The sequence below is a fragment of the Borostomias antarcticus genome, assembly GCF_949987555.1.
Source record: "Borostomias antarcticus genome assembly, contig: scaffold_65, whole genome shotgun sequence".
Classification (NCBI taxonomy): domain Eukaryota; kingdom Metazoa; phylum Chordata; class Actinopteri; order Stomiiformes; family Stomiidae; genus Borostomias; species Borostomias antarcticus.
The window spans coordinates 398,941-471,029 of NW_028176587.1; the positions used below are offsets into that span (position 1 = coordinate 398,941).

The window sequence follows — 72,089 nt, forward strand, 5'->3', positions numbered from 1 at the left end:
TTAGAGTTGACATTGTTAAGTGATCTGTGACATTGTTAAAGTCCAGGTTAACCAAGTTCAATTTTTTTTTATGAGCTTCACACACCACAGGAAAACATGTCATTAACCACCCAGCCAAATCTGAGTGATTAAAAATGTCGCTAAGTATATAAAATAAGGCTTCAAAATCGGTTAAAAATCAGCAGCATTCTCTGGTCTGAGACTGTGGGGGCGTGTCTGCTGAAGGCACCGAAGCCACACCCAATTGCGTGGGGAGGGGGTGTGGAGGGAAGAACCTGTCAAATAGTACCGTTATTACAAATGGCTACTAACAGGCCTAGCAGTTCAATTCTACTTGTTCAGCCATACATGTTTGAGCCACCCGAGCCTGAAGGACCAGGAGGCACGGAGGACTCGGACCTGCCCGATAATCCCCGTGCCCTAATGCCTGCAGAAGAGTGGTAATGTTACTTATTTTGTCTCCCATTTACCGGTTTGCAAGCTAGCAATAGCCTATACGTAGCTAACGTTAGCCTACAGCATAGCACAGTTAGCCAAATACATCAAAACTATCAAGAAATAACTTATTAAAATGCATTTTCTAATTGTATCATATAGTTGTTTTGTCAATACTCATAGATCAAAATAGCATGAATATGAATTTGACAACAGTAGCTAAAGTAAATGTAGCTAACATTAGCTAGTCAGTTTCACTAGTACCACGTATTTACCTGGAGGCTTTCTGACTGCTTGATGTGTAGATTGCTGAACGTCATTGCAACTTGACTGCATGCTTGTTCATTCATAATACAGAATTGAGTATTGAAATGGTTGACTATATTTATTCAGACTAATTCACTCATTATAAAATTCTACAAGTACAGGTGCACCTGTGGAGAATGCAGGGCAATGCCCACAGAGGTGGAGAATGTGTGCTGTAAAGAGCTTAATGCTGTATGTAAAGAACAATAAATGTATCTTCCACAATTATCATTAAAATGATGAATGCCAAATCAGTAGAATACCAGATCTCTAGCACTAAAACCCTGTATAACTCCCAACAGGTTCAGAATAGATGTGGAGAGCTCCCAGAAGAGCCATGCTGCATGACTCTCCATCCAGGCCTGGAGCCTGTATGCCTTAACCCCTACTCCCTCCAGCAGGCTCTCAATGCATACCAGGCAGATCATGGGCCATTACAGCTGAAGGAAAGAGCTGCGTAAGTTAGCACAGACATCGACTATATAGGCTAATTATATTGAATCTGTAGATATTACATTTGTTTATCAACCGATACACCTGTGTTTTAAAAACCTGGTAAGGAGGAGAACCAAGTCACTGTCATGGAGAAAGTCAGAGTCTGGCATCCAAATGCCAACACCAGCATACAGAGTACTTTGGCTGAAGAAAAAACCCTTGCATTATTGAGGCATTTATTGAGGCATTAGTACAGTTGAGTTGACAGCAGATAAATTGACAGAAAAATAATGCAAATTGGCAGACAGGTGACATGATAAAAGAATCACAAATCCGGCAGGGAGAAGACCTAAACCAGTGGTTTTCAAGCAAGTTTACACATATTTGGGGCTTCTTCTACCTTTTCACGTCACGTAACGACGATTTGTGACTGAAAGACTAGCTGTATATATCACCCTGATTTCACTGGTGAAATCTGTTTCCTAAAAGATTGCCGAGACAATTGCGATGACTGCTGAGGGCAGGCAGGGCGGTCAGTCCTAATGACTAATGTCAAACCGGTTGTAGGAAGTCAACTAGGGGAACACTCCTATAGAGACACATGACACCTTCAAAACTAATGTTAGATTATTATTATTATATTTTACAAATCCCCCTTCGAGGTCTTGGGTGCTGTGTAGGTGTGCACTGCAGGTGCAGGGAAGATTCCAGAAGGCAAGGCAGGAACGACTGGGTCTGGGAAGGAAAATAAACAGACACACAGACAAGATTAGGGAGAGATGGAAGTGACTGGGGTACAATTATGTAAGACAAGACCAAAATGGAGGACAGTAAATACAGTATAAGACTCAGCAGAGTTGTGACTGCTCTGCACAAAATCCTCCAAAACTCTTAGGCACAGAGCATAAGTATAATGAGAGGGAAAACCCTGCATACATAAACATATAACATTGTTTTTGTCATTACAGGCGTGCTCGCTATCTGGCCTACAGGCGTTTTGTTTCCTGGTGCTGGGGATATGTGGGAAAGCGCAACCGGGTTGTGTTGCCTTCCTGTGTTGTGCTCCGCATTCACCAGGAGTACCCAGATGAAGATGGGGAGTACACAGGCTTCAGACCTTCCATCTGAATTATTATTATTTATTTTTTCTGTTATATTTTTTAGTTATAATAAATTTCACTGAGGTGTAGGACAGTCTTTGAGTAATGACTTATTTGTATGTGTCAGTGTCACAACTTACTTTGGAGGTTGGTGGGGCTATGGTTGTAATGTGTACTGTACATAGTTGTACAGTTGTAGTGCATAATGTCAGGATTGTGTGTGGAGATAACTGGTGGGGTGCAAAGAAATGGATGTGTGGGGTGTTGTTTAAGATGTGTGTGCACCTAACTAAAGTGTCCAAGGTCTAACACGGGGTGTTCGGGGGAGGAGGTGACGGTTGCATGGGGAGGTATGTTTGAGGTTCAGAGTTCAGAGCGGTCACAAGGTTCGGGGTGACTCGCGGGGTTCAGGGGTCCAAAGATAGGGTGGAGACACTGGAGGAGCTGAGGCCGTGGAGACACTGGAGGAGCTGAGGCCGTGGAGACACTGGAGGAGCTGAGGCCGTGGAGACACTGGAGGAGCTGAGGCCGTGGAGACACTGGAGGAGCTGAGGCCGTGGAGACACTGGAGGAGCTGAGGCCGTGGAGACACTGGAAGAGTTGAGGCCGTGGAGACACTGGAGGAGCTGAGGCCGTGGAGACACTGGAGGAGCTGAGGAGCTGAGGCCGTGGAGACACTGGAGGAGCTGAGGCCGTGGAGACACTGGAAGAGCTGAGGCCGTGGAGACACTGGAAGAGCTGAGGCCGTGGAGACACTGGAAGAGCTGAGGCCGTGGAGACACTGGAAGAGTTGAGGCCGTGGAGACACTGGAGGAGCTGAGGCCGTGGAGACACTGGAGGAGTGGAGGAGCTGAGGCCGTGGAGACACTGGAGGAGCTGAGGAGCTGAGGCCGTGGAGACACTGGAGGAGCTGAGGCCGTGGAGACACTGGAGGAGCTGAGGCCGTGGAGACACTGGAAGAGCTGAGGCCGTGGAGACACTGGAAGAGTTGAGGCCGTGGAGACACTGGAGGAGCTGAGGCCGTGGAGACACTGGAGGAGTGGAGGAGCTGAGGCCGTGGAGACACTGGAGGAGCTGAGGCCGTGGAGACACTGAAAGGGGCTGAGGCCGTGGAGACACTGGGCTTCCTTGGGAGGGAGACAAACGAGATAAGGCAGTTAGTAATGGGGAAAACATTGTATAATGTTTAGTTACCCGAATTACATTTACTGAAAGGGCAACAACAGAACACTAGAGATGGTGGCTTACATGTTTGTGAGGTGAATCTGGACAGTTTGCAAGCAATTGCATCTGCCTTCTCTGGTCGTTCATACTGCGAGCACATGAAATCAGGAACATCCAAACTTTCCAGCTCAGACGCGAAGGGTGCAGGGTCATGGATGACCTTGTTGAAGAGCAGGTCCATAAGCTCAGTGACATATTCTAAAACACAGGAGAGAGCACATCACAGAGCATATTGTTTGAGTAAACCATATGGTCTCAACTGTTGACAAACCGGTATAGAAAGTAACTGCAATTACAAATGCTGTGTTTATGATATTATAAATGGACATAGTTCTACACCTTTTCAGTCCAGAACCACCAAAATGTTGACAGCGAGGAAAATGTGTTTGGAAAGATATTAATTAGCAGATGAAAAATTACTTCATACAATTATGAATTTACTAACCAGTTGTATATTCTGTCTTGACCATGCACACAGTATGTTCCCCTCTCTTGGCCTTTGGAAATTTCAGGCGGAACTGCAGTTCCCCTGCTGCGGTTTGTGCTTGGGTCCGGCCAGCATTTTCATTAAAATGCAATGCGGCCAGGTAAAGCCTGAAATGAGAGTAGTTTACACCAAGGTAGTAAAGGGCTACAAGCTAACATTTTACATTGGTGTCACCAGTAACAGGAAGCTTTACGTACTAACACTCAACTGTCAATTCCCATCCCTATATGCAAGTGAAATGGTAGCACTCTGAAGCCTTTTTACTACACCATATTGACAAAATAATTTCTGTACGTTTTACCTGCAACGCATCCCTAGGTAGGAGAAGGCCACGTTCTTTGGTGCAAAGCGGAGAATGAGACTGTGGAACCCCTCCAAGGCTGATGTCTGATAGAGGGGGCTCAGCTTCCCCACGTCTTTCAGAACTCGGTTGTTCATCAGCACCTTTTCCAGTTTGTGGACAGGCTTTGTTCCTGGAGGGGGAAATATAATAACTAATATATAAATAAATGATGGGTGCATAGCAGCTGAGAGTACTGTATATTACAGGATCCCTTTTAAATAACATAAATGCTATAGAAGGCATACCAGGCTTCAGCCACTTGTGTTGGTCAGTGGAAGGGGGGTGCACACACTTGGGGAAGAGAGGATTTTCGTGGATGTGGACATTCTGGATGTGCTGGAGGAGAGATGTCCACTTAGCCACAATTTCCTCTCCACTGGTTGAGCCTGCTGCTGACCAGTAGAGGTGATTCTTTATACTTTTCTGCCACAACTTCACCTTGTGGCAGTCCTTCTCCTTTGTGAGGGCTTCCACCTTCTTGTTGAGTGCTGAGAACAGTTTTAAAATATGTTATGGATTTTTCTTCTACAGTGTGTACAGATGTGCTGCAAGTAATACAATTAATTTTCCAAATTATCTTACCTTTACATAAATGCCACACATCGTAGTAATGTTGAATGCCTGGTTTCTGTTCTCTGATGAACTTTTGTACCTGGGTGTGTCGGTCTGTCACCATGGAAGCGATTTCAACACCTAAATGTTGTAAATAAAAGATGACTGATTTAGAGGTACAACTTTTAACAGAGCTAAAACACAGTATATGGAGGGACACAAATTAATATTCAAAAGACCTGATTTGTGTGGCTGTAGTACACACAGAAATGACAATGTACAAATTGCTCCCAATGAGCAGGCAAGCGCCTTGCATGGCAGCTGCCGCCATTGGTGTGTGAATGGCGCTCCGGGCCAGTGTAACAACTGGATGGGGAGCGTGTTACAAATGCAGTACCTAGAAGCAATACAAACATATGAGAATTGCTGCCATACAGAGACACAAAGGGTAGAGCACAGACATCAATATGAGATACACTTGTTTAGAGAGAGAGTCCGAGGGCCGGGAGGCAAGGCCTCAGAGCTGAGCTGTGAGAATATTACAGAATGGTTACATTTCACATCACCTGCAGTTTCCAGGAAGTCCAGACTCCGGATAAGCCCTTCCTTCTCCATCAGAACACTGCTGCCCACTTCATTACTCTGTGGATAATTAACAGACACACATACAGTATACTCACATAAACATAAACAAGGAGGATAATGCCAGAAATAGTTACTATCTGGTCATATTTACCTGGACAAGCTGGACATCTACTATCTTGTTGGTCTCTAGATCCATCATGGAGTAGGAGCCATACTTTGCACAATGGCCTGGACTGTCAGCCCTCATATCACCACCAAGTGAAACAGACCCCCTGTGTTTCATTGCCTCCAGCAGCTCGCTCTGGTGTACTCGCCACTTATGCAGCACGGAGGGCAGAATGTATTTGGACACATGTTTTTTGTGTGTCACCTTGCTGAATGTCCTCACATGCATTGCTTTGAGCATCTGAAATGGAAAATCTGAAATTATGTCTAACATTCTTCATAGTGTTACGGAAAGACATTGGCTTCCTAATCTCTCCATCCTGGGGTAGACGGTACAATAGCAAGTACTACATCTCACTGTAGCACCGTGGGATGCTTGCGCTACAAACAAAATGTCAAAACAGTGAGATGTCTTACAAACCTTGTTGGTCTGGATGAATGATGAGCCAGTGTAGTACACGGCAGCAGACAGGTTCAGATTGCCAGCTGGAGAGCTACCCAGAAGTGGTTGGCTGTTCCATTTCCGAATGTAGTTGCAGCTCTGATGGGGGCACCTCTGGGTAACAGCCATGAATGTTCCCTTAACAAAGGTGTCTATCTCACAGACTCTGGAGCAGGTGGGGCAGATTTTAAAAAGCTCCAGCAGGCACTCCTCAAACACCAGGAGCTTCCACATGCTCTGTGGTGTCTTCGATGGTGCTCTGTTGACAAATAAAACCACAGGCATTAAAAATATATATTATCATATATTTTATCACACTCATAACATGACATACTGGATAATTCACACATCAGCACGTAAATGCATTAAAACAAAAAAGGTTATTCTATTCTATCCATCTATCCACTGCATGATTAACAAAAACCTATACCTATAATAAGCAACATTATCTTACTGTTCACTGGTGGTGTCATCTAATCCTGACATGCTGGGGAGGTAGGTGGAGTCATCAGGATCAGGATCTGTAGCTGGATAATTGGAACTGATTTCAGATTCCTGAAAAGATTCCAAATGAGGGCGTTTTGATGGTGGGATATCCATATCCGGTGGCACTCCTTTTCGCTTGAGTGGAGTTGAAGAGCACAGCGGACTAAGGGATGTGGCACCGACAGCAACACTCCTCGTAGCTACCGTAGCTTGAGAACCTGGTAAATAAATTTCAAAAAAATTATAGTGATAGAGTTTGTTTGTGTATGTGTAATCAAAATCCTAGAAACCAAAACCCAAACCTGTCAACATCACAGAAATTCAAAAAAGCAAACTTGTGCAAACCTGTATTCTTTCTCTGGCATTTTGTCAGTGTTCCTTTAGACAGTTGTGTGGACACTGTCCTTTTCCTCACAAAGAGGTCAGTCTGACATCCGACTTCTCTGGTCTGCATATTGTCACACTGGCACGCCGTCTCTTTTGTGGTAGGAACGCACAGCTTTGTGAAAACAGAGAGGAGTTGAAATAACACTTATCTAATGAGTCAAACGCACAGATGCTTCCTCCTAACCTACCTCCTGACAAACAACACAGGTAAAACTGTAGCTACTCTATACCAACGCGCCAGTGTTACTGCCCTTAGATGCAAAATACAAAAACAGGCAACGAGGAATGTATGAGTCTGTCCCTATTTTCTCCCTGCCACCTCCGGACCCATTCCTATCCCTCCCAGGCGATCCTGTCGTCCCTTGGGATCAATGGAAAAAGTTGTTTAAAATGTACCTTTTAGTCACTGGCTTGAACAGCGCTGATAGCGCGAAGAAGCGTACACTACCGGAGTTGATAATCGGGACAGACTCATCCACTCTCGTTGGCAATGTTATGTGTGAGAATAACGAGCACTCGGCTTCAACTTTCCCTCTCATATCCAACAGAACTGGAATGTTCAGCCAGTAGCCGCCGAGCACCGCTTCACTGGGAGAGGGTGCGTCTTTCTCCAGCTGCAGCTGGTCTACCTGGTCTACCCCCTCGCTCCCGCCTCCCGGTCTCCCGCTGGACAAATATACTGTCACCATTACCGGTGAACCCATACGCACATCAGGTGCCACAAATATGGCAGGCAGTTTCTGTATAGTTAACGCTTCTAGTCATAATATATCATCCGTAACGTTATTTGGTGGGTGGTCGCCTGGTCGGTGCTGCTAGCTGTTAGCTAGACTAAGGTTATATACACACTCCCATCTGCAACAAGCTACATAGGTTAGCTATAATTCCTCCTAAGATTACATATAATTCATCATAGCTGACATTACCACATAAATGTCATCACACATATTTTGTAGATTAACGTAGCAGTGTATTTTCCTATTGCTTACGTTACCTAACGTTATAACGTTAATTAGCTATAAGCACACAAGGCAACTTACAGCGTTGTCGGCACCAAAGGTTGATGCGACAGGAGGAGATGGAGGCCGGGGAGGGAGATGGTTGACAGGAGGAGAATGGAGGCCGGTGAGAGAGATGGTTGGCTCCGCCGAATTCACCAGGACCAGTCGTCGTGAGTCCGTGAAACCCAAAAGCCTCATATTATAATTGCAGAAGCTTTCGTTTGTGAAATGTTTGCTGCAGAGGCGGGCGCTAGTGGTGACAGACTCCTCTGTAACACCATGGCTCTTCAAAAATGCTAACCATTTGCTTCTCATTTCAGCTTTACTCGGGAGTTGAAAGAAGGAGACCTTATCATCCCATTCCTGCTGGCATCCAGGAAGGATGCATTTTCGTTTAGATTTATGCATAGGCATTGCTAACTAAGAAAAACTAGCTAATTCTAGACTGTTGGTTAAAACTAGCTAATTCTAGACTCAAGATTGAGCAGGAAAACCGGAGATTCAAATCCGTTCTAGCTTTATATAGTGTTAGGGCGGGGATATGCTAAGAACGCCGCTCTACGTCATCCGGTACCCGTTTTAAGCCCGCCCAGAAAATCCGGAAATCAAAACTGATCAAAAACACAAAACTGGTCTAACTTCACAATTCAGTACTACACATGGTTCATCCCATTTTTACATGTTATCAGCAATGCATCACTAACACATAGAATGTGTTTTCAAGCAAATCTCGGATTTTGGTTAACTGGGACTTTAACAAAACTTTGGATCAAACACTCTTGATACAGTATTTCAGTATTTGCTCTTGATTTGTACAGTGATTACATAAAACATTTCATTTCGCTGCTGTTCTGTTAAGGAGTCTAGCTGATCAAATTCAAAAGTCTTTGAATACAGTTCATCTATTTGAGTAGCTCCAACAGTCTAGGGCTGCGTTCCGAATCGCATACTTCTACTACTTACTACTAGTACCTACTACAGCTGCCCTCAGAAAGTACGTACTTTGCAAGCAGTAGGCATCCAATTGGGACATACTACTCTGTCATAACATTGCGCCCTGAAAGCTGACCACATCCGTCGCAGTCCATAAAGCGACATTCGCCCACAGCTGTCCGCAGAGACGCGCAAGATTCGAGATGGTTGGCGCAGTAAATCCCTTGCAGATGCACGAGAACGCCAGAGACGCCAATACCGTCGGAGGACAAGAGCTCTCCTGTTGTTCCTTTGCAATGTATGTAGTTTGAACTGAATTGTACCTTTTAACCTGATCAAGGTATTTATCCACGTCAGTAAAATTACATAATGCATTTCAGTCATTGTCATTCTATGTCCTGTCTGCATGTGAAGCAGCCTCATTTAACTTAGTAACGTCAGTGTAAACATTATTGCCAATTCTGTTGTGTAACTTAGTTGACTGAACCTACATTTTACTAACTTTGATATGTGACAGTATATAATCAGATCATTGCAGTTGTAATGTAGTGTCCTTGTATCTCAAACTGGAAATAATCCATTCATGCAATTAAGTTAACTTTTTATTTCCCATTCATTTCACTTCAATCACCATACTCATATTCATAGGATGTCCACCCTACAACATATTGCCAGTTGAACCCCAATGCACCCATCCTGCAGCTCTACTTTGATGATCTCCTGGCTGCAGCAGTGTCTGCACCACTTGACTGTTCCAGCTCTCCAAGAACACGATTACACGATCCAACATTAGGATACACAGCATCACACCTCATTGTTTCTTCACCAAAACCAAGCTTGATGCCTGTTAATTTGTTCTTCATTTTGTATTGTCACCCTCATTTTCCCAAGCTACCATTATGCATTATGTTTTGTTTAACACGTGTGATGTATAAATCCAATGATCAATCATAACTACATCTAATGATCAATCATGACTTGTGTATTGTGTACTGTGTAATCCACACATCACTTTGTCCCAGTTTCACCTGTAACTTTGAAGGAAAAAGTGTGGATGCTTTGAAAGACCATTTCAAGTCCAGTGGAGGCCAAGCTACCCGTCAGTCAACAATTATTCAACACTCAGGATACAGTATATTTGACTGATTGAGCTCTAAGAAAGCACAGGTTAGTTGGTCGAAACATTTAATGAGGCATTTTAAGCAAACAAATGAAGCTAATAAAATTAAACATGCTGCAACACAAGACAAACAAAACAAACAAAGCTAAATGATCATTTCTTGGCGAGTGCCTCCAGTAGTGCCAAAAAGCGGTCCTCCCGCCTCTCCTCTCTTGACCGAGACTCATCCTCTCTCCTCCTGGCCTCCTCGTCTCTTCTCTCCTCCCTTGTAAGTTTTATTAGTCAGGTGCACATCATACAGGTATAATATGCACTGGAATGCAATTGCTAGCTCCCAAAAGTGCATAGTACAGTAAAAAATAGAAGTAATTAAGTAAAAGACACTAAAGATTTAAAAAAGAGTAAAAATACAGCACAATCTTGTTATACTGAGGGAGACTGGAGTAGTCCACACCATCTTGTATTTGTCATACCTTGTTCTGGCCACCTCCTCTCTCCTCCTGGCCTCCTCTTCTCTCCTCTCTCCTCCTGCTCTCCTGGTACCTCTCTTCCTCCCTAGCCCTGGCTGCCTCCTCTCTCCCCCTGGCCTCCTCATACCTTTGCCCCTCTAGTGCCTGCTGTCTTGCCTCTCTCTTTTCCGTCTCTCTAAGGTAGTCCAGTACCTGGCTACTGGACTGACCTCCCTCCCTCCTTCTCTTTCGTGGTGGTACAGCAGGACACTCGTCCTCCACAGGAATGGGATCAGACACAGAGGGAGTTGAGACTTCAACAGCCTCCTGGCTTGCTGATGAAATTAGCAATAGTGGGGTGATAGATGGCTTACTGCCCAATGCAGCATCCATCACCCCATACCATTTCCAGGAGGCTGCTGTTGCCTCCCCTCCCTCTGTGCTGACCCCTGTTTTAGGACACTTCAAATCCTGCAAATTAGATGACAGGATTAGTTAATGACACTAAAGCATAGTAAATGGCTAATCAAAGGCATACACACAACACTGGTGACTGACTTTCTATTTTAGTTTGAGGTTCTCCCATTTCTTTTTTATGGTGGCTGGTGTCACCTTCCCCTCCAAGCCAAGCTCAACCACAAACATCCTAAGGGGACAAGGAACATGCCCAGCAATGACAAATGCTCCTTTCATCACATTTTGTAAAATAGGGTCAAGTGTTACTCACTCAAACCTCTTTATTGCTGCATTTCTCTTCCCAGTGAACAGCTCCTCCTTCTCCATCCTCCACTGGATGAGTTGCTCAGTATGTTCATCTGTCCCTATTAATCCCTAGCAAATTAATGATGTTTTCCAGTGAGACAAAGCAGTTGACTGACTAGTACTTCAACTACCTAGTTAACGTTAGCTAACTGACGTCCTGGATAGGCTCGTGCATTAACAGCAAACTATTTTCTGGTGAGCTGAATTGGTATGTCATACCTTACATAGCTAGCTATACTGACTTGGCTTGCATTCTGCTTTTTGGCAAATTTGACAAATGATGAGAAGAGTGAGAGGTAACGTTGTTAACTTCAGTGCACCACATAGCTAGCTAGCTAACTAGCTGGCTAGTTGATGTTACAGAAGTAAGTTACGCTAGTAGCTACCACTATAGATACCACTAGGCCACTGGCTGAGGTTATAGGTTTACATTGGCGCTCATTTATCCACTTAGCTTCGTGCAGCAATAGTATCTTTTAATGTTTCAATTATACACACGACACGAGTCGCTACAAATATGTAGTGACGTTACTGGACTTACACTTGAATGCGCTGCCGCTGCCGCTTGCACATCTGTCTGCGCGCCGCAGGATTCATAATAAAGCCTCCAGCGCGACTCGCACGTGACGTAATTTCCGCTGCGCACAGGATTGTGGGTCAGAATAGGCAGAGAAGACTGCTGGCGTGCATACTGCAAAATACGACCGGATGTAGTATCACATCCTGGCATTTTTGCCATACTGCATGTGGCATACTATGTATTGGGACATACTACTTTCTGTTTTGGCATACTATATAGTAGGGTAGTAGGCGATTCGGAACGCAGCCTAGGTCTTTGAATTGAAAAGTAAATAAATCTTTGGATTGGTTTGAAAAAATACTTAAGACTAGTGTGCAGCTGACTGAATATCAAGGTATATTGAGGCAATATTTCATATTTAGGAGATTTGTGGATTTGGAGTACAATAATGCCAAAGAAAGGTAAGAAGTCCCACGTTCTAAGACAGCGCTGGCAAGGGTCGACTGAGATTCACCGTGCAACTACAACTGAACAGGAAGAATGTGCTGGTCCTCAGAGCCCTGGAGAGGTCAAGGTGTCTGCAGCGTCTCGTGCTCAGAGTGTAACACAGGGAGGTCAACGTGATGCATCGTGGGTACCACAGGTATCTTATGCAGACATTGTAAAGAGAGGACTACACAGTGATGATCCGTGTGTACCAGGGCCATCTCATGATTACCAGGTAAACTACAGTCAAAGTGATGTGCCATGTCAACCACAGGTATTGTACGCAGACACTGTAACATATCCATGTGTAGCAGGACCTTCCCATGCAGACTCTGTAAACCTGGGAGATCAGCCTTCTGTGAAACGTGTCTGTGCATCCCGCAGCCAGGATTCTCCTAGATACGGCCCATTCAGAAATACACAGTGTACATGTAATGCACTAACTTTCCTTGCATTCCTTCATGAGAATGAAAACATCACCACAGCAGACCTCAACCTCGTTTTGGATAAGGGTGACGTTATGTATCAACACGCCAGGAAAAGGTTTCCTCAGCACATCTTTTTGACTACTGACGAGCTACCCCATAAAGCCCCAGCACGCAGGTTTACACACCATGTGAACATGCAACACCTTTCCAGATATGGCACATTAGGAGATCCGCTACCCGGAGCTGTAGATGGCTTTCTGGACCTAGAGGCAGGATTGAGCTGCTTGTTATCAGATGTGCAGTATGCGTTGCTGTTGATGACAGGGTTATGTATTGCTGTATTCAGAACCAGGACAGGCAGATATGGCTTCTTTGACCCACACTCTAGAACAGCTGATGGTTTGCCCCCCCTCCCGGGTTCACGCACTAGTGGTAGGCCTACTGCTGTCATGCTGACATTCACACATCTCAGTGATATGATTGACAGGCTCATAAAGTATCACAGGATTTTGGGCACACAGTCCTCCTCTAACTATGAGTTGAAGCCTGTGGAGTTTTACAATGTGAATGATGCTCTTCGAAATGAGTCAAGCCTGAGTGCTCCAAAGGTAAACACTGTTGTCATTGATGTACGTGAAGTACTATCCACTGATATGGAAACTGAACCAGAGCCATCAAGCTTGAATTCTGTCACATCACATGATGCTCCACAAAGTGAGTCAAACTCAACTGCAGCAAGGATAAACACTGATGTCTCTGATAACATATTACAGGGAATGTCCAGTAACATCACTTCTGTGAGACACAAATCAAACTCATCTGCTCCACTGATACATACTCTTGTCAGTGATAATGTCTTATATGACACCTCCCGTAAACTGTCAAAATATACTAAACAGCAAAGAAGAAAATTTAACAGGAGACTATTGCTCACTGAAAAGGCATCACAAAGAAAGGAGAATCAAAAAAGGAATGAAAGGGCAAAGTATGCTTCAAATGAAACATATAAAGCAAAGAAAAAAATTAACTCAAGCAGGAAATATTGTAATGAAGAACTCAGACAACGAAAGAGAGAGTACGTTACCAACCGCTATCGTATCAATTCAGAATTACGAAAAAAGAAAATAAATAATATAGCAGCACGTTATAAAGAAAATTTTGATTTCAGACAGAAACGAAAACGGCTTCTTAACAACAAATACAGAGACCATGTTGATTTTAGCCAGAGAATAAAAGAGCACCTTAACAACAAATACAGAGACCATGTTGATTTTAGCCAGAGAATAAAAGAGCACCTTAAGAACAAATACAGAGACCATGTTGATTTTAGCCAGAGAATAAAAGAGCACCTTAACAACAAATACAGAGACCATGTTGATTTTAGGCAGATGCGGCGATCTTATATCACTCAGCGTTATGTACATGACCAAGCATTCAGGGTGAGACACAGACAACTAATGAGACAGCGAATGCGAGACAAGTATAAGAACAACCTTGCATTTAGGAGCAACATGAAATGTGCAGCGAAAATAAGAAGGAAATACAGATGGATAAACTGTGGACAAACACGTGAGAGTGACAACCCTGTGATCAAAGAGGCCATATCTCTTTTCAGATCAAAAATAAAGGCCGGCCCCACTTACGTGTGCACTGTCTGTCATAAGGCATCATTTCCAAACCAGGTACGACCCTGCACAAGGTCATATTACATCAAAAATCCAGCCGTGGTTGCAGCATGCCTGACAGGAAATTATGTCCATGTGTGTCATGATGACTGCAGGAATGAACAACAGTGCAAGGTGCCTGATGAGAGAAGGAGAGAGTGGATTTGTTACACCTGCCATAATCATCTAAAGAATGGAACCATGCCAACCCTCGCTGTGGCAAACAAGTTAGAGCTCGCCGACATCCCTCCTGAACTGTCTGATCTCAACATACTGGAGAGACATCTCATAGCCAAATGCATTACATTTGCAAAAATTATTCCTCTTCCCAAAGGCCGACAGAGAGCAATCCGCGGTAACGTTGTTTGTGTCCCATCGGAGGTACAGGAGACAGTCAATGCTCTGCCCAGACTGAGAAGTGAGTCTCAAGTCATGAGAGTAAAACTGAAGAGACGGTTGTGTTACAGAGGTCATCAGCTGTTCCAGACTGTTACCTGGTCTAAGCTAGTGCAGGCGCTGCATAAACTCAAACACATTCACCCACAGTATGAGGATGTTACTATCAGAGATGAGGCTGAGTTATGTGACCCAACACTTCCTGATGATGATGATGATGACAATGACGATGATGATGATTATGATGAAGCTGCTTTGATGGAAATTGACAGGTGTGAGAGCAATGCACTGCGTGAGGCAGAAAAGGATCCTGAAAATGAGCAACAAAACAATGACGTGCTGCCTAGTGATGACGGTCAACCTCAGGAGCAGAGAGATGATCCAGAACAGGAGGGTGACATGCCTAATGGAGGTCTTGCTCTAGAATCATGCCTTCAGCCACGTGATGTTTCAGAGGAGATATTATGTTTTAGTGAAGGAATCTACTCTGTTGCCCCTGCAGAAAGGAATACTCCAGTCAGCTTTTTCAGAACGCCTAAGCTGGAAGCCATGTCTTTCCCTGTTCAGTTTCCCACTGGTCAAAACACACTGGATGAAAAGAGACCCATTAGATTAACACCTAGTAGTTATTTCAAAACAAGGCTTTTCGGTGTCGACAATCGGTTTGCCAGAGATACAAACTATTTGTTCTTTGCACAGTTTGTGACTGAAATACATTTGGCCACTTCCAGCATGACAATACAGTTACGTAAAGGAAAACCTTTCACCAGAGATGGACGCAAAATAACTTCTGGAATGTTACAAGACCGACGTGAGATTGAGAGACTGGTGAGAAATAAAGATGCAGTCAGATTCATGCAGCCTCTGAGAGGGACACCAGCCTACTGGGAAAAAACAACCAAAGATCTTTTTGATCATGATCAGACAGTTGGGAAGTCCTACATTCTTTTGTACATTTTCAGCAGCAGAAATGCGTTGGCCTGAGGTGATTGAGGCAATAAAAACTCAGCAGGGTGAGGAGGTTAATTTTGAGGAGCTTGACTGGTCCACAAAGTGTGACATACTGAGAAGCAATCCTGTGACAACAATGCGCATGTTTGATAAACGTGTTGAGGCCTTATACAGAGATTTAATCTTGTCTCCTGCGCAGCCCCTTGGCAAAGTTGTTGACTACTTTTACAGAGTGGAGTTTCAACACAGAGGAAGCCCGCACATACACTGTCTCATATGGGTAGAAGGTGCACCTGTGTTTGAGCAAGATGATGATCAGACTGTATGTAATTTTGTGTCCAAATACATCACAGCCCAGCTACCCGATCCACATACACAACCTGAACTGTATAAGAAAGTAACAGAAGTGCAAATACACAGCAAAAACCACACAAGGACATGTTTCAAAAGTCTAGGCTCTGGATGCCGTTTTGGATTTCCCAAACCACCCTCCAAAGAGACAATGATAACAAGACCTGGAGATGATCCGCTTGAACTGGAAACAGCAAGGGACAAGCTTAGACCACTGAACCTGCTTTTGAATCAACCTGCCGCCGCCTCCCTGAGTTTAGAGCAGCTACTGGCTCAATGTAACTTAACACTCTGTGATTATGAGGGATACCTGCAGATGATGAACAAATCCAGCGTACTGGTACTGAAACGTGACCCAAAAGACTGCTGGGTAAATGGATACAACCCCTATCTACTCGATGCTTGGGACGCTAACATTGACGTGCAGTTTGTACTCAATTATTTCAGTTTAATACATTACATTTGCACATATATATGCAAAAGTGAGAACGCTGTAAGTGAGTATCTTAAAACACTGATTCTGAACTCAGGAACCCGGGAGTATGCAAATGAATGTGATGAAATGAGGGAGATTATGCAGGCTTATTCCAAAAAGAGAGAGGTCAGTGCTCAGGAGTGTGTGACTCGTGCATGTGGAATTAACATGAAGAAGTGCTCGCGCGGTGTCATATTCATACCAACAGATGACAACCCACTGAGAATGAGTCGCCCCATGGCATACCTAGAGAGCACAACATCAGAAAGTGACAATGTGTGGGCGACGTCTTTGACAGACAAATACAAAGCCAGACCTGAAACACCAGAGTTTGAGGAGATGTGCTTGGCTGATTTTGCCTCTACTTGCAGAATTGTCTATGGCCGACAGACAAAAGGTAAAAATGTTTTGCCCCTGCTGAATGACATGGGATTTGTTCAAAGGAGAAACACAGACAAGCCCGCTATCATCAGATATTATCGCACATCACAGGAGAAATATCCCGAGAAGTATTATGGCACATTACTGAAACTGTACATTCCTCACCGATCAGACCAGGAACTGAAAAGACCGTCTTTACCCACGTATGAGTCATTCTACAATGGTGGCTGGGTTCAACTACCAGGTTCTAACTATGGAGAGTATGTCCCACACGTTGTCAAACGAAACAGAGACAAATATGAGAAAAACAGTGAAGAAATTGAGAATGCAATGGAGGAGTTTGAACAGAACAGAGGCGCGATTGATGAATGGTGTAATCTGGCGCCAGAATCCGAAGCAGTGAGGTTGGAGTGTATTGAAGAACTGGAGGCAAGAGAGCCAGATCATGAACATGTACAAGAGAATGTCCCAGAGTACAGTAATCAGGCTGCTGCAGCAACAGAAGTCAGAGCCATCAGAGAGCCCCCTGCAATAGACCCCACACTGTTACGCCACATGTATCAGAATCTCAATCAGAAACAAGCATGTGTATTCTATGCAGTTAGAGACTGGTGCATAAAGCGCGTCTGTTGCCTAAATCCAGAGCCGTTTTTTTATTACATAAATGGTGGTGCTGGAACAGGAAAGTCACATCTCATCAAGTGCATCTATTCAGAGGCATCTAAGATACTGTGCAAGCTGCCGAGACGTGCTGAGGAGGCTGACATATCAAACCCCACTGTCCTGTTGACTGCTTTCACCGGAACTGCAGCCTTTAATATATCAGGTACAACACTGCACTCTCTCCTCAAGCTGCCGCGAAGCCTAAAACCTCCATTTCAAGGACTTGGTAACAAATTGGATGAAGTCAGATGTGAACTTTTAAATGCTGAAATCCTTGTCATTGATGAAGTGTCCATGGTGTCAAAGCCCCTTTTTGCCTATGTGGATGTCAGACTCAAGCAGATCAAAGGCAGCCAGAGTCCCTTTGGAGGTATGTCAGTCATAGCTGTTGGAGACTTTTATCAGCTACCACCTGTGAGACAGTCCAAGACCCTCTGTGTATATGACCCACGTGAGCTTGACCTCTGGCAGGAACACTTTCAGATGATAACTCTCACTGAGATTATGCGTCAGAAGGATGATGTCGCCTTTGCAGAAATGCTGAACCGCATCCGCGTGAAAGACAAGTCACATGCGTTGTCTGAAGCAGACAGAGCTTTACTGTCACAGACCATCACCGAACCAGCACTTTGTCCAACTGACGTCCTGCACATTTTTGCAACTAATAAACAAGTTGATTCGCACAACTCTGCAACATTGGCTGTGCTCCATTCTCATATCACCATCATTGATGCAGATGACTATAAAAAGGACCCACACACCGGCAGAATGGCACGACAAGTCAAACCATTTAAAGGAGGCAAAGATGATTTACCAGATACACTCAACGTTGCTGAGGGTGCTCGTGTGATGCTCACCAGAAACATAGATGTGTCTCAGGGATTGGTGAATGGATCGTTCGCTACACTATTCAGGGTAGTAACCTCCGAACAAAATGGTTTTGCACACGTCACTATGCTTGGGCTCAAAATGGATGATGAAACGGCTGGAAGGAATTACTGTAACAGAGTACCAGGAGGACCCAACAATCTAGTGTACATTGAGAGAGCAGAGGATAATCTGAAACAGAAAGGAGTGGTACGCAGACAGTTCCCTATAAAGCTTGCCTTTGCTTGTACAATACATAAGGTTCAAGGTATGACAAGGACATCAGCTGTAGTCTCGCTTAAACACATTTTTGAACCTGGCATGGCCTATGTAGCTGTCAGCAGAGTGACCTCTCTCAGTGGACTGCACATCCTGGATATGGATGAGAGAAAAATATATGCCAACCGAGAAATCACTGCAGCCCTAGAGACCATGAGATAAGTCAGCTTGGACGACATGATGCCTCTTCTTCACATCAAACAAACATTAAACAGACATGACACTCTGACCATCATTCACCATAACACAGAAGGATTGCCATCTCATGTCAGTGACATCAAGAGCCACCATGAACTGTGTCTTGCAGATGTTTTGTGTCTCACAGAAACCCACCTACAAGGCTCCTTGGTTGCACAGAGTCTCCATTTAGAGGGCTACAACATGTTCAAACGCAATAGACACCTGTCCTACACCAATTTTCCACAAATAAACAACATAGGTGGTGGTGGAGTTGCTGTTTATGTTAAAAACCACATTAGAGTGTGTGAAAAGCGGTACATAGATAACGTAACTGACCTTGAGTTTTTGGCTTTTAAGGTTGAGGCCCCAGTGAGCGCATTGATTGCAGCCGTATACAGACCTCCAGACTACAGTGTGAGATCATTCCTGTCTAACCTGGGAAGCCTTTTGGACTCATTGGAGATCATGGATTGTCACCCCATCCTTGTCTGTGGCGATTTCAACGAGAATGTATTTTCCAACGCACGTAAGCCAATACATGAGCTGTTTCAGTCCAGGGGATATGCACAACTCATCACTGCTGCAACCACAGAGAAGAACACACTGCTGGACCTCATTTTCATTTCTCAACCACAGCATTGTCTCCATTCTGGTGTAATGAAAACCTATTATAGTTACCACAACCCTGTATACTGTGTAATGTCCTCCAACAGCTCATGAAGAAGCTGAGTTTTACATATGAAGATGCAAATTATTTGTGACTAACTTTACTTGTGCAAATGACTTGTGACTAACCTTAAAGTAATATTTTCAATATGAGCTTCTTTATCTGGTCTACACAGTATGTGATCCTGAAGTTTTACAACAAAAATAAGGTTAACTTATATAAAGCAATACATATTTGACAACATTTTTCAAGCAAACCTTTGTGGAACCTAAATTATTAGATTAAAGTATTAATGTATTCAGATTAAAGCATAATTTAGCAGTAATACTTTAACAGAGCACATTTTAATAGATCACAATTTATCAGAAATGTAATACTATATTCTCAATGCAACCAAAGTAGGTGGATCCTCCGTTGCAGCAGGCCTCACCACCTGGCCTGCTGCCCCAGCCTCACAGAGAGTGAGAGAGTTAGAGGCTGGGAGGGTGGGAGGGACGGACGGAGGATCCCACCTCACAGCAGAGAGGGTGACTTTGAAAGAGGGGCTCAGACCCCAAGGGTCCCGGCACCCTCCTCAACACAGAGAGGGGCTGCCAAGCCTGACCCCAACTGCCATTCGAGGTGGAACTGTCCCCAGCCCAGGACAAGTCCCAGTCTGTACCTGCAGCCCTCAGGCGATCAAGAAGTTGTTTCAAGGTATGGTGTCAAAATAGAAAATGGTGTTTTATAACATCACATTTTTGTATGTTCTTAGTTGTTGTCCTTGGGATGCACTCTGAAATAATGTGTCTTGCTGCAGGTGGAGTTCATTGATGAGAGCGGACCAGAGGTCGATGCCCAGGTGGAACACAGAGAGAGTGTGTACCTCCATCAGGGCAGCCTGCATCCTCAAGCCTTCCCCAGAGCCCCCTGCAGAGAAGGCCCCTGCAAGAGCCCCCTGTTAAAGGATCCACAACACCACTGTGCTTCTGCCTACCAGCCAGTCTCTTCTACTGCTCTCCTGCTGCAGAGAGGTTACCACACCAGGACCCCATGCTGCCCCTCCTCAATCATGGACTCTTGTGACCTGATTCTTGATATATGAACATTGACAAAACAACGAGATTGGAAAAAAAAGGAAAGTAGCCGCCGGCCGGCCAGCGAGCAGAGCGCCGCCCCAGACCTGCTGCTGCGGATGCTACACGCCTCCAGCAGAGGGCGCCCTCAGTAACATCGACAGAACTGTCATTTATAATGCTTCAATTCAAATATGCATTGTATAACCCACTGACAGGTGGGCAGAATGTAAATATGTAGTAAATAAATCTTTTCTTGCACTGTTAAGGTGTTTCACGTCTTTCCGTCTGAAACAGGCACTGAGCAAACACTACAACGTGGGTGTGATGCAACAACCTGCATTTATTACTGCATTAATACAACCATAAAAATGGCTCAAAAGAACAGACTTAGTCTGTTGTAAATATTAACTCTCCTTAACAACTTCACATTCTCCTAACCCCCCTTTAATATCCAAAAAACGGAATACAACTATTATGTCTTTAAATAAACTTACAAAAAGGTTCACAAATCAGTTCAGCTGAGTAAAGAGTAAAGTAAACATTTCTGTCCTGGACAGAGAAAGATGAACCCCTGCTTCCAAGCGTATGGTTGCTATGGCTTCCTGCACTCCTGTCTGAGGGACACACCTTTAAACATACTGTCATCAACATCAACACATAAAACCAGGGTTGTTGGTGCTGATCCCAACTGCCAATAGAAGTCTGTTAACTGTCAATCAACACACTGGATTCTAACACTGTCCCTCCTAATTAAAAAATGTACCTGGTTTTAGAGATTTTGTCTCTTTGCATCATTTCAAACTTTTCCTAAAAGCAATCACCCAATTTCATAGAACAAAAGCCATGTCCTGTGTTGACTTCACATAAACAAAACGTTCAGGCAGGTTCACTACTACGTCATCGAACATTAACGTAACATAACAAGGTGAACGAGGGAACCAACCCTGGGGGTTAAAACCAAATGCATCTGGACCTGCAACTTTGCTGCTATTTAATTTGTGTAATGCTGACATTAGAACAGACGGATTCAGAAAAAACAACATTGTCCTTATAATCTCAGTTCCATTTTGTGGATTGAAAAAAACAGCTGCCATTTTTACATGGTTCAGTCTTCAGGGGTTATGGCTCTACGGTATATAAGGTGAGGGCTCTATATAGATATTTAAATGTTGGACTTCAAGTAATTTTCTGGGTAAAAAGGTTTTCTCACGGTAATTAGCGGATAAAGGAAAGCCTGGTCTAGATACACTCTCCTTTCACGCACATTCAGCACAAAGTACTAGAGGCGCGCGTGGGGCCGGGCGGGGCCGGGCGGGGTCGGGCGGGGCCGGGCGGGGCCGGGCGGTACCTTCGCTGAGGAGGTGGGGGAGGGGGTGCTGTAGGAGTCGGTGGACCTGGCGGAGGAGTGGTCGTCTGAGGAGGGTCTGGACAGGAGGGAGGAGGAGCCCTGGGGCTTTGTGGTGTGGAGGGGGGCGGGGGACAGCCTGGAGGACGACCTGAGATGGGAGGAGTGAATGAGTGAATTATATCCTTCATGCATATCTATATATCCATGTGTACATATATATATATATATATATATATATATATATATATATATATATATCCATGTGTATATATATATATATATATATATCCATGTGTATTCCCTGCCTTGCTCTGTATATTCTTCTTGTGTGTCTTTATAATGTATTGATACAGTACCTCGGAAAATCGATTACAGTATCGTGGGAAAACCCCATTGCGATGTGCTGTTGTCTGGATCTCATGGCCGAGCCCTGCGTATTAGACTGATGTGACTATTAGACTGATGTGACTCAGACCTGCCCTGCTATTAGACTGATGTGACTCAGACCTGCTATTAGACTGATGTGACTCAGACCTGCTATTAGACTGATGTGACTCAGACCTGCCCTGCTATTAGACTGATGTGACTCAGACCTGCTATTAGACTGATGTGACTCAGCCCTGCTATTAGACTGATGTGACTATTAGACTGATGTGACTCAGACCTGCTATTAGACTGATGTGACTCAGACCTGCTATTAGACTGATGTGACTCAGACCTGCTATTAGACTGATGTGACTCAGACCTGCTATTAGACTGATGTGACTCAGACCTGCCCTGCTATTAGACTGATGTGACTCAGACCTGCCCTGCTATTAGACTGATGTGACTCAGACCTGCTATTAGACTGATGTGACTCAGCCCTGCTATTAGACTGATGTGACTCAGACCTGCCCTGCTATTAGACTGATGTGACTCAGACCTGCTATTAGACTGATGTGACTCAGACCTGCCCTGCTATTAGACTGATGTGACTCAGACCTGCCCTGCTATTAGACTGATGTGACTCAGACCTGCTATTAGACTGATGTGACTCAGACCTGCTATTAGACTGATGTGACTCAGACCTGCTATTAGACTGATGTGACTCAGACCTGCTATTAGACTGATGTGACTCAGACCTGCTATTAGACTGATGTGACTCAGACCTGCTATTAGACTGATGTGACTCAGACCTGCCCTGCTATTAGACTGATGTGACTCAGACCTGTCGTGGCCGGTGTGTGGGGGGAGGGGGAAGTGGTCGGGGGTCTCCGGGGCGTCTCCGTTGCCGGGGGTCCTCCGGCTGTTGTTGGCCCTCCAGGAGGAGGTCTGGGGTGGCTCGTCGGGGCACATGGGCCGGGGCCGCTGGCCGATCCCGGTGGGCTGCTGCAGGCCCGACGCCTGCTCCTCCGCCCCTAGCACCTGGGACACCGCTCAGTCCAACACTCTGCTAACACTTTGCATTACAGCTCGGTAATAACACGGTAATACCAGGGTAATACCAGGGTAATAACACGGTAATACCAGGGTAATACCAGGGTAATAACACGGTAATACCACGGTAATACCAGGGTAATAACATGGCAATTACCATTAGTTACTAGTTACCTGTGTGGTTACCAGGGTAATACCATGTAAATGCTTCTATTTTGGGGTAACTACGCAGGTACTGTAACGAGTACTAGTAACTACTGGTATTTGCAGGTAATTTCCTAGTAATAAATATAGATATTAACATGGTACTACCGTGTTAATACTGTGCACCTGCACACAAACGGACGTGCTTCGTCAAAACGTCACGTGGAAAATCAACGTTGACTTAAAATTTTAAAAATCCTAGGGATTGTCATGAATATTTCAGTAGCGCTGGATGGAGAGTGTGTGAGCGTTAGTGTGTGAGTGTTGGATGGAGAGTGTGTGAGTGTTGGATGGAGAGTGTGTGAGTGTTGGATGGAGAGTGTGTGAGTGTTGGATGGAGTGTGTGTGAGCGTTAGTGTGTGAGTGTTGGATGGAGAGTGTGTGAGTGTTGGATGGAGTGTGTGAGTGTTGGATGGAGAGTGTGTGAGTGTTGGATGGAGTGTGTGTGAGCGTTAGTGTGTGAGCGTTGGATGGAGAGTGTGTGAGCGTTGGATGGAGAGTGTGTGAGTGTTGGATGGAGAGTGTGTGAGTGTTGGATGGAGTGTGTGTGAGCGTTAGTGTGTGAGCGTTGGATGGAGAGTGTGTGAGCGTTGGATGGAGTGTGTGTGTTGGATGGAGAGTGTGTGAGTGTTGGATGGAGTGTGTGTGAGCGTTAGTGTGTGAGCGTTGGATGGAGTGTGTGAGCGTTGGATGGAGTGTGTGAGTGTTGGATGGAGAGTGTGTGAGCGTTGGATGGAGAGTGTGTGAGTGTTGGACGGAGAGTGTGAGCGTTGGATGGAGAGTGTGTGAGCGTTGGATGGAGTGTGTGTGAGCGTTAGTGTGTGAGCGTTGGACGGAGTGTGTGAGCGCTCACCGAGACCAGGGCGCGCAGCGTGGCGTCGTCCAGCTGGGACCAGGGTTTGGACGGGCAGCGGATCCTCCGGAGGAACAGACTGTGCCACTTCTGTCTCAGCTGGAACACCAGCTCTGCCACCTGAGAGAGAGATAGAGAACCTCAACACCAGCTCTGCCACCTGAGAGAGAGATAGAACCTCAACACCAGCTCTGCCACCTGAGAGAGAGATAGAGAACCTCAACACCAGCTCTGTCATCTGAGAGAGATAGAGAACCTCAACACCAGCTCTGCCACCTGAGAGAGATAGAGAACCTCAACACCAGCTCTGCCACCTGAGAGAGAGATAGAGAACCTCAACACCAGCTCTGCCACCTGAGAGAGATAGAGAACCTCAACACCAGCTCTGCTACACCTGAGAGAGAGATAGAGAACCTCAACACCAGCTCTGCCACCTGAGAGAGAGATAGAGAACCTCAACACCAGCTCTGCCACCTGAGAGAGAGATAGAGAACCTCAACACCAGCTCTGCTACACCTGAGAGAGAGATAGAGAACCTCAACACCAGCTCTGCTGCACCTGAGAGAGATAGAGAACCTCAACACCAGCTCTGCCACCTGAGAGAGAGATAGAGAACCTCAACACCAGCTCTGCCACCTGAGAGAGATAGAACCTCAACACCAGCTCTGCCACCTGAGAGAGAGATAGAGAACCTCAACACCAGCTCTGCTACACCTGAGAGAGAGATAGAGAACCTCAACACCAGCTCTGCCACCTGAGAGAGAGATAGAGAACCTCAACACCAGCTCTGCCACCTGAGAGAGATAGAGAACCTCAACACCAGCTCTGCTACACCTGAGAGAGAGATAGAGAACCTCAACACCAGCTCTGCCACCTGAGAGAGAGATAGAGAACCTCAACACCAGCTCTGCCACCTGAGAGAGAGATAGAGAACCTCAACACCAGCTCTGCTACACCTGAGAGAGAGATAGAGAACCTCAACACCAGCTCTGCTGCACCTGAGAGAGATAGAGAACCTCAACACCAGCTCTGCCACCTGAGAGAGAGATAGAGAACCTCAACACCAGCTCTGCCACCTGAGAGAGATAGAACCTCAACACCAGCTCTGCCACCTGAGAGAGAGATAGAGAACCTCAACACCAGCTCTGCTACACCTGAGAGAGAGATAGAGAACCTCAACACCAGCTCTGCCACCTGAGAGAGAGATAGAGAACCTCAACACCAGCTCTGCCACCTGAGAGAGAGATAGAGAACGTCTGTTTAAATGACTCCCCTGGGCTGAGGAGCAACTGTCTCAGACTCTGAGACGATGAAGCACAAAGTTCAGTTAAACATAAACAACAATGTCTCCATAATACGCAATCATACTGTAGGACTTCCTCCTTACCTCTCTGTCCAGTTTAAAGTTGAGCCACTCGTCAATCTTCACCTGTGCCAGGTGTGCTGTGGAACGCTCCTCCATCTCGCTGTCACTGCTCTCATTCACCCCCTCGTCTACACCCAGCACAGGAGCACAGGAAACAGGAAACAGGAACACAGGAAACAGGAACACAGGAAACAGGAACACAGGAACACAGGAACAAAGGAGCACAGGAAACAGGAGCACAGGAAACAGGAACACAGGAACACAGGAAACAGGAACACAGGAACAAAGGAGCACAGGAAACAGGAGCACAGGAAACAGGAGCACAGGAAACAGGAACACAGGAGCACAGGAAACAGGAACACAGGAAACAGGAACACAGGAGCACAGGAAACAGGAACACAGGAGCACAGGAACACAGGAGCACAGGAACACAGGAGCACAGGAAACAGGAACACAGGAGCACAGGAACACAGGAGCACAGGAGCACAGGAATGAGTACACCCTCGGCACCATGGACCGATCAGGGACCACACACAGACACGTAGTACTGACTAGAAGCATATTTAACTAGAAGCATGTATAATAGACTACAAGCATATATAATAGACACAGACACGCAGTACTGACTAGAAGCATATATAATAGTGAGTGAATTCTTGACAGGCAGTCAGGAGCTACCTTTGAGAACCGCCGGCTCTTGGAAGGCAGAGCTGGGTAATTTGGCACAGCCTCCAAATATAGTCAGGGAGAAGGGCGACACGGCGGTGCAATAGCGGACGCTGGCGATCCTGTGGGCTCTGGTCATCTCGTCGTAGATCAGCCAATCGGTGGGCAGCCCCTGCACGGCTGCCGCCTGCCCATTGGCTGGGGGGATCTAGGCAGGGAAACGCAGGGTTTTACCTCACGGGGGCTTCTTGCAGAAAGCTGTTTAAGTGGTCAGGAGAACTGGACCCCGGAGGGGGTGAGAATAGAGCCTGAACACCCAGTTACATTAGAGATGAGAATAGAGCCTGAACACCACAGTTACATTAGAGATGAGAATAGAGCCTGAACACCCAGTTACATTAGAGATGAATAGAGCCTGAACACCACCGTTACATTAGAGATGAGAATAGAGCCTGAACACCCAGTTACATTAGAGATGAATAGAGCCTGAACACCACAGTTACATTAGAGATGAGAATAGAGCCTGAACACCAGTTACATTAGAGATGAGAATAGAGCCTGAACACCACAGTTACATTAGAGATGAGAATAGAGCCTGAACACCCAGTTACATTAGAGATGAATAGAGCCTGAACACCACAGTTACATTAGAGATGAGAATAGAGCCTGAACACCAGTTACATTTAGAGATGAGAATAGAGCCTGAATAGAGCCTGAACACCACAGTTACATTTAGAGATGAATAGAGCCTGAACACCATGGTTACATTAGAGATGAGAATAGAGCCTGAACACCACAGTTACATTTAGAGATGAATAGAGCCTGAACACCATGGTTACATTAGAGATGAGAATAGAGCCTGAACACCACAGTTACATTAGAGATGAGAATAGAGCCTGAACACCAGTTACATTTAGAGATGAGAATAGAGCCTGAACACCACAGTTACATTAGAGATGAGAATAGAGCCTGAACACCAGTTACATTTAGAGATGAGAATAGAGCCTGAATAGAGCCTGAACACCACAGTTACATTTAGAGATGAATAGAGCCTGAACACCATGGTTACATTTAGAGATGAATAGAGCCTGAACACCATGGTTACATTAGAGATGAGAATAGAGCCTGAACACCACAGTTACATTAGAGATGAATAGAGCCTGAACACCATGGTTACATTAGAGATGAGAATAGAGCCTGAACACCACAGTTACATTTAGAGATGAATAGAGCCTGAACACCATGGTTACATTAGAGATGAGAATAGAGCCTGAACACCACAGTTACATTTAGAGATGAATAGAGCCTGAACACCACAGTAACATTTAGAGATGAATAGAGCCTGAACACCATGGTTACATTAGAGATGAGAATAGAGCCTGAACACCACAGTTACATTAGAGATGAGCTGAACACCATGGCTATATTTAGAGACAATAGAAGCAAAAACGTGTGAATGACTATGCAACTACAGGATGAGTCAAACACCCAACGACAAACTTTCTTTAGCCTTCAATGTGAGTGAGTGAGTGAATGTATGAATGAGTGAGTGAGTGAGTGAATGTGTGAGTGAGTGAATGTATGAATGAGTGAGTGAGTGAGTGAGTGAGTGAGTGGGTGGGTGGGTGAGTGAGTGAGTGAGTGAGTGAGTGAGTGAGTGAGTGAGTGAGTGAGTGAGTGAGTGATGGTGGTGGTCCTACCTTCTTGTACGTCGGAGGCTGGCTGAGCACAGAGGTGGGGTGGAGACGGACCCTCTTCTCCTTGGCCCCGGACAGCGAGCCGGTGTCCCGGTCCACGTGGATCAGGTTGGGGTACAAACCCGCCACCAGCGCCGCCTTCACCACCGACCAGTTCTCAGAGTTCATGTTCACATCCCGGATGTCCCCGCCCCCGCGTGCTCGCACAAACCCTGGGGACCAATCCCAGTCACACACTTCACTATGATGGACATGTCCTTTCTCATTATAGTTTTTTAGCTAAAGCTCTTTTAACTTTGGTTGGATTTTCTGCTACATGAGAACAAGTCGTGGACGGTGGAAGGAGGGACAGATAATGAGTACGATGTCTGAGGTTCTCTAGGTTCTAAAGGTTCTCCAGGGGACCCACCGATGGCTCGGAGCTGCCCGAGCAGCTGGGTCCTCATGCCTATGATGATCTCCATGGTGGCCTGGGACAGGAAGTTCTTCTCACAGAAGGATCTCTCCCAGCCTTCGCTGTGGGCCTTCTGCCAGGCCTGCCCCACAAACACACACCTGTCAACCGCCATTCTGACACCACAGTTACACATTCTAACCCTAACCCTGCTGTCTGTTAACTGTGTTGACTGTTTGGATGTGTTCTGCTGTCTGTTAACTGTGTTGACTGTTTGGATGTGTTCTGTTGTCTGTTAACTGTGTTGACTGTTTGGATGTGTTCTGTTGTCTGTTAACTGTGTTGACTGTTTGGATGTGTTCTGTTGTCTGTTAACTGTGTTGACTGTTTGGATGTGTTCTGCTGTCTGTTAACTGTGTTGACTGTTTGGATTTGTTCTGTTGTCTGTTAACTGTGTTGACTGTTTGGATTTGTTCTGTTGTCTGTTAACTGTGTTGACTGTTTGGATGTGTTCTGCTGTCTGTTAACTGTGTTGACTGTTTGGATGTGTTCTGCTGTCTGTTAACTGTGTTGACTGTTTGGATGTGTTCTGTTGTCTGTTAACTGTGTTGGTTTTAAAATAACTTTGACATTCATTTTCAGACCCACCCCCCTTCCCTCAAGAGGCTTTGCAGGTCACTATTCTAAATAAAAATGTGTTCTTAACGACTTGCCTGGTTAATAAAGGTTAAATTTAAAAAAAGTAAAAACCTGGAAGGCTCGGAGCAAGGCCATGTGGTCGCTGAAGGTGGCGGCAGTGAAGCGCTTGCGGCAGAGCATGGCCGCCCTCCTCTGCGAGGCCTGGGCGGGCAGCGTGAAGGGGTCACGGTGCGCCAGCGTGCAGGCGATGGTCAGGACGGGGTCCAGGCACTTCAGCACCACGCCGCACAGCACCATCTTGCCCAGGTGCGGCTCCACGGGCAGGTCGGCCAGGTGGTGGCCCAGCTCCGTCAGGTCCTCCCATGGGTCCATGGCGTCGATGCTCTGAGGGTTAGAATGAGAGAGAACAATGGGTCTGTTTGGTTCCGCTAAGAAAAACACTCTCTCTTTTACTCTTCCCTTTGAGAAACCACTGATCTAATGGATTACACTTATTTAATCCAAAGCACTTTCCCTCTCATTCACCCATTCACACACACATTCACACACCAATGGCGGCAGCTGCCATGCAAGGTGCTAGCCTGCTCACTGGGAGCAACCTGGGGTTCAGTGTCTCGCCCAAGGACACTTCGACATGTGAACAGGAGGAGCCGGGATTCAAACCCCCGACCCTGCGGTCATTGGACGAGCCGCTCTTCTTGTCTTTGAAATCGAGAGTTTAACATGTTTTTGAATGATTTTTCACAGTGCCCACCCACATCCATCGTATGACCAACACAGTGGTAGATCAACTTTATCAACTTTATCAAAAGTGCTAGTTTTGTCAACGTTATGATCTGAACCATTGTATATGATCATAAGTAACCTTAAAACAGGGCTAAACATGATTTTTCCCTTTACTACTCCTTTAAGTAAAGACATTGTTAGGGTCTGGGGGGGAAGGTTAGGGTTAGGGTCTGGGGGGGAAGGTTAGTGGTTAGGGTTTGGGGGGGAAGGTTAGCGGTTGTTACCTTGAGCATCTGTACAGCGTGTCTGACTACGAGGGTGGGAGGCGGCTCAGGAGCTCTGGACAGGAACTCAGCGATGGGACAGGTGATGGGAGCCAGCAGCTTGGTGTGCAAGCACAGCTCCTGAGAGGAACACACATGTTAACTGAGCCCTAGTGTGTGTGTGTGAGTGTGTGTGTGTGTGTGTGTGTGTGAGTGTGTGTGTGTGAGTGTGTGTGTGTGTGTGTGAGTGTGTGTGTGTGTGTGTTTGAGTGTGTGTGTGTGTGTGTGTGTGTGTGTTTGAGTGTGTGTGTGTGTGTGTGTGTGTGTGTGTGTGTGAGTGTGTGTGAGTGTGTGTGTGTGAGTGTGTGTGTGTGAGTGTGTGTGATTGTGTGAGTGTGTGTGTGTGTGAGTGTGTGTGAGTGTGTGTGTGCGCGTGTGTGTGTGTGTGTGTGTGAGTGTGTGTGTGTGTGTGTGAGTGTGTGAGTGTGTGTGTGTGTGTGTGTGTGTGTGTGAGTGTGTGTGTGTGTGAGTGTGTGAGTGTGTGTGTGTACCTGCAGGGGAATCCTGAGCAGCTGAGGGACCTGGTACTCCAGCATGTTGTTGAACCTGAGGCGGCTGAAGAGGTGGAAGCAGATGCCAGGTCTGCAGCGTCCAGCCCTGAGACGCCACACACACACACACACACACACACACACACACACACACACACACACACACACACACACACACACACACACACGCACACGCACAATCAATATGACCAGCCCTGAGAACACCAGAGATTCACCAGATACACACATCAACATGACCAGCCCTACATAGTCTACACTAGTCTGAATGCTGGGGGTTTGGATCTGGTCTAGTCTGAATGCTGAGGGTTTGGATCTGGTCTAGTATGAATGCGGAGGGTTTGGATCTGGTCTAGTCTGAATGCTGGGGGTTTGGATCTGGTCTAGTCTGAATGCTGAGGGTTTGGATCTGGTCTAGTATGAATGCGGAGGGTTTGGATCTGGTCTAGTCTGAATGCTGAGGGTTTGGATCTGGTCTAGTCTGAATGCTGAGGGTTTGGATCTGGTCTAGTCTGAATGCTGAGGGTTTGGATCTGGTCTAGTCTGAATGCAGAGGGTTTGGATCTGGTCTAGTCTGAATGCTGAGGGTTTGGATCTGGTCTAGTCTGAATGCTGAGGGTTTGGATCTGGTCTAGTCTGAATGGTGAGGGTTTGGATCTGGTCTAGTCTGAATGCTGAGGGTTTGGATCTGGTCTAGTCTGAATGCGGAGGGTTTGGATCTGGTCTAGTCTGAATGCGGAGGGTTTGGATCTGGTCTAGTCTGAATGCTGAGGGTTTGGATCTGGTCTAGTCTGAATGCAGAGGGTTTGGATCTGGTCTAGTCTGAATGCTGGGGGTTTGGATCTGGTCTAGTCTGAATGCTGAGGGTTTGGATCTGGTCTAGTCTGAATGCTGAGGGTTTGGATCTGGTCTAGTCTGAATGCGGAGGGTTTGGATCTGGTCTAGTCTGAATGCTGAGGGTTTGGATCTGGTCTAGTCTGAATGCGGAGGGTTTGGATCTGGTCTAGTCTGAATGCAGAGGGTTTGGATCTGGTCTAGTCTGAATGCGGAGGGTTTGGATCTGGTCTAGTATGAATGCGGAGGGTTTGGATCTGGTCTAGTATGAATGCGGAGGGTACAGTACGGTGTGTTTTGGACATCTCACCTGCCCTTCCTCTGCAATGCGCTGGCTTTAGAGATCCACACCATCTTCAGCATGGTCACATGGTTTAGGGCATCAAAGGACTTCTGGGATGGGGGGGGGGGGGGGGGGGGGGGGCAATTACGCATGGTTAGTTTCCATCTCTCACAGGAGGGTCGTCCCTTCTTCAGTGAGCTCCTGACTAGAGGTGGGAATCAGTAGTGATCTCATGATTCCATCTGACTGATTCCTGGGGTCACGATTCAATTTTAAGTCGATTATCGTGATTTGATAATTTATAGAATTTTCAATGACATTTCCACCATTTGACTGCAGTCACCCATTAAATACAGTAACACATTAAATACAGAAGCCCGTTAAATACAGTAACACATTAAATATGTCCTGTAATGGTAGGGGAAACACAAATACATGCCAAGCATGCATGCATGCATAATAAATCGTTGATTAAGAAAAAAAAAACGCTTTTGGTATTGTTTGGAAATTTTTGAATTTGAATTACAATTTGATTCAGGGACGTGCCTACAATTTGAAACACTAATATATATATATATATATATATATATATAATAAAAACTAATTTTAATGAAGACATTTTTTATTTTTTATTTTTTTTAAATTTGTGAATGGATCAGTAATGGTGAATAGAATAGCGATGTAATGGTGAATAGAATAGCGATTCTTACATGAATGGATTTTCTTCACCACCTCTATTCCTCACCTCTTTAACCTTTCCGGAGTCGATGACAAAGACCACATCGTTGACCGTGATGCTGGTCTCTGCGATGTTGGTGGACAGAATCTGCAGGAAAGATTTAAACGTCAGTTTCATCTCACAGTCTCCTTGAAGTCCGAGTGAGTGAGTGAGTGAGTGAGTGAGTGAGTGAGTGAGTGAGTGAGTGAATGAATGAATGAATGAATGAATGAATGAATGGGGTCTTCAATGCCAAAGCCCATGGATGAGTGGTGCTGAGCATGTGATGTGTGTGGACTCACTATCTTGCGCACCCCAGCGGGGGTGTTCTGAGCATGTGATGTGTGTGGACTCACTATCTTGCGCACCCCAGCGGGGGTGTTCTGAGCATGTGATGTGTGTGGACTCACTATCTTGCGCACCCCAGCGGGGGTGTTCTGAGCATGTGATGTGTGTGGACTCACTATCTTGCGCACCCCAGCGGGGGTGTTCTGAGCATGTGATGTGTGTGGACTCACTATCTTGCGCACCCCAGCGGGGGTGTTCTTGAGGACCCTCCTCTGGTCGGACGTCTGCATGTTGGAGTGGAGAGTGAACACCTGATACCTGCCAGACCCAACCACACACAGCCCGTCACTACAGGGACTACAGATGGACACTAGCCTTCTGGGCTAATTCTGGAATATTCTTTAATGTACACTGTCCCTGACAAATAAAAAAGCCTCTGAATAAACAAGCCTCTGAATAAACAAGCCTCTGAGGCTTCAGCCTGCATGTGCTAATCTAATCAACTACGAGCTTTCATTCCAGATGTTCAACACTGGGATCCAGGACTGAACACACAATCTCAACTAAACAGGTTCTCTAAACAGGTTCTACCTCTGGGAGACGTTCTCTAAACAGGTTCTACCTCTGGGAGTGGTCGACGAAGCGTTTGTCGTCGTCGAGAATGCGTTCCCTCAGTCCAACGATCTCGTCGTATCCCGGGAGGAAGATCAGCACGGCGCCTGGGAAGGACATCCACCATGTCAGCAGGAAGGACAGACCACCATGTCAGCAGGAAGGACAGACCACCATGTCAGCAGGAAGGACATCCACCATGTCAGCAGGAAGGACAGACCACCATGTCAGCAGGAAGGACAGACCACCATGTCAGCATGAAGCCAGAAGGAACGTCACATTTTTACATTAGTCATTTAGCAAATGCTTTTATCTAAAGCGACTAACAATGATTGCATTTAACGTAGGTAGTGAGTGGACTATTACTCACCAGAACTCACAAGTGCATCTCCTTTCTAAACAAGTGACTAAGAGCATAATCTAGTGCACAAGTACAACACTTCGCCTTTTTAGAATAAATGCGTATTACAAAAACATTAAAAGCTCCTTGGGGAGCTTGCATTTAATTTCTTCAGGCCTCCTCAGGTTTGAGGTTAAAATAGCTGAGCGGATAAGCAAGTTTAGTTTGAGACCCTGGCCTCCTCTGTGTCTCACCCTCGTCTGAGCTGGAGCAGATGCTGTGCAGCAGGTGCATGATGAGGTCCAGGTCCACGCGCTCGTCATCGTAGCTGTGGTGGTACACGCTCAGACGCTCCTGGTCCTCCGCACTCAGCTCCGCGCTGGACGACCGCATCAGGGACGACTCGTCCTGCTTCCCCGACTCCAGGGACGAGCTGCAGGGGGCGGAGGGGAGAGAGAGGGAGAGGAGAGCCCGGGTCACTAGGGAGGAGGAGAGGGAGAGGAGAGCCCGGGTCACTAGGGAGGAGGAGAGGGAGAGGAGAGCCTGGTTCACTAGGGAGGAGGAGGGGGAGGGGAGAGCCTGGTTCACTAGGGAGGAGGAGAGGGAGGGGAGAGCCTGGTTCACTAGGGAGGAGGAGAGGGAGGGGAGAGCCTGGTTCACTAGGGAGGAGGAGAGGGAGGGGAGAGCCTGGTTCACTAGGGAGGAGGAGAGGGAGGGGAGAGCCTGGTTCACTAGGGAGGAGGAGGGGGAGGGGAGAGCCTGGTTCACTAGGGAGGAGGAGAGGGAGGGGAGAGCCTGGTTCACTAGGGAGGAGGAGAGGGAGGGGAGAGCCTGGTTCACTAGGGAGGAGGAGAGGGAGGGGAGAGCCTGGTTCACTAGGGAGGAGGAGAGGGAGGGGAGAGCCTGGTTCACTAGGGAGGAGTGGTTGTGGTTCTGTACAATGTGTACTGGTGAGCGACGGACATACTCCAAAGGCTTCGTCCGCCGATGACTTTCGGACGACTGTTCATCTTGTTCCTCGCTGCCAAGCCAAGCAGCATCCACGTCCGATAAGAACTCCCTACAACGAATTAGTTTTGGCTCATACCAGTCAACATGATCCGCCACTTTTTCCTCGAGAGGCAACATTGATTGCACGGACACTTGTAATTCCATGAATTCTCCCAACAAGGCATTGAATGCTTCCAGATCATCCTTAACACAGTCTTTATTTCGAACATCATTCATTAACGCTTTGATTTCATTGCTCTTTCTTGTAAGCGCACCGAGTTTACCTCGGCGAGTGCCCATCAGTTTGAAAAGTTCCTTTTCATTCACAATTTCATCCATATTCTCATCGGTTTTTCGTCCAGATGCCATTGCGTTTATTTGAATGTATGCTTTGCGATTTATGTTTCACACAGTACAAGCGGGCCAGCGGGTGAGTCAACACGATTGATCGGCAAAACGAAACGCGGAAGTAGGCTACTCACCGCTGCATTGGCAATATGCTGTTGCGTAATCAGCAAGTACCGTCCATCCACAAACAATGGAAACGCGCGTCTTGTGAGTCCATTCAATTTTTCAACTTTATGTATTGAAGTGGGTCACCATGGCTTTGTCCCATGTCACAATTCCAAATTCGACATGAAAACTGGATTAACTTAGTCCATACGAGTGTGTGCTGGTGGTGTGGTGGTGGTTGAAAAATATATGATCACCCCGTCTATTGTCCAACACTTCCTGCCTTCCTGGTAGACACCCCTTAAAACATAGATAGTTGGTATCAATTAGCGAACCATGCTGGGTGCAGTACCGTTTCCATAATATAGGCTAGGGGGGAGTAATCATTCCAAACGACCTAAACTAAGAATTACCAATTAATGAGAACATAAATCAAACCAAAACATATGAACCATGATTGTCCAAACAAAAAACATTTGACAATAATATATTCTACATATGGCTCCAACACATGATATCAAATGGGCACTGCCTTTTTGGAATGGTACCACTCCCAAGCTTTTTAAGGACTACACACTGCACCTTTAACCGTGAGACATACTACACACTGCACCTTTAACCGTGAGGTGTGTGACAGAAGGTGCTCTCTTACAGGTAGGATTCCAGCAGGTCCAGCGCCTCTGCCTGCTGGAAGTGCTTGGCCCAGTCCAGCGCAGTCCTGAAACAAAACAACAACAAAAACACAGTCAACATCTCTTCCTTCTGTTAATCCATCCATCCATCCATCCATCCATCCATCCATCCATCCATCCATCCATCCATCCATCCATCCATCCCACCAGCCTACCACCGACCACACCCAGTGATGGTATTAGCTCTAGTCTCAACGCCAGACCCACGCTGATACACTACATAAGCTACGCTAACTACGTTCCTGCATGCTGCAGATCTCTCGATGGGTCTGGGACACTACATGCAAAAATCTGGTGTTCAAATCCTGGCAATTCATCACTAGAAGAAAATGTGTTCGCCATTTTCTTCTAGTGTCCGAATTCTCAACTTGGATTCCAGCGCTACCAATCAGTCATATGCCCCGCCCCTCTAACCTGGGCTAGCGTCTCATTTGCTGCTACGACCTGTCACTTTCAATTTTGAACCGTCGATACGCCCTCAGAACACCAGCTTGGGCAGCAAAGTGGCCCAGACTCTATTATGTAGAATGCAGAGCTTGAGTCTGGAGAGAGACTAGATTAGAGAGAGACTAGATTACAGACTATCAGATTAGAGACTATCAGATGAGCTCTCACCATCCGTTGGAGGCCTTGAGGCTGATGCTGGCCCCCATGCTGAGCAGCTGCTCCACGGGACTCAGGAAGCCCCGCGCTGCCGCCACCATGAGGGGCGTGGCGCTGGTCTCACTGTGCATGTAGTCCACTGTGGGGACAGGGAGAGAGGGAGAGGAGGAGGAAGCATTAAGCCTAGGACTACATTACCCACCATCCAGTCACAATCACTAGTTTTGTACCAGGTTTATGAACAAAAACTGTTTGAAACCGCTCACTCAGTGGGTGAACGAGAAATTGTACATCCTCTGTTCACTAGAAATTGCTGTGAATTGTGGGTATTTTATAGTGGGCTATATAGTGGACTATATAGTGAATCAAGGGTTAGGGTTGGGGTTAGGGGTTAGGCCAAAGCCGCGTGGAGCGCACCGCTGACGTTCTCGCTGAGGATGAGGTTGAACAGCTGGACGAAGCCGTCGGAGTCCTGGTTCAGGAAGATGTCAGAGATGCAGGCGTCCATCTCCTTCCGCAGCCACGGGTCCAGAGACGCCACGTCCTTCTCGCTCTGAAACCCGTCACAAGATGGATACTCTCCTCACTGCCACCACAGTATAGAGTAATACAAGATGGACCCTGTATCATACTGTCATCACTGCCACCACACCCAGTAAAATGCTCTGGTGTAGCGAGAGCATCCTAGTCCTCACCAGGTGGCTGAAGACGCTGTCTCCTCCGTCGTCCAACAGGTCGTGGTCCTGGAGGACACAGGATGACGCCGTCTTCTGCCTGAGGGACTCCTGGCGAGCCCCGCCCCCCTGCACCTTACACCACTCCGTCAGGGACATCTGCTGCTTCTCCTCTGACACACACACACACATACACACACACACACACACACACATACACATACACATATACACACACACACACACACACACACACACACACACACACACACACACACACACACACACACACACACACACACACACACACACACACACACACACACACATACACACACATACACACGGAAAATACACACCTTTTCCTTTTTGCAAGTCGTAACCTGTCATGAAAACAAGGCCTGAATCCTTTGCTGTTACCTCTCTGCATCTCCTTCTTGTACTGGACCATGTCCTTGTTTGCGTAGCCTGTGGTCCTCAAGATGTCCTCCAGGAACAGCTGCTTCACCTCAAACGGTCTCCCTTTGACTAGAACAAGCAAGACGTTATCTTCTATATGGACTGATTTCACCACACAGCTCTTTTCCCCTCGCCTTGATCATTTATTTTAGACTGAACAAAATAAAGTTCAAAGTATACATTTAGTTTGGCAGTTTACATTTAGTAGTTTGAAGTCAGCCTTAGTATGGATGAGGTCAGCTTTAGTATGGATGAGGTCAGCCTTACTATGGATGACGGGGCAGGAGCCGAAGTATCTGAGGAACAGGTCGATGTCGAGGGCGGCGCTGGACAGGATGAGCCTCAGCGTGGGCATCTTCTGGAGCAGGTCCTTCATCTTAGTCAGCAGGAAGTCGGTCAGGCCGTCCCGTTCGTGAACCTCGTCCTGATTGGACAGGAAGTCAAGTGTTATGACGCCATAACCGATATAGATGTGACCAGCACACAGAATCTCCAGACCAATCAAAAGATGCCGACAAAGATCCTACGCTGGTCTCATCTCTGTCCAGAGGTGGGTTGTCTACACAACCAGTGTTGACACTCACCACGATGACGTGTGTGACCGTGGCCAGGGTGGCGTCCCCAGACATCAGGGTCCTCAGCAGGACGCCGCTGGTGCAGAAGGTCAACAGCGTTTTAGGAGAGACCCTGTGGGGGTCAAGTAGAAACTCCATGACTAAAAGGTTAGGGTTAGTTAACCCTAACCCTAACCCTAACTCCATGACTAAAGGAATGCATGTTGATTTGAGTTGAAACTACACAACTAAAGGAATGCATGTTGATTTGAGTTGAAACTACACAACTAAAGGAATGCATGTTGTTTTCAAAAACCAGAAATCAGAAGAGAGTAGGTGAAAATCATGAGTGAATGTCAAGTATGACAGTGAATCTCTAATATTTACTATATTCACAATATGTACCTTCCTGCAGGATCGGGTGGATCGAACGAACCCCCCCTCACGACCAAAGGTCCAGAATTTAAGACAAAAGTTCCCCCCCCCCCCCCTCCCATCAACAAATCGCCGGACATTCAAAATAATCTGCCCCCCCCCCATCCCCCCCGTCAACAAACTGAAAGGATACGGTCCACTTTTGGAAAAAAACGACCCCCCCCCCTCCACAAGGCTGGCTACGGGCCTGTCCTGTATACATTAAAAAAAATATATATATAAATAAACGGAGAAAATAAATAAGCCCAGTAGAAGTCCCGCTCCCCCAGAGTTATGACCTGCTAACCAGAGTTAGGACCTGTTAACCAGAGTTATGACCTGTTAACCAGAGTTAGGACCTGTTAACCAGAGTTAGGACCTGTTAACCAGAGTTATGACCTGTTAACCAGAGTTAGGACCTGTTAACCAGAGTTAGGACCTGTTACCCAGAGTTAGGACCTGCTACCCAGAGTTATAACCTGTTACCCAGAGTTATGACCTGTTAACCAGAGTTAGGACCTAATCTCCAGAGTTATGACCTGCTACCCAGAGTTATAACCTGCTACCCAGAGTTAGGACCTGTTAACCAGAGTGAGGACCTGTTAACCAGAGTTAGGACCTGTTACCCAGAGTTATGACCTGTTAACCAGAGTGAGGACCTGTTAACCAGAGTTAGGACCTGTTAACCAGAGTTATGACCTGTTAACCAGAGTGAGGACCTGTTAACCAGAGTTATGACCTGCTAACCAGAGTTATGACCTGCTAACCAGAGTTATAACCTGCTAACCAGAGTTATAACCTGCTAACCAGAGTTATGACCTAATCTCCAGAGTTAGGACCTAATCTCCAGAGTTAGGACCTAATCTCCAGAGTTATGACCTGCTAACCAGAGTTAGGACCTGTTAACCAGAGTTAGGACCTGCTACCCAGAGTTATGACCTGTTAACCAGAGTTAGGACCTGTTAACCAGAGTTATGACCTGTTAACCAGAGTTATGACCTGCTACCCAGAGTTATGACCTGCTACCCAGAGTTATGACCTGCTAACCAGAGTTAGGACCTGCTACCCAGAGTTATGACCTGTTAACCAGAGTTATGACCTGCTACCCAGAGTTATGACCTGCTAACCAGAGTTAGGACCTGTTAACCAGAGTTATGACCTGCTAACCAGAGTTATGACCTAATCTCCAGAGTTAGGACCTGTTAACCAGAGTTAGGACCTAATCTCCAGAGTTATGACCTAATCTCCAGAGTTATGACCTAATCTCCAGGTTTATGACCTGCTCTCCAGGCGTATCTGGTAGCCGATGGTCTGGCCGATGCTTTCCCCCCGCTCCGCCGCCACCCTCTCCGCCACGGCGATGGCCGCCAGGCGCCTGGGCTGGGTGCAGTAGATGCGACACGGGGTCCTGGTCTCACTGCAGTCGTCCAGGAGGAACTGGGCAATCTGGGACACAAACAGCAACAACGCTTTCCGCTTAGATTAGGACTGATACATTTAACGTACTGTCGGTAGGGCGTTTTCTAGAGCATTTCCGTGGATGAGACTGAAGGAGGTCATTAAGGCTGTGAACTCCTAAACAAACACGTGATCAGCTGATATCATCAACAAACACACGTGATCAGCTGACATCATCAACAAACACATGTGATCAGCTGACATCATCAACAAGTACAGCTCATCTCAGCTGTCCCCCGCCGTTGGACCCTAACCCTAACCCTAACCCTCTCTGACAATCTGAGGGCATCACAGACTTTGGGTTCTTTTAACAGTGGTCTAAATACCTACTTATTTAGAAAAGTTTTTTTGTATGTAATGTGTAGCCTATATATTTTATTTATATATTAATTTGTGTCTCTGTTTTCTTAATGACTTCAGAATTGTCTCAGCACTAATAATCGTTTTCACCATTAAAAGTGCTTTATAAATAAAATGAATGATTGATTATGTTATTATCATCTACAACAAAAGTCTCTCTCCTATCCTTTTTCCAGATGCTGCAGCCAGGACCTCTGTGTGGGTCTAACTCTGCGGAGAGCGAGGTGGACTCGCCTGGGTGGTCTTCCCCGAGCCCGTCTCGCCCACCACCAGGACCACGCGGTTGTCCTTGATGACCTGGACGATCTCCTGCTGGCGCTCGTACACGGGCAGCGAGCGGCGGAAGAAGTCTGTCTCGGCCAGCCCCCTCCGCTGGGGCACCTGGGGGATGCCGTTGTTGAGACGCCCGCTGGTCCGGTTCTTATCACGGCTGTTCTCTGAGGGGAGGGAGGGAGGGAGGGAGAGAGGGAGAGAGGGAGAGAGGGAGAGAGGGAGAGAGAGAGAGAGAGAGAGAGAGGGAGAGGGAGAGAGAGAGAGAGAGAGAGAGAGAGAGAAAGAGAGAGGGGAAGAAAGAGAGAAAGATAGATAGAGAGAGAGAGATAGAGAGAGAGAGATAGAGAGAGACAGTTAAGCCTGTTTGCATGGGTTAGGCTTGTGTCCTTCAAGTGTCACGACCATAATGATTGTAAGCAGAATAAACTGGATCCTAAAGCACCTGTTGTAGACTCAGTATACACACACTCACTCACTCACTCACTCACTCACTCACTCACTCACTCACCCACTCACCCACTCACCCACTCACTCACCCACTCACTCACTCACTCACTCACTCACACACTCACTCACTCACTCACTCACTCACTCACTCATTCACTCACCCACTCACTCACTCACTCACTCACTCACCAGCCTCCATAGCCACAGACAAGCCCCTCTCTGCGTGCGGCAGCAGCTCTGTGCGCTCCTTGTTGGTGAGGGGGAACGTCTGCAGCAGGCTGCGCACCACATGCTGGGAATTCTGGGAGAGGTTGAAGGTCATGAGGGCCTGGGGCGTCTCCAGGCCGGTCTTCTTCCTGATGGTGAGGCTGCGACTGGAGCCTTTGCTGGAGTTTAAAATACATCATGTTTACTGCGTGTTATTAATTAACTACGATGATGATGGATGCCGTCGGTGCATACAGTGAGTCAGTTCTGCAGACGTTTCTTCCTGTTCAGGGGAAGTGAAACTGATTGGATGTCCCCCCCCCAGTCGACCAACCCCGGGAATAAGTCTGCCAGCCTTCATAGAGGCTACAGGCTCGGATTCTGTGAATGAGTACGAGTCTCACTGGGTCACCAGAAACCAAAGTCCACAAACTCAAGCCCACAACAATGACCTCTTCAAAAGACACATTTTCCTCAGCTGTGGTCCCAGAGCCTGGCCCAAGGTAATCCTGAAGAGCTTATGTAACTGAGGGAAACTTGGAGTAGCTGGTGAAACTCACTCCTCAAAGGAGCGCTGACAGTCCCTCCAAGCGGGAGACCCGGGTTCTAACCCTGCTCTGGGCACGCCGGAACAGATGGGTGGATAGATGGGTGGATAGATGGGTGGATAGATGGGTGGATAGATGGGTGGATACACTTACCCTCTGCTTTTAGATATGTACCCCAGGGACTGGGCCACACGGTGAATGAACGCCCTCTCAGTGCTGGACAAGGAGGAGGGAAACTCCATTTCTGTGAAATCCAATGTAACGGGTGGGTTAGTTAGACACTGTGATTAAACACCACGGATCACAAGTGTATGACTATCTCTTACCTTTCTGCTCACTATATTGGAATCTCTCCAGAGCGATGTTGACAGCAATCTTGACCTCTTCATCGATGTGAATGTCTTTCAGCCCTTTGCCCCTGCCCTGCCCGGCCCCAGACTGCCTGGACGGGCCCTTAGCTGGCTTAGGAGACGGACGTGACATGATGCCCTACAAGACAAGAGAACTGTAACCAAGTGTCAAGAGCAATGATAGCTCGTTTACCCTCATAACTAGGGTTAGGGTTAACCTAACCTAACCCTAACCTAACCCTAACCTAACCCTAACCTAACCCTAACCCTAACCCTAACCCTAACCCTAACCTAACCCTAACCTAACCCTAACCCTAACCCTAACCTAACCTAACCCTAACCCTAACCTAACCCTAACCCTAACCTAACCCTAACCCTAACCTAACCCTAACCCTAACCTAACCCTAACCCTAACCTAACCCTAACCCTAACCCTAACCTAACCTAACCCTAACCCTAGCACTAGTGATCTGATGCGTTGAGTTCTGCCAAGTCTCTGCTGAGCTGAGCTGGTTAGCTAACGTCAGATAGTTAACAGCAGACTATGACAAGTTCATAAGTTTACCTATTGCAAATTAGCGTAACGCGTTAACTAACCTTAGCTAACTAACTAACGTGACCGTTAAAGACTGCAGATACGCAGCAGTAACGTAGCTCCCTAGGTAGGGTTAGGGTTAGGGTTAGCTCCCCGGCTAGCTAGCTAGGCTAGTTCACATTAGAGACACGGAAGCCAAACGTTTCATTCTAATTCATTAATTCTCAAGCTAGCTGGTTAACTGTACGAGCTGGTTGACGATGTCATTCACTAAAAACGTGTATTTTCGAACTAAGGTGGTGGTGATACCTTTCACCACCCAAATCAGATCCCCTGCAGCTTCTGTCACGAAGTGCAACTACTGCAGCGGATGGGTTCACATCCCAAACGTCACGACGAGGGGTGCGTCTCAATAGAGTAGCCTTGGCTCCTTGTCTTTCTGTCTATAGATGCACACTCAAGTAAACAGGACTCATCGTAGGCTCGTTTTGCATGACATGATATCTCTCTCTGAATGTATTATTACAGATTCAACCCGACCAGGGTTCAGAGAACCGGTTTCCCGTCTGATCAGTACAGGTATAGGGTAGGCTATAGCCTACAGGTCTGTCAAAGTGCGTCCAAGGTTAGGACTCCGTTACTTCGGATAATGGAGTGTGAACATCAATTCGAGGTCCAGGCAATCAGAAAACACACACACACACACACACACACAGACCAAAACCATTAGATTATCGGCTAAAATATATTTAATTGCCTATCTAATCTAATAGGCTATAATTGTAATCTAATGTAGGCTACAGAAATGTTATCAGTTACCCACATGGCAAGCTCTTCTGGGAATAGTGCGCTTTTTAATAGCTTTTTCATCAACTAAAATTCGAAACTGGGCAAGCAGACCCTAACCCTAACCCTAATACATCCATGGTCTAACCCCAACCCTAAACCTAGCCTTAACCCAGCCCTAAACCTAAGCCTAACCTTAACCCTAAACCTAACCCAAAGCCTAACTTGAACCCGAACCCTAAACGGCCTCTGCGTTTATGGGAACTTGCCTAATACCAAAAAGTTTCTTCCAAATGCGCAGTGTGCAGCCCCGGTACTCCGCCCTCATCATGACGGGCTCTCTCCCCTCCCCTACCCCAGCCCTCAGCCATCATCATGACGGGCTCTCTCCCCTCCCCTACCCCAGCCCTCAGCCATCATCATGACGGGCTCTCTCCCCTCCCCTACCCCAGCCCTCATCATGACGGGCTCTCTCCCCTCCCCTACCCCAGCCCTCATCATGACGGGCTCTCTCCCCTCCCCTACCCCAGCCCTCATCATGACGGGCTCTCTCCCCTCCCCTACCCCAGCCCTCAGCCCTCATCATGACGGGCTCTCTCCCCTCCCCTACCCCAGCCCTCATCATGACGGGCTCTCTCCCCTCCCCTACCCCAGCCCTCATCATGACGGGCTCTCTCCCCTCCCCTACCCCAGCCCTCATCATGACGGGCTCTCTCCCCTCCCCTACCCCAGCCCTCAGCCATCATCATGACGGGCTCAAGACAGTGTTCTTGAGGTGAGAGGAACTTCTCTTTGTTAGAGAGTGTTCATGTAGTAAGACGCCTCCTTCTCTGGTGGGGCTGGCTAGCCTCATGTGGGTCGGTATGTCCTCTGGCATTCAATCAATCAAATCTTTATTTGTATAGCGCATTTCATACACAGAGGCAACACAATGCGCTTTACAGAGAACAAGGGAGGTGGGCATAGGTCCCACCCCTACATATTCCAGAGGGAAGCAAAAAAACAGTAATCACCCGGGGGCCAGAAAAGTGAGCTGTAAAAATTCTTCCCTGAGGATCATGGCCACGGGCGGACTGGCCATCGGGAGCACCTCACCGCGTCGGCTCGGCTCGTGGCCTGACTGGGGCTACATTTCCCGGCATGAAATATTCACCCAGTCCGGCCCTGATCATGGCAACAACTGGCGGATGGAAGTTCTTAATGTATCTGCATTGTGTGTAAATGTGTGGATGTGGTTGGAAGATGGATGGAAGATGGCGGCACGTAGCTCGGGAGGCACAGCGGCCTGGCCGGTGACCGGAAGATCCGCGGTTCGATCCCGGCTCGCGGCGCTGTGCCGATGCACCCTTGAGCAAGACACGGAACCCCAGATTGCTTACGAGCGGCACGTGGGCGCAGTACTTGAGCACTGTCGCCTCACAGCAAGAAGGTCCTTGGTCCTGGGTTCTGCCCCAGAGCAGGCTAGCTCGGCAGCATAAGTTACCATGGCGATATATCACGATGAAAAGTGATCCACCTTTGTGATGCGGATAAACCAGACTTGAACCTGAAGTTACCGCGCAAACCCTGTAATCCTGTTTTGTAGTACAGGGCCCTGGATAGTCTCACTGACTAAACTAAACTAGACTAGCAAACCTGCTTTAAAAACGAATTAAAACTAAACTGAAATTGAAAACGAAAAGTGAAAATGATATAAAAATAAAAACGAATGAAAAAAGCAAAATTATTATAAACTTGGTACTCAGGTGGTGTGTCTCCCGAGCCTTTCTGTGTCAGGTTTTCATGTTCTCCCCGTGTTCCCAAAGGTTTCCTCACAAGAACCCAATACAAAAAATGCATGCAGAGGAAATGCTCTTTAGTCTGGGTCCCTGACCACCAGCTGAGCACTCAGACTGGGTCCCCGGGCGCCGCTGATGAGTAGGCCCACTGCTCCTGGCTGACCCTGGCTGACCCTGGCTACCAACTTCCACCAGCGACCCGAAGTTGCCCATGGTGTGTGTGTTGTGTGCTGTGTCTCTTGTGTGTGTCACTGTCATGCGGTTGATTAATGACCCCCAGAGGTCCTGTAATTATAATTATAAAATGGAACACCAATACACGACTTCGATAATTTATATTATAAAGGCTTTGGTTAAAGCACAGCACAGGAAGGCCTGATTTCACTCATCAAGGTCAAGACTGAATAACTGAAAGAACACAATTTAAACAAGTTATTAAATTAGAGCTGAAGGCTCAGTTTTCGACCAGAAGAAAGGAGATGCGGAATAGGACTGGAGACTCGTTCTACTATTCTGAGGAACACTGAGGAACCCTGAGATCTCCGGCAGACGGTTCTGTTCATCACTTTATCACCCTCCACCTCCCTCGGACCCCACCGATCGGACAATTACTTTGTAGAAAACAAATCAATTGAAAACCAATCTAGCAAAAGCCAGTATAGCACCTCCGACAAACTGAACACCGGTGGTACATGTATGGATATACCCCTGGTCCCCGGGCGTCGCTGGCCGCCCCCACTGCTCCTGGCACCTCCTGGAGGAGGACAGCTGGGATGGGTTAAATGCGCCGGACAATTTACTCCGGCGACGCGTACAATGTGTATGTGTTGTGTGCCATGTCGCCCTCCATCTGTGTGTAGTGTCACTGTGTGCCAAAATAAAGACCCCCGGTGTAATTCTATCTATCTGTCTATCTATCTCTCTCTCTCTCTCTCTCTCTCTCTCTCTCTCTAGATAGATAGATAGATAGATAGATAAGAGTTAAAGATACATACAGTATGTCTAATATACTGTATGTCTGTGTGTCACATTCTCGACTTGGGCGGAACTTGGGGCGTTGGTTTTTCTGGCACACCACCGACATGTATGAATTAGTGAGCCCTCCCTCTTCAGATAGGGGATGACAGTGAAGTTAATTAAACTGAGCTTCATTTAAATGGGGGATGTAACAGGCCTCCGAGTCTGAGATAAGGGACAATTTTGTTTCACGGTTCCTACTGCCTGAGTCCTGAGGGTCCCCGTGTCAAACCTGAAACACTGGCATGCAGGAAAAAGACGAAATAATATAAATATTTTTTTTTTAATCATCTAAACCAGTCTCTAGCGCAGGTACTTATGTGCCAAACAAGATAGTGAGGAGAAAAATAATTGTGAATACGTCTGCCCGTATCAATCAGTGACAGATGTAGCAAAAGCAATTATCCAGTTATTTCTGTCCTACAGAGAGAGACCTATTTTGAATGTGCAATGTCAGTTGGATTGAGCTCAAAGTCCATCCATCAGAGTCCAGCTCAAAGTCGAAATTTCAAATAGATTGGCCGACGTGCATTCAAGCAATTTGAATATCCGACAAGCTATCAGTGATATATTGTAATTTAGATATATAGGCCTACTGTACTACTGTAACATTGACTCCATCTACCCCAGATAGAAAGCGGATCTGAGCCATATACAGGCCAGATCTAGCCCTTGTGGCTTAGTTCCGGCCCATATATGGCCCAGAATCATTACACATCCGCTTGCTATCTGGGACACCTGGCATTAAAAAGTGTTTTGGCTGATCAGATTGCGATCTGATAGTGCTAAACCACATTAAAGTACAGGTGTAAATGCACCCAAAACGTTTTGATGACAGATTGTGAACTGATCAGCCGAACCACCTCAGGAGTTGGTCAGGGACGCATTGTGACCACATTGAACACAAGTGTAAACAAAAGCGTTGTCAAACACATACAGCAATGTTAAACCAATGTGGCGTTCGGTTGTTTGAGCTGGATAGAGCAATCTGATCTCATTGGATCTCACTGGGGCACATATTAATACCAGATGTAAATGTAATCAGGTTAAATCATATCTAGGTACAATCTGGATATGATACACATTTTAAGTTAAGTGTAAATGGGGTCATTATGTTGCCTAATGTGATGGATTGATATACTGCACAGCCTTTCTCAATCATAATAATAATAAAAAAAATTATATATATATAACATCATGTGTCCTATTCCAATAACTTGCATTGATAAAATATCCATCCTTTTCAGCTGACATGTAACTGGATTGTGTCAGATGTTTGTATGATGACAACAAAAAACTGCTATATTCACGGAACAATGGCTGCTTATTCCAAATAAGCATTTTGGTATGTTACATTACAGTCGTTTAGCAGATGCTTTTATCCAAAGCGACTTAAAATAAGTGCATTCAACGTACCAGGGAGTGGCCGTAGCGAAAACGTCGGGGAAAGAGTGTTGATATTCATGGACACCAATGAAACAGCTCTTGGATTTTATGCCCATTTTATGCACAGTTTTTCCATTTTCTGGGCTAGATCAGTTTTTCATTTAGTCCTGACTAATACGCTCCAGATGAAATATGTTGAAATGTAGTTGGATTTGAAAGGTCAAGTGTAGCCAGAACTCAAAGTATTGGTTGGTTGGTTGATTGATTGATTGATTGATTGATTTATTGATTTATTGATTGACTGATTGATTGATTGATTGATCGATCGATCGACCGATTGACCAGACAACTACAATACCAACAAACACTATGACAGTACTAACAACAGACAACCACAGAACACCTGAACATAAACTATAGACCTATGCTCAACATATGACCAAGGTGCTCTATATACTGTAGTATTATTAGGTGCAGCATCCTCACCAGGTCCAGACTTGGTTTCACTGTTTGTTGAGCAGTACAATGCTGGTAGCCATGAATGATCTGTGTGCGCGGCTGGTTTGGAGTATGTCTACTATGCCAGTGGTTCTCAAACTGTGGTACGCGAGGCCCCCTCTGGTGGTACGCAGAGTACTCTTCCCAAAATGGGGGAAAAAAGGGGGGGAAATGTTTAAAAGAAATAAAAAAATAAATTATTATAAAAACATAATAATACTATCAAAATACTACTATGAATGGAAATAGCTTTATCATAATATCACTGAAATTGAATTTAAAAGATGTTTTTCTGTGAACACGCGGTCGTCGTGGGAACACGTAGGCCTAGTCGCTGGCCCCGGTTACGTAGGTAAATGCACCGGGTGTTCGCACCAATCAAAACAACACAGATCTGAACTGGCACAAAGGTACAAACATTCTTACGGGACAATAAACGTCAGATGTTTTCGACGACCATGTGTGGCTCAGTCAACTTGCATACTTGTCGGATATGTTCTCCCGTTTAAACCGCCTGAATTTGGGGCTACAGGGGCTCTCAGTCAATACTTTTGATGTGCGAGATAAAATCAATGCAATTGGGAAAAAGATGGAGTTCTTTGAAATCAAAGTTAAGGCAGGTGATGTTTCATCTCTCCCCGCATTGGAGACATTTTTGTCAGACAACGACTTGACCCTCGATAAGGGAGTGAGGGACAGCATTGTGGCGCACATTGTCTCACTCAGACAACAGTTCTGTGAATATTTTCCAGTGATAGCTGAAGATAATAACGGGATGAGAAACCTATTCAGCACTGACACCTCTGAAACGCCCAAGGACTTTACTGTGGGTGAGCAGGAGAGTTTAATAGAATTTTCTTGCGATGAAACACCGAAGTCTGCTTTCAGAAGACGGTCACTGTTCAACTTTTTGGATACAGCAACACAGTGAATACCCCGCTCTTTCAGACAAGGCAGTACGCTTTCTCATTCCTTCTGCGACGACATATCTCTATGAGAAAGGCTTTTCTTCACTCGCCTGCATAACAACTAAGTAGAGAAACCGGATGGACGCAGAGCCGAACCTCAGACTGAAGCTGACCTCGATTGACCCACACATCAAAGGACTGCGTTCACAAGGACAGGCACATCCGTCTCATTAGGCTTCGCTAAGTTCAAGTTGTCAAACTTTGCCCTTTGTGATTGAATTACGTGTATTTCGATGGATGTATGGATCGCTGTGTGTTTGAAGTGCAGTTGTTACCGTAATGCTCTCTCTCTCTCTCTCTGTGTGTGTGTGTGTGTGTGTGTGTGTGTGCTTTCAGAAGACAGTCATTGTTGGACCCTTGTTGTTGGACCCAATACAGTAATATCCTGCTCTTTCACCACTTTCTCCGTCCTTATACAGTGTCACCAACACGCTGGCTACCTATTCACATTGTTTGTATTTAGCCTTGCCTTCAAAGATGTCCATGGTTGCTGTAAAATAGTTGTTAATGTTCAACTTCCCACAGTGTGTGTGTGTGTGTGTGTGTGTGTGTGTGTGTGTGTGTGTGTAAGTTATTGTTTCCACCTGCTGTGGTTGAAGTAGTACAGTAATTGTTTTCACCTGCTGTGTTCGAATGAATACTTCACAGTTGGTGTGTGTGTGTGTGTGTGTGTGTGTGTGTGTGTGTGTGTGGGTGGGTGGGGGGGGATAAATTGGCCTCCTGTGTGAACTGTGCATAGCTGAATATGGGATAGGTATGGAAGTCTACTGCTACTCTATTTTAACATAAATGATAATGGTGGTACTTGGAGAGACCAATATTTTCTGAGGTGGTACGTGGTGTAAAAAGTTTGAGAACCACTGTACTATGCGATTTGCTCTGACAGTGAATGGGAAATGGCAACTGAATTCTAATAACTGTGAAATGTGAATCTGTTGAATGTGTCAAAATATAATTAATTACATGAAAAAAGTATCATTGGCTAATTAACTTTGTGAAACCTAAGTATTTATAGTGGTCTAATTAGTAGCCTGGAAAACAGTTCAATTAGGTTGTTTCTGCACCTGCCAGTCAAATGGATCAGTGTGCTATCAAGTAACTACAGAAGGAGAAAAGTAAACATTTTCAACAATCAATCATGTCTCACAGGACCCTGTCTAGACGTGTCTTTGTGTGAGGCCAATCACAGGACTCTGTCTAGACGTGTCTTTGTGTGAGGCCAATCACAGGACTCTGTCTAGACGTGTCTTTGTGTGAGGCCAATCACAGGACTCTGTCTAGACGTGTCTTTGTGTGAGGCCAATCACAGGACTCTGTCTAGACGTGTCTTTGTGTGAGGCCAATCACAGGACTCTGTCTAGACGTGTCTTTGTGTGAAGACTACCCCGAGCCCTTCCTCGCCGGCTCCAGCGAGCGCTCCGCTCCAGGGCTGACTGTGAGGCAGACATGCCAGGGCTGGCGCGTCATTAGGTAATGATGGACACATCCCTGCATACTGCCGGTGTACCCAGACAGCAGGCAGGCATGGCCCAGTAGCCCACATCAGCAATCCTTCACACTGCCACCGCTCAGCCAGGCACAGAGAAGGAAGAAGAGGAGGAGGAGGAGGAGGAGGGCTGATGGAATTCTGCATGGATAAGTTTCACTTCTGGGTTCCTCCACTGTGTCATTCTATATGCAGCTTGACAGCACAGCAGAGTGGGGGATGTCTGAGAGACATGGTTGGAGAATACTAATGGTGGTCTATTGGCTTTTCTACTCCTGTAATTTACATCTTCATTTGTTTATGATACTGACATAATTTTGGAGCCCAGCACAAATTACATTAGCTTTGTTGTTGAAGACACTTCCCTCTGTATGCCTGCTTCGGCAGAACAGAAATTCTAACTGATGGATCGACTCAGATGCAAGCCGGGATTAGCATCGCAATCTATATGGTAACCCATTGTCAGTAGATACACGTACTTGTGGATTCTTATGACACTTATGAATGTGACGATGCACTCATCTCACGATACGATATGATACATGATGTTGGGTTCATGATCAATACAATGAGATACTTTTTTTATAAAACGTGAATGATGAATATATGACTGGAAAATAGTATTTTATTTTTACACAAAATGCAAAATAATGCTGTTATTTGCCCTATTGTTCCATTTGATAATGTTTGTATAGCACCTTTCTGTAAGTACATAAGTAAGGAAGTACAACTTTATTTGTATAGCACCCCTCCCTGCATGAATGCACATAGTGCTTCACATAAGAAAAAAGTCCACTAAAAGTATCACAAAATCACAAAACAATAAAAGTACACCTATAAAATAAATACCGTCACAACAACCCCTGTACAAGAAATTGCACAGCAGTACAATAATCCAAAAAAGAGAAGCAGACACAAGAAACATAACAGACCGAATTAGTAATGATCGAATGCCTGAACAGATGCGATTTCAGTTGCCCCGAGCCGAGCAGCTGTGTTTTGAACCAGTTGTAGTCAGTCTACAGAAGATTTGCTAAAACAAGTGAAGAGTGAATTACAATAATCTGTGTACCGAAAGACTCTTTACTGTATATAAGTTAAACACAAACATGTATTTATTTATTCATGTATTTATTACAAAACAGTTTTTCATCTCGATGATACATATTGTTGCGTTTTTATATTGTGATATCTCGTGGCACGCTATCTTGTCACACCCCTATAGTGCATGCATGAAAGCAATTTGTTAGTCGTGGATACCTACAGTAAGTAAATACATTCAGTTTAATGTACTAGACATCTTTTTCACTTAGTATATGTTGAGAAAATAAATGAGTGGAGTGTAAACACTGCTGCACAGGTAAACTTGGCCTGAGATACAGGTTTCGGTTGATCAAAAAAAGTATTTAAGTAAAAAAAAAAAAAAAAGAATTTAATTTTGTCAAAGAAAGTGATAGGAATATCCCAAACTGAATATTGTTACTTAGTCGTTGACAACTCTGGTGAAATGCTGACATGCCTAAGCGTCATAGTAGGTTTAACGATGATAGCGTATGCTAATTATGTCATGAGTCATGTCACGAGTCGGTTTTAGATTAATACTTCCAGCAAACGGACAGAGGTGAAAGGACAGGACGTGATGTCATTATGGCCTGACCGATAGCAAGGCTCCCTGTCCAATCAATACTGACTGAATCCCTAGGCCGCTGCTGTCCGACTACAGTAGTCCCTCACATAGCCAGATCTCCACACTTCATTTTTACCGTGCCTGTGCTGCAGAAAGGTCTGGCTGGACTCATTACCATTCGGGGAAAGAGGGAGGACAATTTTTTTAAATATTTATTTCAACCAATCACAATCATCTCCTTCAATGGAGCAGTTGCTAGGTTGTTGTTATTTCATGTAGTCTGGGACAATCTCCCATCATGTTTGATGATTGGCCGGCCACATGAATCAACGCCACTGATTGGGCAGTGCATCCTGCACCTGCATCCGTTGAGTTAGACTAGACTACAGCAGACTCAAAATTAACATAATTCTTAAGCAAATTAAAGCTAATCATCTTGTCTATTATCATTGTGACTTCTAAGTATGCCATAAGATAACTGCAAAGGATCGCATCAATGAGAACCAGCCTGGAGAGGCCAGGATCGTGTGCAGGAGGGTAGAACCCCTGTTCTGTGGAGGACAGGAGATCAATGTCTATCATCACAGGATGCTGTTCTCATTTCGCGGAGGGTGTCGACTACCTTGCCCCACCCAATCTCCCATATGTCCATCCTGTCAATGGCAACCGGCGGGTACGACATTAAATAACAAGAAGATTGGGTGGAGGGAGGATGTTAGGGTGAGGGACAAAAAAAAAAAAAAAGGGCTCATGAAAATTTTCTCCCCAGGACACTTGCTTTCAAGCAGTCTCCGCCCCCTTGAGCAAAGCCTCCCCAAAATACCTTGAATTTGTGATATAGGGGGACTCATATGTGATGGAGAGTCCCCCTATGGAGCACATATCAGAGCTGACAACGACAGAATCTTTATATATATATATATATATATATATATAAATAAATAAATAAATAAATATATATATATATATCTAAAAAGGCGGGAAAACGGGCAGGGGGTTGAAAAGGGCTTTGCCTGATTGTCTTGTAAATGCCACATTTTCCCTCCATCCATTATCTAGCTAGCCTGGTTGCTGTTTTTACTAGCTGGCACTAGCATAGTTAGCTACTGTAGCTCTCCACTGTCATCTTGTGACATGTCACTGAAAGTGCTGCCGTTTGCTTCTGCCAGCACCTGCCCTTCAGGTGGCCAAGGAAACCGCTGCGCCCATGTTTTGGCATGTGTCTCCTAAATCGATTAGGAAGCCAAACGCTTTCCACTCAACAAAAACACTTTCCACTCAACAAAAACACTTTCCACTCAACAAAAACACTTTCCACTCGCTCTCGCTGGCCGTCTTCTTTTTCCCCATTAATGCACGCTCACTGGGCTTTTGCTTTTCAACACAAAGAGGAGGGTGCACCGTTCCCGGAGGCGCTGCAATACCGGGTCGATGCGTGGAGCGGATGGAGCAAGCCCCTTTTCCGTCTCCCTGTCCTAAAAATCCGTTTAATATGTAGTCCCCCTCTGGGGGACATATCAGATATTAAACTGATAAGAACAGATACTACACTTGATCTTAGCCAAAAGGCCGAGAAGCGATAACCCCATTACTGCACCCTGCCCGGGTGCGCCCCCTTGGGTGCTGTCCAATATCGCCTGGGGCAAAGGTCAATGAGCCCCTCCCCAGGACACTTGCTTTCAAGCAGTCTCCGCCCCCTTGAGCAAAGCCTCCCCAAAATACCTTGAATTTGTGATATAGGGGGACTCATATGTGATGGAGAGTCCCCCTATGGAGCACATATCAGAGCTGACAACGACAGAATCTTTATATATATATATATATATATATATATATATATATATAAATAAATAAATAAATAAATATATATATATATATATATATATATATATATATATATATATATATATATATATATATCTAAAAAGGCGGGAAAACGGGCAGGGGGTTGAAAAGGGCTTTGCCTGATTGTCTTGTAAATGCCACCCTGTTGCCCCCCCTGAGGTGGTACTCTTGTCCGTCGGCCATCTTGAGGCTCATGTCCTGGAGCACAGCCCTGGTGAGGACGGGGGCGGCGGTCAAACGCAAGGTCTCCTCCACGGCGCTGTCCATGACGGGCATCTTCTGCAGCATGTCCCGGGTCAGGTCGATGAGCGGCCCACCACGCCTCACTTCCTGCCCGGCCTCCTTCAGCACGTCCTCCAGCTCCGCCCGGACCGCCCTCATGGCGTCGGGGTGCTTCATGAGATAGAGGAGCAGCCAGAAGGCTGACGGCCCCGTGTTACCCTGGGACGCCCACAGAAGCAGGAACATGTACCTGTCTTGCATGAACTCCTGCATACCGTGCTCCTCCCTAATCTCCTGCTGATCGCGCACCCAGCCTCTGACGTCGTCTTTGGTGCTGATCTTATGGACCGACAGCGTGTTCCAGAACAGCCTCTTCAGACGTTCCACCTCCATCTTCTCCGACGGCAGCAGCACCCCGTAGGCCAGCTTGGGGAACAGCTGGTCGTACTTCCGGAACTCAGAGAAGAGCTCCTCAGATTCTACTCTGTCAACTTCCTTGGCTTTCTCCAGGCTCCCCGAGGACTTGGGGGTCTCATTGCCGAACAGAGCTAAGAAGCCCGCCCTGAAGACGATGTTGTAGCTGTAGTTGAAAAGCCCGTCCTCCATCCAGATTTGATGGTCCTCGCCTGCCCCCACACTGTGCAACATCAGATTCTGAAGGTTATTCATCATGGCATGTGTCATGACCACCAGACCATCCCCCATCAGGTGCTTGTTGCTGGATATCTGCAACATCTTGTGCTCATCTTCGATGTTGGATTGGTAACCAAACACTTTCAAAACTAGATACTTCGCAAACTCGAAAAAGTCCAGCTTTGTGCGGGCTTCTTTCACAATAGTCCCAAAGGAAAATGACTCTGTGACGAATGTGAAATAAAAGCCCCCCAGCAGCACTGTGAAAATATCCCCATGTTTCCTTTTCATTCTCTCCAGGAACTTTGCAGTATCCCTGTGAAACTCCAGGACATGGCCCAGCCAAGGAATGGGTCCCTTATCTAAGGGGGGTTCCCCGGGACGCCTCTGACGGAAGGTCCCCAGGAGATAGAGTCCTCCAAGGAGGAAGGCTAGCAGAGCAAGCAGGAATGGCAGCAGAAAGCCCATCGTCCTCTCCTGTGCTACTCGCAGAGCTAATCTGTTCTCCAGCTCATATTCCTCTGTATTAGTCAAACACTGTGCTCAGGGCTGACAATTAACACCCGCCAATGGCGGGTAAAATTTCCATTTGGCGACTACATTTCAGAGGCTATCCGCCACGCTGGCGGGTAAATGTTTGTACCAATAGAGTCATGTAATAAAGTATGCGTGCGATGTCGCCACATCCATGCCATAGACCGGCGTTCTGTTTGTTGTGTGTTGCTCCACCGCTGCACCAAATAAAGTTTTCAGTCACATGACTGTTGCGGAGCCTCGCGCACTAGGAGAGACTGGTGACGCGAGGCTACTCGCGCACAGAAAATCGTTCACATTTACCTCAGAGGACGCGCGCTTCTACAGTCAACACCTACAGTAGATGTGTACATCCTGTCTCTGGGCTTCCATAGCATACCAAGCCACTGTTTCTCAGAAGGGATGTCTTTGATCGCTTGTCATGTAACTTATAAACTCTGAAGACGGTACTGGTTCCTCCTTGACTGACTTCACTGGTCATCCAGCCATAGGCCTAGTTTTAGGTATGGACGCTATGGACATGTCCATACCAAAGCCACGGGAACACGAATTGTCCCTACCAAAAATAATACAGAGTGAAAACTGTAGTTTTTAATTACCATTCACAACTTGCGAAGCAAAACGGTTGGGAATTAAGGCCTGGTTGACAGCTGCGTTCAGCAAGCTATCCAATCAACAATGTACAGTAGCCTACTTCCCCCCCTCCCTCCCTCCCTCTGTGACCCAGCGAGGGCCTCGCGAGCTCAGCAGCTCGCAGCACATCGAGCATCGACTGTCGGCAACAGCGGGAATTTTGATTAAGCAGAAGTAAGATTGAAGTTATTGAACAATAGGGAATACAATATGTTGACCGACAATTATTTTTCTGTACAGAGTTGTATCAATGATAATAGTTTAGTTTGCGTCCTACTAAATGCCTATGTAAACTGTAATGTTAGTGCTGGTGTTGCAGCTCAGAGCTGTACGTATTAGCTATAACGTTAGGTCTCGTAAACGTTTGCTGAGGCAGAGATAAGGTGCTGTAATGTTGTCATAACAGTTGTCTTTAGCTAGTAATAAATCAGTTTTGGTATAACCGTTGCAAACTCCTAGGTTTGAGCAACTACCTGGGTTCACTCGCCCACTGAATTGCATAACAGGCTAAACAAACGAGACGTGTTAGGGTTTGAGGCTGGTGGAGGTAGGACCCAAAAGCAGACGGCAGGCAAGCAGCTCAGGTTCAAAATATAAGTTTAATATCCAAATAATACCGGGAGGAAACGCAGGGGAAACACGCACTAACATTGACAATGAACCGACAGAGAACAAAGGAAACAGGAGGGCATATATACTCAGGGAGAACAATCAAGGAACAATGTACGGGTGTGCAACAAGACATAACGAGACACAGGTGCAGACAATCACCCAGACAAGGACATGGAGGGATTCCAACAAGACACCAACACAAGGACACAGGAACAAGGACACAATGGAAGGGAACGGGGAACGAGGCTGGGACAGGGAAAGGGACCGGGCAGAAGCAGAGGGGGGAACTAAAGGGCCAGGAGAGGAGGGACTTGAGTGACGTGAGACTAGTGAGGGGACAGGTGTCTAGAGCTGGGGCTGGGAGGACACAAACCAACATAGAAGACAAGACAACGAACACAAGACCAAACACACAAGGAGGTAGAACAAAACCAAGTGACAAAGTGTACAATAGTCTCTGGGGGCAGTGCAGGGGCAGTCACCGGGAGAGGTGCTCAGGGTCCAGGAAGGTCCAGGGGGCACAGGAGCTCAAGGCCAGGATCAGGGGGTGAGCAGGGCGAACCAGGGGCCCGGGCAGGGGCGAGGGTCCGGACCAGGAGCGAGCAGAGTGGACCAGGGGTCCGGGGCGAACCAGGGGTCCGGGGCAAATCGGGGGTCCAGGGCAGGAACGCGGGTCCAGACCCGGGAGCAGGGGCCGAGCCGGGGCGGACCCGGCCCAAATCACAACAAGACGTCTGGTTTGTTTATGCAATTCAGTCCAAGTCCAGCGTAATTATGTTCATATTTCATATGCTACACAGAATAGGCTGTAGGCTACACGGAAAAGAGTGTTTCATGTCTGCAAGTAGTTTGATATTGTCAATCATTTCCCTTTTATGACCATAAAAAATAAGACAAAAATGGACATTAGAATTGTTTTGGTCAAAGCAGCAGAAAGGCAGGACCCGGAGAGGCAGGCGGGAGATGCATCAGGGTTACAGGTGAGATTATAGTCTGACTCAACAGATGTAGGTTTTGTGGATAAACCTTGTCATTCGTTGTCACATTGCCCAATCAGTGGCGACGGAAATTAATCTGATTCGGCCACCACCCAGATTCAATCCAGACTACGTGAAACAACAACAACCTATTGTGTCCCTATAAAGCTCAAATCAAACCTACGCCCCTGCATCCAGCTCAGGTTTAACTTTACATAATGACAGGCTGTGAATATGTTACAGTATATGTATTTTGTTCATAAACACATAAAGACCATGAGGTGAAGGCTTGGATCATTTATATCTCATATTTGTGTAGGGTTAGCTAGTGGAAGTGGAAGGAAGTGAATGGAAATGAATATTTGAATTTCTATGAATTGCAATGTTTCTAGGCATCGAATTAAACTACTTTATTTGAAATTTTACTTTGGCCTCTTCCTTAAGCATGTATTCAACATAATACTATTATCTGAATGAAAAGTACTGAAACAGATGTATAATGTGACAAAAAAGGCAATTTATTATTTTGGCCGGTAAAAAATATACTTGGCCGGCGGATTTTTTCATCTACCAGTCCACTTGGCAGGTGAGCCAAAAAGTTAATTTTCATCCCTGACTGTGCTCCTCCCCCTTGCACAACAGATACCCGAGTACTCCAGACACTACGTTCTTTAACAAGTTGTTGTCTTCAAGACCCTGCCATGGCCCTATCTCTAAGCACAGCTGATGCCAACTTCTCTGCACTGAAATCGATACATTTCAGTGCGCAACACCATGAACAATGAAAGACTGACTGATATTGGGGTGCTAAGTGCAGTGTTGCCAGCTCCTCTGTAAGGGAAGTAGCTGTTGGTTAATTAATTTGCATAATATGCCATTCTGAAAGATGCAAAATGAATAGAAAAGGCTGATCAGGCAGTTTACAAACTAACCATTTAGTCCAGGGGCCTATCCAGATTCGGTACCACCTAAAGTGACCAAATAATATCGGTATTTTGTCTTCCTACATGTGTGTAGTTTATATTTTGGTATGATACACGGCCTATCTACTGTAGTAGCTTAATGCTGGACCAAATACATGTTCTCAGCACCCCAGTATCCCACTTACAGTACAATAGGCACTAGCACTAAATGTTAAACATTAACTCCATCCATATGTTAAAAACATACTTTATCGAACACTCAATGTATTGATTTACAAATATCAATGTTTAATCAAGTGGAATTAGGAGAAATGTGAACAGTACAGTAGCCAAAACACACTAACAGAAGCCCTATGAGGAATGTAACAAACTGGACCCACTGGTCCAAGCAGCAGTGGGAGGAGTTAAGGTTAGATATGATAAGTAATGATCATTAGATAAGCTATAATGTATAGATAAGCAGTTCCTCATACCTAAAATGTCTTCATATCTAAAATATGTCATGAGACATTCCTAAACCCAAAGGAATGAAGCAGAAGTCAATTAAGGTCACAACAGGTGATCATCAGATTAAAAAGGACATGGAGAGGCTGGTGTTTCCATCTTCAGAAGTGTTCGTTTGAAAGTGAACCCACAGATAGATACAGTATCTCCAACATAATAAAGAGAACAGGTGAATAGAGTTAAAATGATTAATCAGTCCTAGGTCTGTGTTTCAGAAGAACATCTTCACTCTTCATAGTGTTTATAATCTGATAATCTGCATCCTCTGCTTGCAGTTTGAGGTCTCCTAGCTGAGCTCTGTGCAACACCGCCACTATGTGGTTGACTGCTATCATTGCATGTTGATGAAGGTCTTCGGGTGGCCAGTTAAATAGTGTTACAGAAACATGACAATAACTAGAATAGCGCTCAGAGAGCACAGACCTCTGCCTGTGATGCATTTCGTCAGCATGTACAGTTCTTTTTTAGTTTAGCAGTTCTATATGGCCAACTTGAAAATGCATGTTGTAGATGAAATATTGATCACCTTGATGAAGCTGAATCTGTTGTAGTGTGAGACCAAGCTGATCAGGGTGCTGTTCTGGGTTTAAAATGACCCGCCATAGGAATTGAATGGGTAAAATGACCCGCTATAGGAAATGAATGGGTAAGACAATATTATGTTCATCCAGCAGATGGAAAACATCCCCATACACACCCACAGCCACAACTCACCTGGGTTACCCGGGTTCTAGGTCTAAAATGAGCCCCCGTTTTATAGTGTTCAAGGCCAAATTTGACTGATCTGTTTTAACTGCTCTTATATGAACACAAAACCCATAAATCCCCAAATGAATGTGAACCACCTGAAGCATTCAGGTCAATACCATTCTCTTAGTGTACACCACATGCTCCCCCACACGTCCATAGTGTGAAACCACTTGGATACTGAAAGTGTAGAGCCATTACCAGTCAATACAAAGTTATTCTAAGTGATCATCTTTATCCTATTAGTGAAACATATCCAGATGAAAATGATTTATTTCAAAACAGCAATACACCCATCCACAAAACACAAAATCAGTGAATGTTTTGATTTGTATGAACATGATGTCAATATGTTGTAGCCTTCCAATTAATCCACTTAAAACCTAGCTAGTGTTGTGTTCGGCTGCTAACACTTAATAATGGAACCGGACAACAGTGTGCATACGGCTATACTTTTATTCACAGCTCCCATTACAGGCGGCCATCACTCTCGCTGGCTCCCGCATCACTGCCTCGATCAACCTAGACATCCGTGACGTCATCACGTATGACACATCTCTCCTGTCAAGAACTATGTTTACAGTGTCTGGAAACATAAACAATTTCTCTTAAACGCCAAACAGTGTTTCAGCTTTAAACCTCAATTAACAGTTTCAGAGCCTGTAACAATTACAACTGTAGAGAATAAAATAATAACATAACATGACAAACAAAAACAAACTCTTGTTACTGTCCCATCACCTCATATCACCAAGCTCCCATCATTACTGCCCCATCACATTTCCTCAATGAGTCTCTGAGGCGCCTTGGTCTGTCTACCCAACCTCCTCTCTATGTCTATGTGTTCACCACACTCACGTATGGGCGTGTCACACACCGGTGACCCTGCACTAGCGCCCTCTGCATTTGTGTCTTCAGTACAGTCTTCATTTTTAGGTACCTTGAGTAAGTGTCTGCGATTTCGCCTGTATGTTACCCCCTCGCGCGTGTGATTAGGTAGTCCACTGCTATGGACGGTTCTACGTCTCAGACTGTCCTCTCCAGGGTTCTACTATTCTCTACAGGGCTGTAGACTGTTCTCCAGGGTTCTACTGTTCTCTACAGGGCTGTAGACTGTTCTCCAGGGTTGTAGACTGTCCTCTCCAGGGTTCTAGACTCTTAAGCTATTTGATTAATGTCAGATTTTCTGTTGCAATATGTGAGATTCACCCCTTTTCTCTTCACCAAATGCCAATTGAATTAAAAATATATTTCTGTATATGCACTGTGATGCATCCTATAGTTTCTGGTTGATTGGGGACAGTGTTGTGTGGACATCAGACAAGAAAACATGCATAAACCTTTTTATTTTACATAGGCGAAAATTGGAAATTGGTATATTTGTCACATACCTTCCATCTGCATTTTTCATTACTTTCCACCACTGGGATTTTGGGGGACTAACTGATATGTTATAAAGAACATATGTATGACACTAAAACAGTTGAATTAATTTCTGTTGCAATTTGTTCAAGGTTATGTCATAAAATGCCTGGACTATAGGGGCAGGGGAGCATCACTACTGATCCATAGCCAGTTTGGGATGTCCTCAGTGGAGGTCCCAAGTCAGTCTCCCAGTCATTCAGCCAGCCTGTCAGTAGATGTGCTTGCTCTACTTGTATTGATTTGTTCATACACTAGTATTCCAGCACAGGTTATGTTCTTGAATGCTTCTGGTGACTAGCAGTTCTCTTAGCAACCTAATTTAATCCCTATCACCATTTTCAGATCAACATAGGGGAAACATATGGCTGAGAGATGTGTGGAGGAAAATCAACAGCACCCCACACACACACACACACTTGCATAACCAACCAAGCAAGTTCTACCTTTCTATACCACAAATATAAGTTTGAGAACCTAGGATACATACAGCCCGCCTAAGGGGGTTCTAATGTACTGACCTCCCGGCACAGGCCTGACCCTGCTGGCAAGCTGCCTTGGGCCTAGCCAAGGAACAAGCGTTTCAGCTTCCGCTCACCTGTATGCAGCTTCTACCATGCTGACTGGCCTGGACTAGTCACCACATCCACAGTCTAGCCAAGTCAGAGATACCCTTGTGCATTTGACAAAACAAGTGTCATACAATTAAGGTTATCATTTGTGCAGCATGTGTGCTGTAAGTGTAAAGACAAGATACAGATAATTTTCTCCAGGTTTTATTGAATAGCTTGTAGACCACACTGAAACACTGGGCTGACAGTTCAGTTCTACAAGGCGGACCTGGGAGACCATTCAGGACACCTTGTTTGGGTCGAGGCTCTGCTTAGTCTACTGGCCCAGGTGAACTATCAAACTGGATGTACTGACGCTGAGAATGGAGACACACACACATGACACAGCTGGCCGACACTTCCTGCACTCTAAGAGGTTAGGGTTAGGGCTAGACTGAATGTGGGTTGTCATAAAATAATACATATTTATTTTTAAATGGATGGAAAGATGCTGCCCATGCCTAGATCTTTATGTCTATTCAGCATGTCTGTTCTCACCCACTGAGGTCCCATCACCAAACGTGAAGCCTCGGATACAATAATAAAACAGGGGCAGACAATGAAAGATAGAGAGAGACAGACAGACAGATATGTAGACAGATAGGTTAAAAATTAGAACAGTTAGTGTTGTGATCAGACGGTACAACCAAAATGTCACCTCAGTGTAGTGATGCAGACAGAATTATGAACACCTGCTCCTTGCTTAGAAGGTCATCATCTGCCCTCTGAAACATTCAGGACCAGGGCCGTACGCAGGATTTTTGTAATAGCGAGGTCATTCAGTTGTGGTGCTTCAATCTGGTGCACTTTGAGAGCAGAATTAAGAGGCTAGATCTATAAAGAACAACACGCATCATATTGGATTAATATCATCTTTAACTGAGAGCAGTGGAGGTCATCCAGAGAGGACACAACTTAAGTGAATGTTGATGAGAACACACCATCTATTAGAAACATGAGACTAGCTCCTCCTGTCACCTCTCTCCCAGCCTGGCCTCCTCCACTCTGATGTCCATGCTGGTCTCCTCCTGTCACCTCTCCTCCACTGTGGTGTCCTTTTTCATCTCCTGTCCACAAATTAACAAAACATAAACATAAGCTATAAACACACACACACCCACCCACCCACCCACCCACCCATCCATCCATCCATCCATCCATCCATCCATCCATCCACATTATTTTTCAAACTTGCCAGGATCTAACTTAATGTAGCATCTCTTTGGCTAACATCAGGTATCTCACCTCTCATCTCTATGTCCTCTCCTCCTGTCCCCTCTCTTCCACTCTCTTGTACCTCTTGGTTTCCTGTCAACAGATTATATATTTTTAACCGAACATAATCATGCATACTGTGTATATTTATACACACCTACGTACCTGTCTATTTGTTTATCTATATACAGACATACAATTTATCCCCAGAAATAAAGAGAAAAGAGGGGGCTTCATTTCAACATGAATTTCAACCATTTACACGTCATTGACGATTTATCAGTCAGACATGCAACGTGCCAGCAGTTGACTTGTGTGATTTACACTGGCGCAGCTGCACAGCGTCATGACCTCATTTTCATTGATGAAGCTGGATTCAATCTATCTAAAACCAGGCGTCGGGGCCCAGATGTTACAGGACAAAGAGCTGTTGTGAATGTCCCTGGGCAGCGTGGGGGAAATATCACCTTGTGTTCCTGGAAGAAGAAACAGTGTTTTGTGGTGTGTGGGAGCTGGTCTGTGAGCTTCAAGAATGTTAAGTTGGGGGAGGGGGAGAGCCCTTTCCACTAGCCCAGAGAGATAAGGAGGAGGAGGTCTTAAGATGGTCATTTTGGCTGAAGTTTGAGACTCATTGTTTTCTGACCACATTTGTACTCTGATATCCCTGCTCTGGAGATCAGACATACCTTGTGAGCTCACGATAAAATCATTTAAACATGCCTTAGTTTACGGAATATAATTACTAGATTGATTATCAACCTGCAAAAACCTAGATATGGCCTTTGAGGGCTGAAAACATTTTCAAGAGGTTCCTACATCTGCAAGGAGTTCTCCATCACCATGCCACCCTAGGTCCATCCAGTACTGCACACATGATCACGTTCTGAGGGGGCGGCAGCAGCTCAGGAGGTAGAGTAGCCGTCTGGGAGCCTCCAGTTCAATTCCAGCTATCTCCTCTGCTTCGTTGACGTGTTCTTGAGTAAGACACTAATTTATCCCAAAGAGCAGGCTAACACCAGCTGGCCACCATTGGTGAGTGAATGAGAGAAGATATTGTAAAGCGCTCTATGCTTTAGAAGTGCACTCCACTCACAATGACATATCTGGTGCTCTATATAAAGCAGTTGTACAGGATGGAGCAGAGCAGCCCAGGTTTGTTGTCATGTGGGATCATGTTAGTTTCCACCGGGCTGCTCTGGTCTGGGACTGGTTCACCAACCACCATACATAACTTCACAGGTGGATACACCGTTACCCCCTTACTCCCCATTCCTCAGTCCCATTGAGGAATTATTTTCACTTTGGTGTTGGAAGGTGTTGAATATTGGTTGATTTTCAGAGAAATATTGGTTTAGTCTGATCCTGTTAGCTGTTCCTAATTATAATGATTGACCTCTGAGTATGGCTGTAGCAGGAGCTTTCTGTAAGAAATTGTGTCCCTCTTCCATAGACTTATGAGATAAAGATGACATTCCATGGCTGGTACACTCTGTGCCAAACAGCAATTGTTGTGGTTAGCGCCAAGGCGGCGTAGGTTGACTTGACAAAACAAGGCCACAGAAGAGACCAGAAAGACAGTCTTATCGGAGAAGAGACGAGGGGGGGGTGGGGGCACTCAAACCACATAAGAACCGTGCTCGAGCTCAGATGATTTGATTTGAGTCCAGACAGCATACAGACAGGTCAGCTGTACATTAGACTATATGCCATCGTCTTTTGTATGTTAAACCTTCTGTAATAAACAGCTTTTGATGTCGCTCAAATCCTGTGTTGGAGAGATTCATTTGGAATACACCTAAAGAAGGGACACTGGACTGTGTGGTATTGTGTGAGATCTGGGGCCGTCTTTTATTGTAATCAAAACACAACGCAGAGCTTAATAAGGACAATAATAAAAGACAACGAAAGTCAACAAAGGTCTATGAACACCAACCAGACACCTGCATGACTCTCCCTGGGAGCAATGGAAGAGGCATGCAGAGACACTGAGGTGGGGTCAGTCCAGGGTTGGATACTGAGGTGGGGTCAGTCCAGGGTTGGATACTGAGGTGGGGTCAGTCCAGGGTTGGATACTGAGGGGGGGTCAGTCCAGGGTTGGATACTGAGGGGGGGTCAGTCCAGGGTTGGATACTGAGGTGGGGTCAGTCCAGGGTTGGATACTGAGGAGGGGGGTCAGTCCAGGGTTGGATACTGAGGGGGGGGTCAGTCCAGGGTTGGATACTGAGGGGGGGGTCAGTCCAGGGTTGGATACTGAGGGGGGGGTCAGTCCAGGGTTGGATACTGAGGGGGGGGTCAGTCCAGGGTTGGATGCTGAGGTGGGGTCAGTCCAGGGTTGGATATTGGGGGGGGGGGGGTCAGTCCAGGTTTAGATACTGAGGCAGGCACACAAATGAACACACTCTACAGTACCTCTCTCAGGTTATACAATGTTTATTAAAAAGGCTAATGAAAAAAAAAACATTCTGAAAAGTTAGGGTTAGTTTAAAATGCAGCTGTCCAGCCATCCAACCAACGCCAATAGTCACAACAAATACATTTCCATCCCAGTTTGTGTTCCATGTCTGGTGCGCATCCACTGCTTTTAAAATAATCTCAAATCCAAAAAGTTAGGCTACTTATTCCAATCTAGATCCAATCTTCCAAAGAGATACAGTTGTAAGCCATGAACTCAACCAGGTATATTGGAATTTATTTAAACAGTCCCTTTGCAATCACCATTTCATCTACTTTGTGTTGCAGTATTTTTTGTTTTATTCTTTCATGTTTTTAAAGCAATCGACTTTGACCAAGAGGACGAAATTAAGTCCATCCATTCACCCAACGTCATCCTTGAGCGCAGCATTCCATAGGCCTATAGGATAAGGCCTGCCGTATTATTCAGTTCACCAAGGATCTTCCTCAAGTTCCTCTTTTCATTTTCTCCAGTAATCCAAACTCCATATCCAATTCCTATTTTGATCATTGGCTCACACCTGAATAAACCAATTGCTTGTAGAGTGATTACAGATCTGATTTCAGAATATTATTCCAGATTAAACTCTATAAAATATTTGAGGGGTTCTTTTGCAAAAGCAAACATCTCCTTTTACTGGCCTAATAGGTAACCTAAATCATGTTTGCCCATATCTGTGGTGCGGTTTAAAATAGTAGGCTTATTCATCTCTTGATGGTGATGTTTTAGAACGACACCATGCGGGACAGACAGTTGGCATATTCGTAAAAACATTCACATACCCTGATAGATATTAATTATTATTATCAAGTCTCATCATAATACGGGAGATATCGTGAGGGAATGGATGAAGGACTTAAAACTAAATGATTGTAAGGACTATATATCGGAACATTTGGACTGTATTTGAGTATTGAATAGATATTATTAAAAAAGAAAAGGGCAGGAGTGCTGGGAAGTTCAGACAGGTGTGATCAAGGTGATATTTGGTCAGGAACGTTATAGAATTTACATCTGGCCTCAAGCCCTTTCTATTCCAAACACCTTAAACCTTTGTTCTCTCTCTCTCCTTTTGTAATTCCCCACCTCCCTCAACCGTTCACATAGACAGGGTGGCCTCCAGGAGGTCCACACACCTAGAAATGTCTACTCCAGAATAACCATCCTTTGTCCTTTTGTCTCCAAGAAATTGCCGCCTTTTCTCATGTCACATGTCTGTATTCTCGGCCACGCCTGCCATTTCATATGACGTACAATGGATTAGCCAATCACATCCTGGAAGCGCAGTACCTGTGTTTTGCTTGAATATAAGGCAGAGCAAGACCAAGGGGCTTCACTTCTCTGGATAAACCACTCATGTTGCATTGTCCAGAAAGTCCTTGCGCTCGTATGTTTTCTCAATAAACCAGACTTAACCTTTTGAGCGATTCTTGGTAAATCCTTTTTTGACTACATCAGTTAAAATCCATTACAAGCAGAAAAGGCTGAGCTGGGGAGTCTACCCACACGTGTAGCAGCATACCTCAATATATATCTTATATAGCTATAGCTCAATAAAAATGTTGAAACTTTTTGCTAGTTACTTTTCTTTGAACGGGAGAATATTATTATTTCAGATGCCTATTCTTATGTAGGTTATGATTTGAAGTGTCTACTTTTTGGGGGGAACACAGTGAAATTCATCCTACGATATTATCTGCTTGTCTGATTAACTATAGTATGATATTATGTAGTTTAAACTCGTAAATCATCTGTTTGATTGTTATAAGGTGAAGTGACCACAGCGTTACAGTGTAGCCTTATTCCTATAGTTTTTTTCCAAAGGCCTCCAGATCTGCCTATTACACTAGAACGCATCTCTGGATTTCAAGCACCAAAACGTGGCCCCGGATGTATCGATCTGCCTCTAGGTTCGAGCCTCATTTTGGCCTCGGTATTGTAATTGTTAGGCGCAAAGGCAGGCGAAAACTCAGAAAAACGCAGTAGTGTAATCCAGGCCCAAGGCTATGGCTATGGCTTCTCTCCTGTATGAACACGCTGGTGTTTCTTTAACTCTCCTGACATAGTGAAGTTCTTCCCACACTGGTCACAGTGGTATGGCTTCTCTCCTCTATGAAAACGCTGGTGTGTCTTTAAGCTTGTTGACTGAGTGAAGTTCTTTCCACACAGGTCACAGTGGTATGGCTTCTCTCCTGTATGAACACGCTGGTGTGTCTTTAACACTCCTGACGTAGTGAAGTTCTTTCCACACAGGTCACAGTGGTATGGCTTCTCTCCTGTATGAACACGCTGGTGTGTCTTTAAATTTTCTAATGTAGTGAAGTTCTTTCCACACTGGTCACAGTGGTATGGCTTTTCTCCTGTATGAACACGCTGGTGTTTCTTTAAATGTTCTGACGTAGTGAAGTTCTTCCCACACTGTTCACAGTGGTATGGCTTCTCTCCTGTATGAACACGCTGGTGTGTCTTTAAATTTCCTGACATAGTGAAGTTCTTTCCACACTGGTCACAGTGGTATGGCTTCTCTCCTGTATGAACACGCTGGTGTATCTTTAAATGTTCTGACTTAATGAAGTTCTTTCCACACTGGACACAGTGGTATGGCTTCTCTCCTGTATGAATACGCTGGTGTTTCTTTAAATCTCCTGACCTAGTGAAGTTCTTCCCACACTGTTCACAGTGGTATGGCTTCTCTCCTGTATGAACACGCTGATGTGTCTTTAAATCTCCTGACGCAGTGAAGTTCTTTCCACACTGGTCACAGTGGTATGGCTTCTCTCCTGTATGAACACGCTGGTGTGTCTTTAAATTTTCTAATGTAGTGAAGTTCTTTCCACACTGGTCACAGTGGTATGGCTTTTCTCCTGTATGAACACGCTGGTGTTTCTTTAAATGTTCTGACGTAGTGAAGTTCTTCCCACACTGTTCACAGTGGTATGGCTTCTCTCCTGTATGAACACGCTGGTGTTTCTTTAAATGTTCTGACGTAGTGAAGTTCTTCCCACACTGTTCACAGTGGTATGGCTTCTCTCCTGTATGAACACGCTGGTGTTTCTTTAAATGTTCTGATGTAGTGAAGTTCTTTCCACACTGGTCACAGTGGTATGGCTTCTCTCCTGTATGAACACGCTGGTGTATCTTTAAATGTTCTGACTTAATGAAGTTCTTTCCACACTGGACAGTGGTATGGCTTCTCTCCTGTATGAATACGCTGGTGTTTCTTTAAATCTCCTGACCTAGTGAAGTTCTTCCCACACTGTTCACAGTGGTATGGCTTCTCTCCTGTATGAACACGCTGATGTGTCTTTAAATCTCCTGACGCAGTGAAGTTCTTTCCACACTGGTCACAGTGGTATGGCTTCTCTCCTGTATGAACACGCTGGTGTGTCTTTAAATGTTCTGACGCAGTGAAATTCTTTCCACACTGGTCACAGTGGTATGGCTTCTCTCCTGTATGAACACGCTGGTGTGTCTTTAAATGTTCTGACGCAGTGAAATTCTTTCCACACTGGTCACAGTGGTATGGCTTCTCTCCTGTATGAACACGCTGGTGTTTCTTTAAATGTTCTGACGTAGTGAAGTTCTTCCCACACTGTTCACAGTGGTATGGCTTCTCTCCTGTATGAACACGCTGGTGTTTCTTTAAATGTTCTGATGTAGTGAAGTTCTTTCCACACTGGTCACAGTGGTATGGCTTCTCTCCTGTATGAACACGCTGGTGTATCTTTAAATGTTCTGACTTAATGAAGTTCTTTCCACACTGGACACAGTGGTATGGCTTCTCTCCTGTATGAATACGCTGGTGTTTCTTTAAATCTCCTGACCTAGTGAAGTTCTTCCCACACTGTTCACAGTGGTATGGCTTCTCTCCTGTATGAACACGCTGATGTGTCTTTAAATCTCCTGACGCAGTGAAGTTCTTTCCACACTGGTCACAGTGGTATGGCTTCTCTCCTGTATGAACACGCTGGTGTGTCTTTAAATGTTCTGACGCAGTGAAATTCTTCCCACACTGGTCACAGTGGTATGGCTTCTCTCCTGTATGAACACGCTGGTGTGTCTTTAAATGTTCTGACGCAGTGAAATTCTTTCCACACTGGTCACAGTGGTATGGCTTCTCTCCTGTATGAACACGCTGGTGTTTCTTTAAATGTTCTGACGTAGTGAAGTTCTTCCCACACTGTTCACAGTGGTATGGCTTCTCTCCTGTATGAACACGCTGGTGTGTCTTTAAATGTTCTGACTTAATGAAGTTCTTTCCACACTGGACACAGTTGTATGGCTTCTCTCCTGTATGAACACGCTGGTGTTTCTTTAAATGTTCTGACGTAGTGAAGTTCTTCCCACACTGTTCACAGTGGTACGGTCTTGCCTTGTCTGTGTCTCTCTGTCTCTGGGCGGGAGCTGGGGTGAGGGGAGTGTTGGAGGTGGTGATAGGGAGTGATTGAGAGGAGGAGGAGGAGAGAATCTCTTGTCTTATCTGTCTGCTCGAGAGACGAAAGAGAGATGTAGAGGTTGTCATGGCTCCTCTTGAGGTGCTTGTTGAGGTAGATCTGGGAGGTGTAGGTGAATGGGCACACAGAGCAGGAGAACACCTGAGTCTGGGACAAGTCTGACATCACTCCTGGGAGAGTGAAAGAGAAAGAGACAAACATTAAAAAGGATTCTCACACCTGTATTACAAGTGCAAATACTGTATAGAGTGTTTATACGTATGCAACTAGTGGGGGGGCGAAACACGACGACACCACAACTTCAGATTGAGGACAGGAGAGAGAAAGATATGTAAGAGGTTCCTCTGGCTGAGCTCGAGTGAAGGAGAGCGACAGAGGAGAGAGAGGAGTGAGAAAAAGAAAAGAGGAGAAAGGAGAGATAACAAGCATGAATACATTGAAGCCCACGGCAATAGCTACCTTAGATAGCTAGAGTAAGCTAGCACTCCTAAAGATAAGTCAAGCTACCATGTTCCATGGCAACTAACAGCATTCCATTTTGTTCTGAGCAAGTGTGCCTGCCTAATATTGGCAATTTGCGTGCCTCACAACAGCGATTTGCACAGGCACCATTGCAGTTCATGACATAGTGCCATCTGTATCGTTGCATCCATGAGTGTCCTGAATTGCACGCTGTATGCCCATGTCTTGCCTGCTGGCTGGCACCATCGGAAAAAGACAGAGAGGAAGGACGGTAGAGGAGAGCTACTTGGACAGCGGTTATTATTATGACCAGCAGACCTCTGGTTCTTTCAGCTTTAAGGAAAGAGGTGGATGAGAGGGAGATGGAGAAGACAGAGGGAAGAAGAGTTGAGGACAGATACCTCTAGCGGTGCTCTTTTCTTCCCAGACGTAGTTGAAGGAGATGCTCTTGTATCTGTACTCCTGTCCGTACCAGACCAGCAGCTCCTCCCCGACAGCCGACAGCAGCGAAACAGGATCCCTCCACGGTACTGAAACGCTACCAGGTTCTGCTCTTCTTCAGTACGGGCACAGTTCACATACCTGGGGGAGAGAGGGGGTGGTTTCATAAGAACAAACAGGTGAGGGAGGGAGAGACAGGAGGAAGGAAGGATGAAGGAAGAGAGGGAGGGAGAAAAAGTGGGTGAGATGTAGGGACTTACTGTATGGAGGGAGGAAGGGAGGGAGGGAAACTTTCAAGACTGGAGAGATGGTTTATTTTGAGTGAGAGCAGCAGAATGGATTCTGGAAATATGAGAAATGAGCATGTGTTCATATTTCTTAACCTGATTGTAATGCCTAATTATTCTACGGTTTACACATGCAAAGATGGGTCCATCCCTGACACGATCTCTGAAAAGCCTGCCTATTGTTGTCCTGTTTAATTGTTCATGAAGTCTTTCCCTTAACATAGCCTTTTTATTTGCATCTCATTGTTTATAGGCCTCTGGATTCATTTATAGTTGCTTCTCTATGAACTTCCTTCTGTTAGTTCTATCACAGTCCCTTACCATCTCTGGATCCTGCTGTTTGTCTCTCTAGTGACATGATGTTCATATGCGCAGTTTGACTTTTTGATCAGGGGGGCAGTCAGTCCCAGCCTACTTCTAACAATATAGATTAGGCCTACTTCTATCAATATAGCTTAGGCCTACTTCTATCAATATAGCCTAGGCCTACTTCCATCAATATAGCCTAGGCCTACTTCCATCAATATAGCTTAGGCCTACTTCTATCAATACAGCCTAGGCCTACTTATATCAATATAGCCTAGGCCTACTTCTAATAATATAGATTAGGCCTACTTCTATCAATATAGCCTAGGCCTACTTCTAACAATATAGATAAGGCCTACTTCTATCAATATAGCCTAGGCCTACTTCTATCAATATAGCCTAGGCCTACTTCTAACAATATAGCCTAGGCCTACTTCTAACAATATAGCCTAG

The 72,089-nt window shown here is 45.7% G+C and overlaps 2 protein-coding genes across 2 annotated transcripts; both read right to left on the minus strand.

Moving 5' to 3' along the window:
• Nucleotides 1-1,819: 1,819 nt before the first annotated feature.
• Nucleotides 1,820-42,409, minus strand: LOC311328285 (3'-5' RNA helicase YTHDC2-like; the record flags this gene model as incomplete). Its single annotated transcript, XM_084462273.1, has 37 exons — nt 1,820-1,911; nt 3,621-3,698; nt 3,946-4,094; nt 4,289-4,460; nt 4,576-4,818; nt 4,913-5,023; nt 5,449-5,524; nt 5,619-5,873; nt 6,054-6,333; nt 6,529-6,629; nt 21,927-22,074; nt 23,134-23,330; nt 24,400-24,519; nt 25,787-25,893; nt 26,444-26,639; nt 28,132-28,340; nt 28,538-28,664; nt 29,273-29,545; nt 30,172-30,291; nt 30,702-30,807; nt 31,864-31,946; nt 32,582-32,662; nt 33,073-33,160; nt 33,465-33,561; nt 34,049-34,227; nt 35,890-35,955; nt 36,545-36,671; nt 36,950-37,085; nt 37,228-37,379; nt 37,627-37,734; nt 37,933-38,089; nt 38,250-38,352; nt 39,913-40,079; nt 40,686-40,888; nt 41,361-41,557; nt 42,080-42,170; nt 42,253-42,409. 37 exons carry the CDS (start codon nt 42,407-42,409, stop codon nt 1,820-1,822), a joined length of 5,352 nt encoding a protein of 1,783 aa, XP_084318399.1.
• An 11,867-nt stretch (nt 42,410-54,276) lies between these two features.
• LOC311328286 (5-beta-cholestane-3-alpha,7-alpha-diol 12-alpha-hydroxylase-like) lies at nt 54,277-55,524 on the minus strand (the record flags this gene model as incomplete). The annotated part of the gene is made up of 1 exon (XM_084462274.1): nt 54,277-55,524. One exon carries the CDS (start codon nt 55,522-55,524, stop codon nt 54,277-54,279), a length of 1,248 nt encoding a protein of 415 aa, XP_084318400.1.
• Nucleotides 55,525-72,089: the final 16,565 nt, after the last annotated feature.